At 38.1% G+C, this 72,089-nt stretch overlaps 7 protein-coding genes across 7 annotated transcripts; 2 read left to right on the plus strand and 5 right to left on the minus strand.

The window, feature by feature from the left end:
* Positions 1-7,370: 7,370 nt before the first annotated feature.
* On the minus strand, positions 7,371-8,540 carry LOC139737991 (trace amine-associated receptor 6-like). Its single transcript, XM_071648656.1, has one exon. It carries the CDS (start codon positions 8,538-8,540, stop codon positions 7,371-7,373), a length of 1,170 nt encoding a protein of 389 aa, XP_071504757.1.
* Positions 8,541-21,611: 13,071 nt separating this feature from the next.
* LOC139737992 (allatostatin-A receptor-like) lies at positions 21,612-22,769 on the minus strand. The gene has a single exon (XM_071648657.1). The coding sequence runs from the start codon at positions 22,767-22,769 to the stop codon at positions 21,612-21,614; it is 1,158 nt and encodes a 385-aa protein (XP_071504758.1).
* A 1,066-nt stretch (positions 22,770-23,835) lies between these two features.
* On the minus strand, positions 23,836-24,342 carry LOC139737993 (trace amine-associated receptor 7a-like). Its single transcript, XM_071648659.1, has one exon. The coding sequence runs from the start codon at positions 24,340-24,342 to the stop codon at positions 23,836-23,838; it is 507 nt and encodes a 168-aa protein (XP_071504760.1).
* Positions 24,343-28,493: 4,151 nt separating this feature from the next.
* On the minus strand, positions 28,494-30,850 carry LOC139737994 (allatostatin-A receptor-like). The gene is made up of 2 exons (XM_071648660.1): positions 30,846-30,850; positions 28,494-29,583 (listed from the first exon to the last, which is right to left on the minus strand). The coding sequence occupies exons 1-2, from the start codon at positions 30,848-30,850 to the stop codon at positions 28,494-28,496; spliced, it is 1,095 nt and encodes a 364-aa protein (XP_071504761.1).
* Positions 30,851-30,863: 13 nt separating this feature from the next.
* On the minus strand, positions 30,864-31,883 carry LOC139737995 (trace amine-associated receptor 8b-like). Its single transcript, XM_071648661.1, has one exon. The coding sequence runs from the start codon at positions 31,881-31,883 to the stop codon at positions 30,864-30,866; it is 1,020 nt and encodes a 339-aa protein (XP_071504762.1).
* A 29,639-nt stretch (positions 31,884-61,522) lies between these two features.
* Positions 61,523-62,722, plus strand: LOC139737996 (histamine H3 receptor-like). Its single transcript, XM_071648663.1, has one exon. It carries the CDS (start codon positions 61,523-61,525, stop codon positions 62,720-62,722), a length of 1,200 nt encoding a protein of 399 aa, XP_071504764.1.
* Positions 62,723-64,748: 2,026 nt separating this feature from the next.
* Positions 64,749-69,579, plus strand: LOC139737997 (histamine H3 receptor-like). The gene is made up of 2 exons (XM_071648664.1): positions 64,749-64,763; positions 68,398-69,579. The coding sequence occupies exons 1-2, from the start codon at positions 64,749-64,751 to the stop codon at positions 69,577-69,579; spliced, it is 1,197 nt and encodes a 398-aa protein (XP_071504765.1).
* Positions 69,580-72,089: the final 2,510 nt, after the last annotated feature.

The following is a 72,089-nucleotide window of genomic DNA, read 5'->3' on the forward strand; positions in this document are numbered from 1 at the left end:
GTAATGTTTAAATGTAATGAATTTTGATAAATTTTGGCGAGCGAGCGCAGCGAGCGAGCCGAAAATTTTTGTATTTAAGCTTCCAAAACATGGAATTCTTGTCATTTTTTGCTTATCAAATCTTACAATTCTAATCAAGATATAGTGACGGCCTTATAGATAACGATTTCTACCAACAAACTGAGGACTTTAAAAAATACTCTAGATTAGTACACGCGAGTGAGCCGAATTTGTATATTTCCGCGTCATTATCACGTTTTGTTCTTATCTCTTTTTTTTTCTGATAAATTTTGGCGAGCGAGCGCAGCGAGCGAGCCGAAAATTTTTGTATTTCAGCTTACAAAACATGGAATTCTTGTCATTTTTTGCTTATTAAATCTTACAATCAAGATATAGTGACGACCTTATAGATAACGATTTATACCAACAAACTGAGGACTTGAAAAAATAACTATGTTTTATAGTACGAGCGAGTGAGCCGAAGTTTGTATATTTCCCCGTCATGATTACGTTTTCTTCTTATCTTTTTTGGTTTTTTTTTTGGCGCCCCCCCCCCCCCGTATGTTCGAAACCGTTGGCGTCCGTTGGCGTCCTCTTTTGATCCAATCGGCGATCGCTTAAGAACGAATGAAATTGCAGCCGCGTTCCGAGTAACATTTTTCCTGCTAAATATGAAATGACATGTGTGAACACAATAGACATTGTCATTTTGTCCGCGTCATCGTCACGTTTGTTTGTTTGGTTGGTTTTTTTTTTTGATAAATTTTGGCGAGCGAGCGCAGCGAGCGAGCCGAAAATTTTTGTATTTCAGCTTACAAAACATGAAACTCTTGTCATTTTTTGCCTATTAAATCTTACAATTCTAATCAAGATAATTATATAGTGACGGCCGTATAGATAACGATTTATACCAACAAACTGAGGACTTGAAAAAAATACTCTAAATTGTACGAGCGAGTGAGCCGAAATTTGTATATTTCCGCGTCATCATTACGTTTTGTTCTTATCTTGTTTGATTTGTGTGTTTTTTGCGCCCCTCCCCCTCCCCCATGTTCAAAACCGTTGGCGGTTTCTTTTGATCCAATTGGCGATCGCTTCAGAACGAAAGAAATTGCAGCCAATGCTCCGTGAAACATTTTTCCTGCTTAATATAAAATGACATGTGTGAACACAATAGACATTGTCATTTTGTCCGCGTCATCATCACGTTTTGTTCTTACCTTCTTTTTTCATATAAATTTTGGCGATCAAGCCGAAAATTTTTGTTTTTCAGCTTACAGAACATGGAATTCTTGTGTGAACACAATAAACATTGTCATTTTGTCCGCGTCATCATCATGTTTTGTTTTTATCTTGTTTGATTTGGTTTTCTACCCCCCTCCCCACCATTCTCCCTCCCCCCCCCCCCCCCTTTCCGGGCGTGTTTTTTTTCCTTCTTCTTCTTCTTCTTCTTTTTTTTTCCTTCTTCTTCTTCGTTTTTTCCTTTTTTTTCTTCTCCTTCGTTTTTTTTCGTTTTTTGCGCCCCCTAGGAGTGGCGCCCGGGGCACGTGCCCCCCTTGCCCCCCCCTAGATACGCCACTGGTTATCATTGTTACTATCATCAAGGGCGGTGAGTTGGCTCAGTCGGTAGCGCGTCTGCCTCACGATCACGCGGCCCGACTTCGAACCCGAGTCTCTACTGAGCAATGTTGTGTGTAAGCATACCGTCCCCTCTAGCAAGAGGCAAAACACTCTGTTCCTCGGATAGGACATTAATATGGAGGTCCCGTGTATGAGAGAGTAACAACTCATGCACGTAAAAGATCCCGCTTCATTCATTCATCGCAAAGAGCAGGTTGTTTACCCGATGAAGTGGTCCCACCTCAAATCCTATACTGGACCCCATGGAAGACCAGCTTTACGTAGTTGAATATGGGCTATCCAACCATCTTCTCAGATGGAAATTGAACAAATAAACAAACATCTTTGTGATCGTCATGATTATTTCTATTACCACTATTATCATTATTACTGTTATTACTATCATTATTATTATAATTATTACTATTATCGTCATTATTATAAATAAACATATAGTTTCGTTTTTGAAGGAAAAAGCTAAACATGATGTGCTATTATGATGTGTTACTTAACATCAAACAAGTAAAGCAATTACTGAGGCTAAATACCGATATCAATTACTGAGTCCAACAATGAGACGCCCCCACCCCAAGTCAAAAAGCTTTTATCCTATGAACCCATTGGACAATTGGGAAATAACTATAGTCATTATGGGCATGTTTGTCCATGAGCCAAGCAATCAAATTATGATACATATTATGTTCTCCGGGGTCTCTTTTGCAATCAAATTGCGTAAATATAAAATCCTTGACTAGCCATATCGAAGAGCGGAGAAACTGTGTGGTCATCCTTGATATGGATTGTATTCATAACCCAATTTCTTCTATCAGGAACAAAAATCATACACGGTATTTTCAGCATACGTACTATTTGCTTACAATTGCTTCGATGGATAATTGAGCCTTACGCGCTGTAGAATATATTCGGAAACTAAAGTCAGGACTCGTGCCACTGCTGATGTATACGAGAGCATTGCCAGTGTTGTTTGTCATATTTGCGTTTCATAGAGAGGCGCACACATTGTGGTAGTGAAAACAAAATATACATAGGCATGGATACTTTACCCATTTTACATTCTGCCCTGTAGGCTGAGACACATGTTGATTTTGACAGGGTGCCATGCATCGCTTATCTCCTACTGACCACTAGTTTGTTTGTATTGTCTGTTTTAGTGTTACATATTCCACGTTTCAACAAATAAACCATAAACATAACAATAAAAGAGTATGTGAATTGTAGAATACAACAATTAAGACAATTGAACATACTAAATATATAAAGAATCTAAATAGAACATAGAAGCATTGCTTGTATTTTGAGGGAGTAGATTACTATAGATGCCGATATGAGATGGATTCTTACTTGAAATTTAAAATTGAAAGGAATGGCAATTGATAAATTAGAGAAATATTGACGTCGAAGAATTAAAATCATGTATCGTTACGTAAAAAAACATATCTGTGACACAAAACTTCCAGAGAGTGGCGTGATCACCGTCCCGGTGTGGAACCTTGTATCATTGGTAATAATACGTTGTCATGAGAACTGAAGTGATAAAGACAAAATAACAATACTTTTTGTTTAAATGACTTTTAAGATTGAGACCGTATTATTTCTCTTTCCCGATCATTCCAGTATTTAGGTCCTGTCAAGCCTTTGGTAGTCATTGTTTCTAGCGCAGATAAAGTCCGTACAGGAGAAAAATGAAAATAATCTTTTTATCTTGTAGGGTAAGAGACTGAAGTGATAAAGACGAAATGACAATACTGTTATATTCAAATGAATTAAAACATTGAGACGGTATATTATTTCTCATCATTCAAGAATTTATGTTCTGTCAAGCCTGTGGTAGTTATTGTTTCTCTACATACTAACATAATACATACTGGCTAATTTCGTGTTACTATCGCATACTAATATTGAAATATGACATTGCTGTCCAATACGTCGTGCTCATAAAATTCCTATTCAACGGGTGAATATGGAGACAAACAAACGTGTGATTTCTGACGTGGTTACCCGTTGTAATTTACCAACTCAATAATGATGTATTTGTATCTAGCAAATTTAAAAAAAAAGAAGAAACCAACCTTTTGGTATCCATACATTATATACTTACATTTACTTTCGGGCATATGAATATTGTGACTTAGGACTTGTTAATACACACTAACAGTGAAATATCACGAAATTGCAGTTCAATACGTTGTGTTCATAAAATTCCTATTCAACAGGTGAATATGGAGACAAACAAACGTGTGATTTCTGACGTGGTTACCCGTTATAATTAACCACTCAACAATGATGTATTTCACTGTAAAAACAGATTTAACACCATGGGTGTTAAATTTAACACCGATCAAGTGTTAATAGAGGACCACACCCACAGGTGTGGAAAATGCACTGTGATGGAGTTGAAAAGTGTTCACCTGACACTTCGTGGTGTTAATATGACACTGTACTTGGTGATATTTTGACACCGTACTGGTGTTAATTCAAAAATGACACCACATGGTGTTGATTTGATATTTGTTGGTGTTAATATCAATGGTTTAACACCCGTCCAGCTTCAATAAGAGACCACACCAGCTGGTGTTACAGTGGTGTAAATTTATTTTCAAATTTTTTTCAAAAATCTAGTCTTTTAATGTAAAATTCTAGATCGTCTTGTTTAAATTAAAAATCAACAAGAAGTGCAGTTACTAAGAAACTCTTCAAAAAACAGTTTTATATTTGGAAATGACACCCGGAGGTGTTAATTTAACACCATGAATGAGCACCGAAAATTTAACACCAGCTCGGTGTTTACTATTTAACACCGAACTTTTTGCAGTGTTGTATCTAGCAAACTTAAAAAAGAAGAAGAAACCAACCTTTTGGTATCCATACATTATATACTTATATAGACGTACGGGCATATATTGTGACTTATATCTTGTTACCACACACTAATAGCGAAATGTTATGATATTGAAGTTCAATCTAATTCGATTCATAGTTTATTTCATTTTTCGACAAAACATACATATTTCACTTCCTTTGATGACATCGAATGAGGTAAAAAGAACATAAGAGAATGAACAGACTATACACCAACTGAGGAACCTTATAGCAATTATACATTGTAGTAAAAAAGAAACAGAAGTAGTAGAAATAAAGTTCAATACGTTGTGTCTATAAAATCACTGCTCACCATGCAGGTTAATATGGAAACAAAATGTGTAATTTCTGACGTACGACGAAGCCATATTTCCGTGATAATTATTTGCTTTCAGCGAGATCATGCTTGACGTTCATCAATAAAGGCTTTTAATGAAAATCTACCACTTCTCGGAGCAACCTCCCTCCCCCTCCCCCAACCCCCCCCCCCCCCCCCCCCCCCTCCCTCCGGAGAGGGAGCAAATAACACATATGCTTTTTAAAGGCATAATTTACCATTTGCAGATGAAACACACACACAAAAAAACAGCATTAGTGCTTTAAAGTAGTTCTAAAATGTGAGTTAGGGATAGAAACAATCACTGTAAAAATTTGAATCCGTATAGTCGATGTTAAGTGTTGTTGAATACACAAAATGTGCACAATAGTTATAATAAAAATGTTTCCAGACTAAACCGTCTACAGTTATGGTTTATTGAAAAACAAAACAAACATTGATATCTCCTTATATTTTAGGCTTTATTTCGAAAATGCTATAAAGGTATGGTGGGATGTTTTGTGATGCAACGAACCTACACAAATGCATCAAAATGTGATATCTTGAACATTTTTGAAATCACTGCTCCCAAAGGTATAAACTGGACCTTTAATTATCATTATTATTGCTGCTCTGTGCGTGTTCGAACGTGTAATTGGTGACCACAGACCTACTTTCAGATAGAGTGACAGGTTAGCAGTGACTCGGGTAAATCTTGACAAATGGCAAACCTCAGCATAAAATGATTATTTAATACAGTTTATACCCCAATTAAAGCATTATGGCAGTTGATAAAAAAATGGGAGAAACGTATAAATCCGGTTTTGAATTGAATGAATGACTGTATGAATGAAGGAATGAATGATGGAAATTAGATTGAGTGAACAAATTATATAGTGCAATAACAACCATAGCGTACGTTTACAGCCACGTCCAGTTGCACAGAAAAAACAAGGATTATAGGAACGAGAAAATAAGCATGTGTGCTAGTCATGTCTGGTTCTATGCACTTTAGGCAGTTAAAAAGTATTATGTCATAATGTGTTCCTGGTTAGTGATATGTTACTGTGATGTAAATATCAGTTAGCAATAAGATACTCTGGTGCTGAGAAACAAACACGAAAATAAGATTAAATGAACAATATATCATGTAATGAATCTACCGATAATAATCTGTAATACATACGTCATTGTCATGAACAATGTCTACATCTAACAAAAACAAAAAGGTATTTACATTTCATTCGGGTGAATAATGTTAACGAAATCTCATGAGAATCTGAACTTTCTAACAAAAGTTCCTCTACAGCTTTACGAAAGCTTGACCATGTTGATTTCTACGTAATTTTGATTGGTAGGTCATTCCAAAAAGTTATACCTATAAGGAAAGATTAACACTCTTTTCCCAAGCTCGTCTTTTCGACAGGACTTCTCAATGATTCACTAGAATCGTAAGAAAATCAAGGGAGCTCGTTCACTCCTTATCGGTAGTTTTAACACTTGCCTTTCAAATAAGAAGTATGATCTGGAGGTATGGGTTTCTTCAATTTATGTGCCTCTGCATAAATGAAATATGTAAGATCGCAACTGCTGATCTACATTCTAACAAACATGTCGGGAAAAAAAAAGAAGCAGTGGGAATCGAACCTGTTATCTACTGCTTTCCGCGCAGCGACACTACCAACAGGCTATCACTTGTTGCCGGCAGTGACAGGATGAAATTGGAACAAATAGCCAAGCTCCGAAATTCCAACATTGATAAGTTAAGTTGTCCATGGTGGACAAGGCATTTTAAATGAAAGGAAGAAATCATGAACGAACAGTAGATGACAGTATAAGTTAAGTTGTCCATGGTGGACAAGGCATTTTAAATGAAAGGAAGAAATCATGAACGAACAGTAGATGACAGGTTCCTTTTTCCCCGACATGTTTGTTAAAAATGTGGATCAGCAGTTACAATCTGTAAATTTCATATATACAGATGGCAGACAAATAGAAGAAGCTCCTACCTCATATCTTCACCTCTCTGCTTAATGATCTTTTGCTTTCAAATATAATATTCACTGCTGATGGCAGGGTGTATTGAATAGATACTGACCTTTCGGAATTGAAATTCTGGTAATATATCATGATTTGAGAATAAAAAAGTATCATGAAAATGTGCTAATATATGACAGCCTGTTAAGATTTTTCCATGTACCCTAAAGAATGAACAATAACGTTATTTAGGTTTTTATTTCACCTTGAAATTTTCCATGGTTTACATGGTCAAATGCCATCCTAGTGTGTTAGTCCCCTTAAGGTGTGTATTGTAAATGTGTTGAGAATAATAATCAGAAATTCTTTGAAGGCAACGGCGAAATTCGTCTTATTTACGTCATAAATTTATTATGTAATGGATCTAGATTTGTTTTTCTTATGTAAAATTATGTTTATCAAGTTTTGTATAGAAAAAAAATGCTACAGAACCGATAATTCAACTGAAATGAAGTTACATGGTTATTGAATAAGGAACGATCTTATACTGCAGATTTATCCTTTTATACGTCTGAGTCTAGATGTTAATCGTCTTTTGCTGCTCATGAGTTGTTTCAATGTCGAAAAGACTTTTCTGAGAGGCGCGAGCACCTATAAAAATGTTTCTGATGGCTTCACGAAATTGCGGATATCGGATGGTATAGATGATCGGGTTGGCGCACGAGTTGATGAAGGCCAAAATGACCAACACTCGGTAAACGGTCCCAAAGGCTAGCGAGTGGGAGACGAGGTTAAGGTGAAGTGCGAGGAACATTGTCTGATCAGGACCCCAGCAGATGATGAAGACTGTCACGACCATGATGAGCATTTGAAGGATCCTCTTCCTCGCGACGACGTGACTCAGAGTGGGCTTCGAACGGTTCGTGTTCGTTTTACTTTCAGAAAACTTTGTCGTCTGTTTCTGGAGAACGATAACCATTTTGATTTGGGCTAGGATCATAATGACAGCCGGAGCTACAAATTCGATTGTAAAGATGAAGATGCCTACGGCCTTGTGAGCAAGAGCTGTGGAAAATCCAACCATGCACGTATTGCTGGAAGAATATCCCACAACGAACTGATAGCCGTTGGCGGCCAAGGCTGCAACCCAGATCAAGATAATGTAGATTCTGGTGCGGGTTGCGCTGAAAGTCCTCCTGAAGTAGAGCGGATAAGCGATGGCGATATATCGCTCTATCGATATGGCTGCCAATATGAATATCGAAGCAACCACAGATACCCACATCAGAAGCGAAGTGTGGACTACTTTGCAGTAGAGACCTGCGAGCATGGAGTTGCTTGGTAGTGATTTGATGATGGGGATCGGTAGTAGAAACACAGACGTGGCAAAATCAGCGATAGCTAGTGCGCCGATCAACGTGTCTGTGGAGCGTCGAACACGATTCCGATGGAATAGGACGACCATCACCAGCAGGTTACCGACGATTCCTAGCAGGGCAAAGATGAGTTGGAGGATCACCCACCAGGTCCACTGAAACGGGATCCAAGACCACTCAGCAGGTGCATTCTTGGGTCCGGCCACTTCAAGAATTTCGGAGAAGAACTCTGTCCTGTTGGAGACTTCATCGCCATATTGGGACAAAGACCACTCAGTTCCCACAACAGTGTCTCCGTAGCCTTCGGAAAAAGAATTCTTGATCCGGTATTCGTCTACTTCACAACCAGATGGGAGTGTTGAGGGACTCATGTCTAACAGCAATATCAGTGACTAAAACATTCAGTAATGATTGTAACTTTTGCAGAGCGTATGATATTTAGCGTTGAGATTGTACTTCCAGCATGACATGACATGTACAGACCTAAGTCTGTAACTCCGGAGTGCACCTAGAAGGCTTTCTAAATGGGAGTTTCACTTAACCGTCGTATTTATGGTATTGAGAGCTGTAGAATTTATCGGCTAATTCCACACATGGGAAGGACGCGCAACATTCACAAAAAGGGCGAACGTAAAAAAAAAAGCATGCATTTTAGTACTGAAGGAGGTGTTTATTTCGCGTCGCATAATATGAAATGGAATACCATTGTGACCACCAATCACAACCACAGTAGCTGTGAAATAAATCGATAAGTGCTTACTTCTGGTGTATTTCTCTCGAGTGGACCTTTTGTGAAGAAATTCTGCGTAAAGTCAACTCGGAAATGAAAACATATTACGTGTTTTTGAATGCTCATTATAATTCATGAATCGACTCTGTGCTGAATACGAAGCATTTCTGCTCATAGAGTAGATGGATGAATGGAAGGAATTATCAGGTTAAAATTCGATTGATAGACATCAATGAGGGTATAGGTATTAGAAGTAACCATATGAAGTACCTTTGGAATAGTCTTTGAAGGATTCAAACACACACACATACACACACGCACACACACACACACACACACACGCGCATACCACCACCACCACCACCTTAACCACCAATATCTGAAATATCTGAAATATCGAATATAATCAATTTGATAATGGCAAGAAAGATCTCTTCTTCCCCTCTATCTTTCGAAGTGTATTTTTCAAAACCATTATTCACAAATTCACAAAGATGAATAACACGCTACACGTGATTGAGGAATAACGGGAAAAAAATAATGTGTGTACCTGTTCGTAGGTTTTCTCCTGTGTATTTTTAGACTTTAGGAAAAAAAAACCAACACTAACATTTGTTTCACTGTTTCCTTGAAAAGTGGAAATATGCATTTTGAATTTTAGTATATTTCATATTGTTGTTTGTGTGTGTATTCATTTCAAGGATAGAAGTGTTGTCTTTTTCTCTTTCCTCTTCTTTTCTCTTTCTTTACCTTATTTGTTTTTAAGCATTTTTTTACACTTTCTAAGGACAAAATTTAAACATATCTACAATATCTAATGATAACAAATTATCTGATTTCATGATGCAAAGTCATAGCCATTTTTTAACCCTTCCCTTGAACCTCAAACTCACTTACTTCAAGCAGTAGAAAGTCGACATCTTCACATATTAACGTGCTTCTGATTTTGATTTGGAATGTGAGTCGACCCCCCCCCCCTTGTTTGTTAGCTATAGCTATTATTAGCTTACACAGACACACAGACACACACAGACACACACACACACACACACACACACACATATATATATATATATATATATACTTGAATAGAATCAGTTTGAAGAAAGAGAGATAACATGATTTTGATTTTAAGGTTAATTCTCCACATTCAAACAATTTAAAATAAATAGCAGAAATTCAATGGATTTTTTGTTCTTTTTCAATACAAGGTATACGACTGCGTCGATATTACATCCAAGCATTCCTTTTGAAACGTTTTACACCATAAAGGCTTCGGAATTTTGTTGCAAATATGTGGTTTTGTGTTTGGGTGTTATCAAAAAATTGAAAAAGAAATATTTAGAAGTAGGCAATTTAAGCATTCAAGACGAAAGTTTTATTTACCATCTCGACACAAATAACAATATCGAATCTTTACTTTAAATCTAAAACCATTGAATGTCTTGAGTGTTGATTGGCATAGAAACTCTTATAGCGTTGCATACACTGTCCAAAGTCCCCAGCACAAGAAGAACATAATGTTTCTGTTGTAAGGAAGTTTTTAAATGAAACTTCCTTATAGTTTTATTTAGTTCATACATCACATTATTTTCACCTAACTAAGACATACCACGATGAATAAGTAAACTCTTGATTCCCAGACCTCGATTATGTGGTTTAGTATACAAATACAACTCTAATATACTTTTCAGAGGTAGTTATGCATAGGCAGATTGGCAAGAATACCATTTTGCTGTCTCTGCAAAGATTATTTTTCTCACAGAAGTTGCACAAATTTGACACAGCACAAGGTATCACTCAGTGTTGTTGAATATTATGTCACAAAGACTAATTTATCTACAATTCAGTATAACCGGAGGGCCAAACCCCAAAAAGTCGCTTACTTAACGAGTGAGTTGCACTCTCTCTACAAACTAAGTAGACCATGCTTATTTTCAAGTTTTTATTGTATCAAACAACATTCCACTGGTCTACCTCAAAAAATTTGTTGCGAAAGCCTCCAAATCCAAGATGGCGTCCAAGATGGCCGCCATATTTACTGAATTTGTTATTTGAAAGATAGAATTTGATTGAAAAATCAGATTTCAACAAATTTGATGTCATGTGAAAGAAAATAAAATTTTCTACAAGTTGATACCATTTTTGTGGGTTATTGTGATAATTGGATTGAGATTTTAAGGAAAAAACACTCATTTTTTGATATGTTTCTGAAAAAAGGAAAATCATGAAAATGCTTGATTCAGCATAAATCAGAGAAAGACTGAAGGATTATCTTGAAACGTTTCAAGAATTTTGTTTGACATATAATTAATATTTGAAGAAAATAAGGGGGCAGTACCATTTTCGGTTCAGGAGTTATAATGTCTCAAACTTGAAAACTCACTATGTAAAAATGGCCACTTGAGTTGTGACAAGACCTTGTTGGTCGTAAAAAAAGCCTGCGCGCGCCAAGACTACTACACGCACCACTGGCACTGGCGCTTGTAGCAGTGCCAGTGGTGCGTGTAGTAGTCTTGGCAAACGCAGACTTTTTCTTTGACAAACGCGGGTTTGTGCCTGCAAACTAACTTTTCATACCAAGTGGTAGATCAGGTGACGCTGATTGCTATTATTTCAAAGTAGATTGTTCTGAAGCAGATGAAATGAAGCAAAAAATATCTTTCAAATAGAGGTAGAAGCTTGAAACAACCTTGCTATAGAAAGTTTAAAACAAAATTTGGATCAATCACTCAAAAACTTCAAGATTGCAGGCCATCAAAGCTGACATAGTGTATTGCGCCAAAGTAAATATATCATTTCGATTTTGATACAATTTTGTCTGTTTTGCTGTCTATTCATTATGGTTTTTATTATTCTCAACATTTTAATGCCATTTCAAACCATCTTAGGTTTTTATGGAGACATTTTTCAGAATGCACCATGAATATTTCTCTAAAAAGTTTTAAAAAATAAAACTAAAAATGTTTATGAAAACCATGCAGAAATTAACATTTTTTCCATATAATCAATATTTGGAGAAAATCAGAGGTCAGTATTGTATTTGGTTCAGGAGTTATAATGTCTCAAACTTGAAATCCCATTTTACATAATATGTTATTTACACGCATCTGTTCCCAAAGACGTCACAGAGTGTCAAATCCAAGATCGTGCTTACTTTTCGAGTTCCACTCTCTCTATAAACAGGACCATACATAATATTAAGCATACTAAGCAATGTTCCGTAAGTACACCTCAGTAGATTTGTTGCAAAGTACAGATGCGGTCCAACGGGGCCGCCATTTTATTGAAATTAACATTTCAAACATAAAATTTGATAGAGACATTGGATTGCAACAAATTTGATGTCATATGAAGGAGAGTAAAACTTTCTAAAAGTTGATACCACTTTAGCTGTGTATTGTGATAAATTGGGGGGGGGGGGATTGTTTGCTTCTCTTTTTTTTGGGGGGGGGGGATCCATACTTTTATATTGTTTTGAAAAAAGGAAGACATGTAAAAATGCATGATTTAGTATTTATCAAAGAAGAACTGAAGAATTATTTTGAAACCTGCGATTGAGATTGAGATTTACTGAGATTGAGACATAATTCATATTATTTTCTGGAATTACACGCAATATCATACACTGTTGACAAGTTAACATCTAAAACTTAAAAAAAATTATATATATGCATTATAAGTTTTGCTTACAACGTGTTTACATGGTCACACGTAATACTGTCATGGTCTAGTGACTTGCAAGTACCTGCAAACTAATTTTTCATGCCAAGTGGTAGGTGACGCTGGTCGCTATTACTGTAGCATTTCATCATAGTAGATTGTTCTGAGGCAGATAAAATTGAACAGAAAGTATTTTCCAAAAAGAGATAGGCGCTTACAATTTGGCACAAATTTTGCCAATGTGTAATATTTAGCGATAAAAATAGTATCCACACAAAATTCAAGATGGCGGTAATTAATCGAGGTTGTCGTTCAAGGCATTATTTACCATTAGTGCACGTAAAACAAAAACCCAGCTTTACTTAATTCCTCAAACTAGTTCTAAACTGTGAGTTAGGGATTAATGTACAAACTTAAATCAGTATGATTAATGCTAAATATTGTTAGATATACTAAATAGATCTGATAAGAATTTTTTTTTTTATGTCAACAGTTATCATGGTTATGGTTTCTTGAAAAGAAAAAATTATAATGGTGATATCTCCGTATATTCTAGGCTTTATCATAATTTTTTTACATGGTAGAATGTTTTGTAATACAACTAACCTGCACATACAAATCGAATGTGATGTCTCTCCCAATGGTAAACAATACCTTTAGTGTGTTGCGTCAAAGTTATCTCAACTTATAACTTATAATTTGATATGTTTGTTTGAATCTTCTTATATTGCCGTCTATTACATGTTTCTATACATCCGAACGATATTGTACTGGTGTAAACCATATTGAGGGTCTTTTTTTTTTTGGGGGGGGGGGGTGGAGCTCATTCCAGTGTTTGGGTAAGGCACAATCTTTAATAAAAAAGAAATGCTTCTGTATCAAAGATATGCTTTTTTACTTGTATGTTACTCTGCTGCTGTAGAAACGTAAATGATGATGGTATATGTGTAATAATGTCTGATCCGTAGATGTCCTTGAAAGCCCTTCTGATCCGAACCCCCCCCCCAAAAAAAAAAAAAAAAAAAAAATCCAACATGGCGGCAATTTCTCAACTTTGCTCTTAAATGTGTTGTGCGAAATTACTTTTCAGTATATTGTTCGAATAAAATTGTCCAAATTGATTATTCGTGCTGTAGGCCTATATTCACATTTACAAATAAGCATGCTGAAACTGTATTTTCCGTTATCAGATTTCTCTTACATTGTTTTTAGGCTGATTTCATGTGGGTTATAGTGTCACAATTGATCTGAACTTATGCCATTGGTAGATGCTTTCCTGTATTAGATATCAGGATCACTCGAGAGTGAAAATGTTCATTTTCATTCATTTTAGAGTGACCTCGGGGATCACTCGAAGAGTGACGAGTGATCCCTAAGGCAGGGCTCGACACTAACGGTGGTCCGGTGGCCCGGGCCACAAAAAACGCACGTCGGGCCACCAAAATGTCAGAAATGAAGAATTTGGTGGCCTGATCGGGCCACCAAAAAAGGTCGGATATTTGCCTAGTGTGGAGCTCTGCCTAGGTCACTCTAAAATGAGTGAAAATGAACATTTTCACTCTAAAGTCACTCCAAGTTCACTCTACATATACCGTTTTCTGTTTTTCACTCCTCACATCAAAAGTAAAAACTTCCACTCGCTTTGTTTTTTCTTTTTCGGAGAGTAGAATATCACTGGTTTAAAAAATGTGTCCATAAGAACTTAAGGCGGTTTAAGATAGCACAACAGACAAATTTGTATCAAAAACGAAATAATACATTTAATTTGGCGCAATACACTATGTCAACTTTGATGGCTGTCATCTTGATTTTTTTTTTTTGAGCGGTTTTTGATCTAAATTCTGTCTTAAACTATCTATAACAAGATTGGTGCCAAGTTTCAAGCTACTACCTCTATTTGAATTTTTTTTTTGCTTCATCTCATCTGCTTCAGAACAATCTACTTTGAAATAATAGCGATCAGTATCACCTGAGCTACCACTTGGTATGAAAAGTTAGTTTGCAGGCACAAACCCGCGTTTGTCAAAGCAAAAGTCTGCATTTGTCAAGACTACTACACGCACTACTGGCACTGCCAAAAGCGCCAGTGCCAGTGGTGCATGTAGTAGTATTGGCGCGCGCAGACTTTTTTACGACCAACAAGGTCTTGGTCACAACTAAAGTGGCCATTTTTACGTAGTGAGTTTTCAAGTTTGAGACATTATAACTCCTGAACCAAAATTGGTACTGACCCCTAATTTTCTCCAAATATTAATTATATGTCAAACAAAATTCTTGAAACGTTTCAAGATAATCCTTCAGTCTTTCTCTGATTTATGCTGAATCAAGCATTTTCATGATTTTCCTTTTTTCAGAAAAATATCAAAAAATGAGTGTTTTTTCCTTAAAATATCAATCCAATTATCACAATAACCCACAAAAATGGTATCAACTTGTAAAAAAATTTATTCTCTTTCATATGACATCACATTTGTTGAAATCTGATGTTTCTATCGAATTCTATCATTTAAATAACAAATTCAGTAAATATGGCGGCCATCTTGGACGCCATCTTGGATTTGGAGGCTTTCGCAACAAATTTTTTGAGGTAGACCAGTGGAATGTTGTTTGTTACATTAAAAACTTGAAAATAAGCATGGTCTACTTAGTTTGTAGAGAGAGTGCAACTCGACCTCTGTTTTTAGCTTTTGGCCCCCCGGTTAACCGGAGGGCCAAACCCCAAAAAGTCGCTTACTTAACGAGTGAGTTGCACTCCCATTTTACATAATATGTTATTTACACGCATCTGTTCCCAAAGACGTCACAGAGTGTCAAATCCAAGATCGTGCTTACTTTTCGAGTTCCACTCTCTCTATAAACAGGACCATACATAATATTAAGCATACTAAGCAATGTTCCGTAAGTACACCTCAGTAGATTTGTTGCAAAGTACAGATGCGGTCCAACGGGGCCGCCATTTTATTGAAAAACAACATTTCAAACATAAAATTTGATAGAGACATTGGATTGCAACAAATTTGATGTCATATGAAGGAGAGTAAAACTTTCTAAAAGTTGGTACCACTTTAGCTGTGTATTGTGATAAATTGGGGGGGGGGGGATTGTTTGCTTCTCTTTTTTTTTTGGGGGGGGGATCCATACTTTTATATTGTTTTGAAAAAAGGAAGACATGTAAAAATGCATGATTTAGTATTTATCAAAGAAGAACTGAAGAATTATTTTGAAACCTGCGATTGAGATTGAGATTTACTGAGATTGAGACATAATTCATATTATTTTCTGGAATTACACGCAATATCATACACTGTTGACAAGTTAACATCTAAAACTTAAAAAAAAATTATATATATGCATTATAAGTTTTTGCTTACAACGTGTTTACATGGTCACACGTAATACTGTCATGGTCTAGTGACTTGCAAGTACCTGCAAACTAATTTTTCATGCCAAGTGGTAGGTGACGCTGGTCGCTATTACTGTAGCATTTCATCATAGTAGATTGTTCTGAGGCAGATAAAATTGAACAGAAAGTATTTTCCAAAAAGAGATAGGCGCTTACAATTTGGCACAAATTTTGCCAATGTGTAATATTTAGCGATAAAAATAGTATCCACACAAAATTCAAGATGGCGGTAATTAATCGAGGTTGTCGTTCAAGGCATTATTTTACCATTAGTGCACGTAAAACAAAAAACCCAGCTTTACTTAATTCCTCAAACTAGTTCTAAACTGTGAGTTAGGGATTAATGTACAAACTTAAATCAGTATGATTAATGCTAAATATTGTTAGATATACTAAATAGATCTGATAAGAATTTTTTTTTTTATGTCAACAGTTATCATGGTTATGGTTTCTTGAAAAGAAAAAAATTATAATGGTGATATCTCCGTATATTCTAGGCTTTATCATAATTTTTTTACATGGTAGAATGTTTTGTAATACAACTAACCTGCACATACAAATCGAATGTGATGTCTCTCCCAATGGTAAACAATACCTTTAGTGTGTTGCGTCAAAGTTATCTCAACTTATAACTTATAATTTGATATGTTTGTTTGAATCTTCTTATATTGCCGTCTATTACATGTTTCTATACATCCGAACGATATTGTACTGGTGTAAACCATATTGAGGGTCTTTTTTTTTGGGGGGGGGGGGGTGGAGCTCATTCCAGTGTTTGGGTAAGGCACAATCTTTAATAAAAAAGAAATGCTTCTGTATCAAAGATATGCTTTTTTACTTGTATGTTACTCTGCTGCTGTAGAAACGTAAATGATGATGGTATATGTGTAATAATGTCTGATCCGTAGATGTCCTTGAAAGCCCTTCTGATCCGAACCCCCCCCCCCAAAAAAAAAAAAAAAAAAAAAAATCCAACATGGCGGCAATTTCTCAACTTTGCTCTTAAATGTGTTGTGCGAAATTACTTTTCAGTATATTGTTCGAATAAAATTGTCCAAATTGATTATTCGTGCTGTAGGCCTATATTCACATTTACAAATAAGCATGCTGAAACTGTATTTTCCGTTATCAGATTTCTCTTACATTGTTTTTAGGCTGATTTCATGTGGGTTATAGTGTCACAATTGATCTGAACTTATGCCATTGGTAGATGCTTTCCTGTATTAGATATCAGGATCACTCGAGAGTGAAAATGTTCATTTTCATTCATTTTAGAGTGACCTCGGGGATCACTCGAAGAGTGACGAGTGATCCCTAAGGCAGGGCTCGACACTAACGGTGGTCCGGTGGCCCGGGCCACAAAAAACGCACGTCGGGCCACCAAAATGTCAGAAATGAAGAATTTGGTGGCCTGATCGGGCCACCAAAAAAGGTCGGATATTTGCCTAGTGTGGAGCTCTGCCTAGGTCACTCTAAAATGAGTGAAAATGAACATTTTCACTCTAAAGTCACTCCAAGTTCACTCTACATATACCGTTTTCTGTTTTTCACTCCTCACATCAAAAGTAAAAACTTCCACTCGCTTTGTTTTTTCTTTTTCGGAGAGTAGAATATCACTGGTTTAAAAAATGTGTCCATAAGAACTTAAGGCGGTTTAAGATAGCACAACAGACAAATTTGTATCAAAAACGAAATAATACATTTAATTTGGCGCAATACACTATGTCAACTTTGATGGCTGTCATCTTGATTTTTTTTTTTGAGCGGTTTTTGATCTAAATTCTGTCTTAAACTATCTATAACAAGATTGGTGCCAAGTTTCAAGCTACTACCTCTATTTGAATTTTTTTTTTGCTTCATCTCATCTGCTTCAGAACAATCTACTTTGAAATAATAGCGATCAGTATCACCTGAGCTACCACTTGGTATGAAAAGTTAGTTTGCAGGCACAAACCCGCGTTTGTCAAAGCAAAAGTCTGCATTTGTCAAGACTACTACACGCACTACTGGCACTGCCAAAAGCGCCAGTGCCAGTGGTGCATGTAGTAGTATTGGCGCGCGCAGACTTTTTTACGACCAACAAGGTCTTGGTCACAACTAAAGTGGCCATTTTTACGTAGTGAGTTTTCAAGTTTGAGACATTATAACTCCTGAACCAAAATTGGTACTGACCCCTAATTTTCTCCAAATATTAATTATATGTCAAACAAAATTCTTGAAACGTTTCAAGATAATCCTTCAGTCTTTCTCTGATTTATGCTGAATCAAGCATTTTCATGATTTTCCTTTTTTCAGAAAAATATCAAAAAATGAGTGTTTTTTCCTTAAAATATCAATCCAATTATCACAATAACCCACAAAAATGGTATCAACTTGTAAAAAAATTTATTCTCTTTCATATGACATCACATTTGTTGAAATCTGATGTTTCTATCGAATTCTATCATTTAAATAACAAATTCAGTAAATATGGCGGCCATCTTGGACGCCATCTTGGATTTGGAGGCTTTCGCAACAAATTTTTTGAGGTAGACCAGTGGAATGTTGTTTGTTACATTAAAAACTTGAAAATAAGCATGGTCTACTTAGTTTGTAGAGAGAGTGCAACTCGACCTCTGTTTTTAGCTTTTGGCCCCCCGGTTAGTACTTGTGTGATTGACCACAGCATTTGTGCCTTCAAAAGGAAATGTTAAAAGATTAAACATGAAACCTTTTTTGTCTATTTGTACACAATGCGTAATTTTTACTTTTTACAATAAAGACATCTCATGTTTTTTTTTAAGACAGCTTTACATCAAAGCGTTTCAAAAGTCGCTACTTTTTTCACATATGGAGAAAACCCTTTGACACAAGTTAATAGCTTGAAATGACTACAGCTGTAAAGGCAAATTACAAAAGCGCGCACGCACAGCAAACCTATATGCATAATAAGGACATGAGCAGTCCTTGTTTCTAGTAAAAGGACATGTGCAATATTATACAGATATTGACTGGTACGGGGTGGAATATAACATTCTTTGGACCGCCAGGGAGTTATATTTTCCCAAGGGATTATATTTTCCCGAAGCGCGCAGCGCTGAGGGAAAATATGATCACGAGGGAAAATATAACTCCCTGGCGGTCCAAAGATTGTTACATTCCACCCCCTACCAGTCGATATCTGTTAGATTAGATGGCCTTGCCCTCCATTGTGCTTTGCAGAAGAGCCTACACTAACGACGTATAGCCTAATCGTTTATACGCTCATGTCAGCCCGACCAGACGCTGTATGCGCGCAGACTGTCGCGATTTGGTAGTTGTAAAGCGGCGACTGGACTGTGTAGTTGCTAGGCTCATGTCCTCTATAAACGACAGGAGGCCCTAGGGTCTACTAACGTTAACGTTAGGCTCAAAGTAACGACGCTTTAGGGCCCTATGATATGATATAGTTAAATTAGGCTCAGGTCCAAAAGATGTTTTAGGGTCTACTCACAAAACAAATCTAACTTTAGGCCTTAAACGTTATGGCCTACTGGCCAATCTTTATCATTTGACATTTTGTTTCTACAGGTAAGCCCTAACGTTATCTATGTCTAGATTCTAACGTTAATTAGCTCTGAGTCACACATAGAACCTTCTAGACAACTAGGCTCTACATGTTTGTTAAATGTTATAGGGCCCACTAGATAGACTCTATTATAACTGTAATAGAGTAGGCCTAACGTTACCTTCTGTCATCAGGAATCTGCAGCAATTTCAAAATCAGTCTATTTCCCCTCTGTTGCAGAGATGAACATTGTAGAAACACAGTGTAGAAACACAGTCTGCCCGGTGTCGTACAGTTTATAGTCCTCCACAACCGTGGTTTGTTCGGTGTAACGTTAGGCCTGGATCTAACGTAGGCCTACCCGGTAAGTCTAACTCGTCGTTAAGTTACGTCAATACAAAGATGCATGAATTGCCCTCGTTCTACGAACTGAACTGAACAAAATGTCTCTAGACTATTAACTCGCTTGGTTTGGGCCATGTTTTCCTTATCCTCCAAAATCCTCGTCGTCGTTTATTACAGACAAAACGGGGCTCCATTTTGAAGTGTGAATCCAAACTTCGCGGGCCGAATGATACGTGCATACGTAAACGGTACATTGGGTAGCCTACTATGTAGCATGTATTTATACACTGTACGTAACGTTTAGCTTCCCGAATTCCATCCACACGTACGTATACCAGGCAGGCCTAGTGATAGCGCATGACGCTACTCCGCGCCGCGCCGTCTAGTCTACTCTCTCACGCATCGTGTGTGTGTGTGTGTGTGTGTGTGTGCGTGGTGGTGGGGGAGGGGGGGGGGGGTGAGTGGGAGAAGATTATATCGATCCAGACTGCAGTTATCGATAATAATCGTTTGCTCCTCCTAGTTACCGACGTGGTCCCACATCCTTATATTGGTGTAATTGTTTGTTTTTCAACCGTAAGAGGGCGACACACATGGAAAAAATATATTCAGTTGACCAGTTGGTCAATATAACGAGCTGGGAAAATATAACAGTTGCGATCCTCGCAAACAGCATCACGTGATGAGCTCTCGACCAATCACGTACCAGACACTGTCTAAGCCATCTAATATAATGCATTTTGACCTGTATTGATGTACAATACCTTGATCATCACAAAAATGTGGTTAAATGAAAATCTATCTATATGCAATACTTTATTTTCGGTAGTTTTTTTTTTCTACATATTGCTTAGCTACTCAAATAAATGGTCTTCTCAACCAGATTCTGTGAATGACATTATCTGCCAATCATAGCTAAACTAAAAAATATGATTAACAAAATATATTAGAATATAATTTGTACTTTCCCCTAGACTAAGCAGAATTTCCATTTTTCAACGCTATGACTTTAACATGATAAACTCAAGATGATGAATCGGGAATAATAATGATTAGGCCTACTACAATTTGCAATTGACTGACTGAAAAATATCAACATTCTTTAAATAAACACGAAAAAAGAGAGAAAGAATACCTGACAACCGAAAAGTAATAGTGTTAAAAAAAAAGAAGAGATTTTGTATTTAGTTTTCGAATCTCATTTTCCTTATGGAACCAGATGTTACAAATGCGTGTATGAGTTGTTAGGCTAACTTGTCTAAATAATGATAACCAACAACCCGGTGCATCATATGTTTGCCATTTGGCTAAAGCACAGATGAATCTGGTCCTGTGAGGCATCTAGAGGAACTGATATCGCAGGTTTATATTCAACAAGATTAGGTCCACTTATTTCTTCTTCTTTTTTTTTTTTGCCGGTGGCTAACTAGAGCTTATATATGATGGAAAAGAAAAAGGCACATCTTGATATGGTAAGTAGTGGCACACCGTGAAATTATGCCGACATGAACACCAGTGAGCGAATAATTAGAAAAGTCAAAGTCTGAAACTCTTAAACTATTAGTTTCATTGAAATCAATTGATCCGTTTCATTGATGTTTGTTACAACAGCTATTAGACCAACTCAATGTTTCGAAATGGAGAGTGTTTACTGAACCGTGTTGCTTTCATGGAACTTAGTTGAGCTCAGTATGCAATACATGTATTTAGAGTTTTTATAACATAATAGATAACGTGCAATGGCATAAAAATGAATCGTGACCAATTAGAACATTCTAAGCAGCTAGAGTAGATGCAGTCTCAGCAGCAGAGGGAGAAATCCCGAAGACGGAAACATTCTCTTTCTTTTCGCGAGTCAGAATGCTCTTCACCGCCGACCGAAAGGTGACATTGCGCACGGTGTAAATGATAGGATTGGCACAGGAATTGTAGAAACCGAGGACAGTGAAGATCCTGTTGAGAGGGCTGTAGACGTAAGACGGGCTGATGATGTGGAGGTTGAACAGGAGGAAGGCGCACTGGCTTGGACCCCAGCAGATCACGAAGATAATGACCACGATCAAAAGCATCTCGATGACGCGTTGCCTAGCAACGTGGAGGTGAAGAGAAGCCTTGTTCTTCCCTTCTGCAGAGTTCATGAAGATCCTGGACTGGCGCTGGAGTGTTATCGCCGTCATGGTCTGACTTGCGACCATGATCAGGAACGGGCAAAAGAACTTGATGATGACGGATGACAAGCCGTTAAACATCTGGAAACCAGGAGAGCCGCGCTGGAGGACACAGGAGTGGGAGGCGGCGTCGATCTTCTTGAAGAAAATATGGAACGGTATGTAAATGGCGAAACTCACCAACCAAATTGCAAGGATGTAGGCGATGGTGCGACGCTTGCTGAAGAGGCGACGAAACTGGAACGGGTAGACCACGGCAGCAAATCGTTCAAGCGAGATAGTGGTTAAGGTGAAAACGGATGCTGCTACACAGCACCACATGAAAGCGCTTGTATCAATCATCCTGCAATAGAATTCGCCCAGTGGCGTGAGGGGCATCCGACGTATTTGTGGAAGTGGGATGATGAACACGGAGGAAAAGAAATCAGCGATAGCCAGAGCTCCGATGAGGATATCCGTCGAGTTTCTGTCGACTCGCCTGTTGAAAACGACGACGATGACGAGCCCATTTCCGATGATGCCGATGATTGCCGAGATCAGCTGGAGAATGACGTTCCATGACCATCTGATCGGATGCCATGACCACGCCGGCCAAAGATCTCCCTCTTCTGCGGTTGTTTCTAACTCGAGGGTGGTGATTATTCCCTCAAGTTCTTCTGTAAAGGGCGCCGGGGAGGGCGTGACATTTTGTGCGAAATTAAAAGGCACAAAGAGGTAGACAAAGACGAAAAGGATGCAGTTCATGCGAGTTGCACAAATCGCCATTACTGACTAAGAAAAATAGAATAAGAAAGTAACACCCGAAAAGTTACGTGATGAGAGCACACACCCGTCTTACCGGGACGTCTTGCTATAAATGTTGTTAATTTGAGAAGGAGAGGTCTGGAAAACGTGCAAGTGTCTATTCAGCTTCGGTAAAGAATTTTCATTATTTGAGTGGAGAAGTGGAAGAGGGTGGTTTTTGTACAGATGTCCCCCTTTAAACTGCAATTCACACATTCCTTGGAGTTACTAAATAATCAATGACCTTTACCATTAAAAATTGCTGCAGGTAACGCGTCAGACAACCCATTAAAGGACGTTTTAATTTTTCCCCGTTTCACGCTAGTGGAGTGATTCCTTTCAGTGCCCGCGAAATCTGCTAGGGTTGGAAACTAAAAGCTTTGTCGCCTCACTCTCAAACAGATATGAAGATATTATCTTGTCTGCAGTGATGAAATTGGGAATTCATGCTAATGGACATAAACTGAAAGCATATTTTTTGATGGCATAAGAATTCGATTTATATTTTTTCTTACATTCTTAGATCGGAAATATGATTGACAGAATCTGATTTTTTTTCTTCATTTTTTCTTCACTCTTTCACCACGTTTTGTTTTCCTTCTTATGGAGTGCGTGGAGTAGTGGTGGTGTTAATATCTAAAAAGCCCTGTAAAGTTCATATTGCAATGTGCAAGGGAGGAATACCCATTTCGAAGTGGATTTGTGCCTGACATACGTTCTGCTTTGAAGGACTTTTATCAAATATCATTTGGTGTATAAGTGCTCTGGTGTTATTATTCCTCATGCGTGCCAACAACAAACGGTGTGAATGTGTTGAGAATACAACGTATCAGAAATTCTTTAAAGGCAACGGAGAAATTCGTCTTATTTACGTCATAAATTTGTTATGTAATGGATCTAGATTTGTTTTTCTTATGTATATGTTTATCAAGTTTTGTATAGAAAAAAAAAATGCTACAGAACCGATAATTCAACTGAAATGAAGTTACATGGTTATTGAATAAGGAACGATCTTATACAGTAGATTTATCCTTTTCTATGTCTGAGTCTAGATGTTAATCGTCTTTTGCTGCTCATGAGTTGTTTCAATGTCGAAAAGACTCTTCTGAGAGGCGCGAGGACCTTTAAAAATGTTTCTGATGGCTTCACGAAATTGCGGATAGCGGATGGTATAGATGATCGGGTTGGCGCAGGAGTTGATGAAGGCCAAAATGACCAAAACACGGTAAACGGTCCCAAAGGCTAGTGAGTGGGAGACGAGGTTAAGGTGAAGTGCGAGGAACATTGTCTGATCAGGACCCCAGCAGATGATGAAGACTGTCACGACCATGATGAGCATTTGAAGGATCCTCTTCCTCGCGACGACGTGACTCAGAGTGGGGTTCGAACGGTTCGTGTTCGTTTTACTTTCAGAAAACTTTGTCGTCTGTTTCTGGAGAACGATAACCATTTTGATTTGGGCTAGGATCATGATGACAGCCGGAGCAACAAATTCGATTGTAAAGATGAAGATGCCTACGGCCTTGTGAGCAAGAGCTGTGGAAAATCCAACCATGCACGTATTGCTGGAAGAATATCCCACAACGAACTGATAGCCGTTGGCGGCCAAGGCTGCAACCCAGATCAAGATAATGTAGATTCTGGTTCGGGTTGCGCTGAAAGTCCTCCTGAACTAGAGCGGATAAGCGATGGCGATATATCGCTCTATCGATATGGCTGCCAATATGAATATCGAAGCAACCACAGATACCCACATCAGAAGCGAAGTGTGGACTACTTTGCAGTAGAGACCTGCGAGCATGGAGTTGCTTGGTAGTGATTTGATGATGGGGATCGGTAGTAGAAACACAGACGTGGCAAAATCAGCGATAGCAAGTGCGCCGATCAACGTGTCTGTGGAGCGTCGAACACGATTCCGATGGAATAGGACGACCATCACCAGCAGGTTACCGACGATTCCTAGCAGGGCAAAGATGAGTTGGAGGATCACCCACCAGGTCCACTGAAACGGGAACCAAGACCACTCAGCAGGTGCATTCTTGGGTCCGGCCACTTCAAGAATTTCGGAGAAGAACTCTGTCCTGTTGGAGACTTCATTGCCATATTGGGACAAAGACCACTCAGTTCCCACAACAGTGTCTCCGTAGCCTTCGGGAAAAGAATTCTTGATCCGGTATTCGTCTACTTCACAACCAGATGGGAGTGTTGAGGGACTCATGTCTAACAGCAATATCAGTGACTAAAACATTCAGTAATGATTGTAACTTTTGCAGAGCGTATGATATTTAGCGTTGAGATTGTACTTCCAGCATGACATGACATGTGAAACGTAGAGACCTAAGTCTGTAACTCCGGAGTGCACCTGGATGTCTTTCTAAATGGGAGTTTCACTTAACCGTCGTATTTATGGTATTGAGAGCTGTAGATTTATCGGCTAATTCCGCACATGGGAAGGACGCGCAACATTCACAAAAAGGGCGAACGTAAAAAAAAAAAAAAGCATGCATTTTAGTACTGAAGGAGGTGTTTATTTCGCGTCGCATAATATGAAATGGAATACCATTGTGACCACCAATCACATCACAGTAGCTGTGAAATGAATCGATAAGTGCTTACTTCTGGTGTATTTCTCTCGAGTGGACCTTTTGTGAAGAAATCCTGCGTAAAGTCAACTCGGAAATGAAAACATATTACGTGTTTTTGAATGCTCATTATAATTCATGAATCGACTCTGTGCTGAATACGAAGCATTTCTGCTCACAGAGTAGATGGATGAATGGAAGGAATTATCAGGTTAATATTCGATTGATAGACATCAATGAGGGTATAGGTATTAGAAGTAACCATATGGAGTACCTTTGGAATAGTCTTTGAAGGATTCAAACACACACACATACACACACGCACACACACACACACACACACACACACGCGCATACCACCACCACCACCACCTTAACCACCAATATCTGAATCTAAGTCATCGAATATAATCAATTTGATAATGGCAAGAAAGATCTCTTCTTCCCCTCTATCTTTCGAAGTGTATTTTTCAAAACCATTATTCACAAATTCACAAAGATGAATAACACGCTACACGTGATTGAGGAATAACGGGAAAAAAATAATGTGTGTACCTGTTCGTAGGTTTTCTCCTGTGTATTTTTAGACTTTAGGAAAAAAAAAACAAACACTAACATTTGTTTCACTGTTTCCTTGAAAAGTGGAAATATGCATTTTGAATTTTAGTATATTTCATATTGTTGTTTGTGTGTGTATTCATTTCAAGGAGAGAAGTGTTGTCTTTTTCTCTTTCTTCTTCTTTTCTCTTTCTTTACCTTATTTGTTTTTAAGCATTTTTTACACTTTCTAAGGACAAAATTTAAACATATCTACAATATCTTATGATAACAAATTATCTGATTTCATGATGCAAAGTCATAGCCATTTTTTAACCCTTCCCTTGAACCTCAAACTCACTTACTTCAAGCAGTAGAAAGTCGACATCTTCACATATTAACGTGCTTCTGATTTTGATTTGGAATGTGAGTCGACCCCCCCCCCTGTATGTTAGCTATAGCTATTATTAGCTTACACAGACACACAGACACACACAGACACACACACATATATATATATATATATATACATATATATATATATATATATATATATATATACTTGAATAGAATCAGTTTGAAGAAAGAGAGATAACATGATTTTGATTTTAAGGTTAATTCTCCACATTCAAACAATTTAAAATAAGTAGCAGAAATTAAATGGATTTTTTGTTCTTTTTCAATACAAGGTATACGACTGTGTCGATATTACATCCAAGCATTCCTTTTGAAACGTTTTACACCATAAAGGCTTCGGAATTTTGTTGCAAATATGTGGTTTTGTGTTTGGGTGTTATCAAAAAATTGAAAAAGAAATATTTAGAAGTAGGCAATTTAAGCATTCAAGACGAAAGTTTTATTTACCATCTCGACACAAATAACAATATCGAATCTTTACTTTAAATCTAAAACCATTGAATGTCTTGAGTGTTGATTGGCATAGAAACTCTTATAGCGTTGCATACACTGTCCAAAGTCCCCAGCACAAGAAGAACATAATGTTTCTGTTGTAAGGAAGTTTGTAAATGAAACTTCCTTATAGTTTTATTTAGTTCATACATCACATTATTTTCACCTAACTAAGACATACCACGATGAATAAGTAAACTCTTGATTCCCAGACCTCGATTATGTGGTTTAGTATACAAATACAACTCTAACATACTCTTCAGAGGTAGTTATGCATAGGCAGTTTGGCAAGAATACCATTTTGCTGTCTTTGCAAAGATTATTTTCTCACAGAAGTTGCACAAATTTGACACAGCACAAGGTATCACTCAGTGTTGTTGAATATTATGTCACAAAAACTAATTTATCTACAATTCAGTACTTGTGTGATTGACCACAGCATTTGTGCCTTCAAATGGAAATGTTAAAAATTAAACATGAAACCTTTTTTATCTATTTGTACACAATGCGTAATATCTAATTTTTACAATAAAGGACATCTCATGTTTTTTTAAAGACAGCTTTACATCAAAGCGTTTCAAAAGTCGCTACTTTTTTCACATATAGAGAAAACCCTTTGACTTAAGTTTAATTGCTTGAAATGACTACAGCTGTAAAGGCAAATTAAAAAAGCGCGCACGCACAGCAAACCTACATGCATAATGAGGACATGAGCAGTCCTTGTTTCTAGTAAAAGGACATGTGCAATACAATGCATTTTGACCTGTATTGCTTTACAATACCTTGATCATCACAAAAATATGGCCAAATGAAAATCTAGCTATATGCAATACTTTTTTTTCGGTATTTTCTTTCTACAGATTGCTTAGCTACTCAAATGAAATGGTCTTCTCAACCAGATTCTGTGAATGCCATTATCTGCCAATCATAGCTATATTAAAAAGAAATTATTAACAAAATACTTTAGAATATAATCTATACTTCCCCAAGACTGAGGAGAACTTCCATTTTTCAACGCTATGACTTTAACATGATGAATTCAAGATGATAAATTGGGAATAATAATGATTAGGCCTACTGCAATTTGTAATTGACTGACTGAAAAATATCAACATTCTTTAAATAAACACGAAAAAAAAAGAGAAAAAATACCTGAAAAATCGTAAAGTAATCGTGTTTAAAAAAAAAGGAGATTTTGTATTCAGTTTTCGAAGCTCATATTTCTTACGCAACCAGATGTTACAAAAGCGTGCATGAGTTGTTATGCTAACTTGTCGAAAATGACAACCAACAACCCGGTGAATCACATGTTCTCCATTTTGCGAAAGCTCAGATGAATCTGGCCTTGTGAGACATCTATAGAGGAACTGATATTGCAGGGCTTGTAGGTTTATATTCAACAAGATCAGGTCCACTTTCTTCATGGACACCAATTAGAAAACAATTAGAAAAGTCAATTTCAAAGTATAAAACTCTTAAACTATTAGTTTCATTGAATGAATTAATTAATCCCTTTCATTGATGTGGGGCACAACTTATATCACACCTATTCTATGATTCATAAAGAAGTATTTTTGACTGAAGCATGATGCTTTCAGGTGGAGTTTTTATGAAATCAAAGATAACGTGTAACGAAGAGACATAAAAACACTTATGAACCCTAGCCAGGTTTAACATTCTAAGCAGCCAGAGTAGATGCAGTCTCCGCGGCAGAGGGAGAAATCCCGAAGACGGAAACATTCTCTTTTGTTTCGCGAGTCAGAATGCTCTTCACCGCCGACCGAAAGGTGACATTGCGCACGGTGTAAATGATAGGATTGGCACAGGAATTATAGAAACCCAGAACAGTGAAGATCCTGTTGAGAGGGCTGTAGACGTAAGACGGGCCGATGATGTGGAGGTTGAACAGGAGGAAGGCGCACTGGCTTGGACCCCAGCAGATCACGAAGATGATGACCACGATCAATAGCATCTCGATGACGCGTCGCCTAGCAACGTGGAGGTGAAGAGAAGCCTTGTTCTTACCTTCTGCAGAGTTCATGAAAATCCTGGACTGCCGCTGGAGTGTTATCGCCGTCATGGTCTGACTGGCGACCATGATCAGGAACGGGCAAAAGAACTTGATGATGACGGACGACAAGCCGTTAAACATTTGGAAACCAGGAGAGCCGCGCTGCAGGACACAGAAGTGGGAGGCAGCGTCGATCTCCTTGAAGAAAATATGGAACGGTATGTAAATGGCGAAACTCACCAACCAAATTGCAAGGATGTAGGCGATGGTGCGACGCTTGCTGAAGAGGCGACGAAACTGGAACGGGTAGACCACGGCAGCAAATCGTTCCAGCGAGATAGTGGTTAAGGTGAAAACGGATGCTGCTACACAGCACCACATGAAAGCGCTTGTATCAATCATCCTGCAATAGAATTCGCCCAGTGGCGTGAGGGGCATCCGACGTACTTGTGGAAGTGGGATGATGAACACGGAGGAAAAGAAATCCGCGATGGCCAGAGCTCCGATGAGGATATCCGTCGAGTTTCTGTCGACTCGCCCGTTGAAAACGACGACGATGACGAGCCCATTTCCGATGATGCCGATGATTGCCGAGATCAGCTGGAGAATGACGTTCCATGACCATCTGATCGGATGCCATGACCACACCGGCCGAAGATCTCCTTCTTCTGCGGTTGTTTCTAACTCGAGGGTGGTGATTATTCCTTCAAGTTCTTCTGTAAAGGGCGCCGGGGATGGCGTGAAATTTTGTGCAAAACTAAAAGGCACAAACAGGCAAGCAAAGACAATAAGAATGCAGTTCGTTCGAGTTGCGCAAATCTCCATTACAGAATAAAAAAATAGAATAAGAAAGTAACACATGGAGGGTTACGTAATGAGAGCATACACCTGTCTTACCGGACGTCTTGTTATCAATGTTTTTGATTTGAGAAGGAGTGGTCAGCGAAACATGCAGGCGTCTGTCCGACTTCGGTAAAGAATTTTCAGCATTTGACTGGAGAAGTGAAAGAGGGTGGTTTTTGTACAGATTACTCCCTTTAAACTGCAATTCACACATTCCTTGAGGTTACTGAATAATCGACGACCTTCACCATTAAGAATTGCTGCAGGTAACGCGTCAGACAACCCATTCCAGGACGTTTTTAATCTTTCCGCGTGTAGCGCTAATGGCAATAATCCTTTGAGTGCCAACGAAATCTTCTAGAGTTGGAAACTGAAAGCTTTGTCGCCTAACTCTCAAACAGATATGAGATATTATTTTCTCTGCAGTTATGAAGTTGGGAATTCTTGCTAATGGACATAAAATGAAAGCACATTTTTTGTGTGCAAAGAATTCGATTTATATTTTTTCTTACTTGTTCAAAACGAACACACGATTGACAGAATCTGAGTTTTCTTGATTTTCTCTTCACTCCTTCACTACTTTTTGTTTTCCTTTTTATGGAGGGCGTGGAGTAGTAGTGGTGTTAATATCTAAAAAGCCCTACAAAGTTCATATTGCTAAGTATAAGGGAGGAATATCCATTTCGAAGTGGATTTGTGCCTGAGATACATTCTGCTTTCAAGGACTTTTATCAAATATAATTTGGTGTATAAGTGCTCTGGTGCTATTATTCCTCATGCCTGCCAACAACAAACGACGTCGATACTTGAAGGTGGAAAAAAAGTGACATTGAAAGTTACTTTTTGCGATCTGATGTAATTTGCTCTCTGTTTAAGGCATCTATCATTGGACAGGAGGTAAGGCGGTGGATTGTTACTTAGGAGTAAAATCAGGTTCTTGGAAAACAAATTTTATATTTCTTTTCAGCGGCAATAGTAGAGCCTTGTAAACTCTGCTCTGTGAGCGAGGAACTTCATATTTTGTTCTCTTTGGGTATTAAATGATTGAGATAAAATATTGCTTTACTTGTTATCAGAAAGGATTTCGTGCAGCATCAATGAAAAAAAAATTAAAATGAAAAAAAAATGAGAAGTGTATTTCCTTTGTGTGAATCAGTCACTCGGCTTTTTGTTCACTCCATCTTCAGAACCAGTCTATTTTTCGGATGGCGTCTCCATTTCAAACAAAGCCTTTTGAGAATCTCGAATACCCGTGAAAATGTCTTTCAACGCCGAGCGGAACTGCGGGTATCGGATCGTGTATATTATCGGATTGGCGCAAGAGTTGACAAATGCCAGCACGACAAGCACTCGATATGCGATTCCGTAGAGAACAGCCGGTGAAACGAGTCCGAGATTGAATGCCAAGAAGAACGTCTGATCGGGACCCCAGCAGATGATGAAGACCGTCGCCACCATGAAGAGCATTTGCAGAATCCTCTTCCTTGCCACGACATGACTCACAGTTGGATTCGACCGGTTCCCGTTCGTTTTGCTCTCTGAAAACTTTGCCGTCTGCTGTTGGAGAATGACAGCGGTCGCTATCTGAGCCGAAATCATGATGACAGCTGGAACCACGAACTCGATGGCGAAGACGAAGACGCCAACGCACTTCTGCGTCAGTGTCGACGGAAACATCACGACGCACGTGTTGCCGGCGGCAAACCCAGCCACGAACTGGTAGCTGTTGACGGCAACGGCTGTAACCCAGATCAAGATGATGTAGATTCTGGTGCGGGTGATACTGAAGGTCCTTCTGAAGTATAGCGGGTAAGCGATCGCGATATATCGTTCCACCGATATGGCCGTCAATGTAAAAATCGAAGCAACCACGGATACCCACATAAGAAGTGAGGGATAGATGACTTTGCAGTAGACATCAGCAAGCCAAGACTCGCTTGGTAGAGAGTTGATTTGTGGTATTGGTAGGAGACAAATAGATGTTGCAAAGTCTGCAGAAGCAAGGGCTCCGATCAGTGTGTCAGTGGTTCGCCTTACGCGACGTCCATTGAACAGGACCACCATCACCAGCAGGTTACCGACGATTCCAAGGAGGGCAAAGATGAGTTGGAGGATTACCCACCAACTCCACTCAAATGGGAACCAGGACCACTGAACGGATACACTTGATGAGTCGCCATCGTATACGACAGACCAGTCTGGATCAATCACCATGTCCGCAGCACCAGAGGAGGATTTAGAATACTGCTCTGTTGCGACGTTAAAATTCGATGTAGATTGATTCCAAACATTGTTTGCTGACGGATTGGGTGAGGAATGAAGTGGGGTAGAAGTCATTCTGTCAAGATTCCTTTGGGTGCACAGTGTCTGAAATGGTAGATACACCACCAGCCGATGTTTAACAATATGGGAACGGTAACTGGTGAATATCAATGTTGTCCAACGAGGAATGGGAAGATTTCGTGCCACAGCGTTCTGCCTTGTTCAAGCCTTGATGTTGAAAGTGAATCCACTGAATAATTATGTGAGATGAGGGAGCTAATTATTGTTTGGTCCCGCTTGTGAATAAGTAACTTAGCCGGTAAGGTTGAGCTCATCAGTCGCAGTGGTTAGAATGCGAATCTGTCCTTCTGCTATATATATCTACACCCCACAAATAATAAAAAAAGAAAGCCAAGTCAGTGAGACTACGCATGCGCAATAGTTCATAATACATTTTAAGTACAGCTATTGAGCGATTGCTCAATTCTAACTGATTGGAGTCTTTTGATGCCATGAGCTAGCGTTATCTTCATTTGTCATTAGAAAGAAATCAATAAAACTCCAGAAGACATGCTCTGCCATCTTTTGGTTGCCTTTATTAGGATTAAAAGACCGGCATAGTTTACTGCCTTAGTGACTTGTGGTATGATCGACTTTCATCCCGCCCTTCCTGTAGACATTGATGTGAATGGCTTCTATATGAGATGTGCGCTTAACATTTCTCAGTGATGACACTTGTTGCTTGTATTGACAATTATTGGTAACAGTTTGCTTAGCATGTTTTACATCAGTTTGAAGTGAAAGGTGTAACAATACTGTATTTTCTGAGGCAAGTATTTTTTTTGCAAGTATTTCATACATAAGGCATTTTTTTTTTTCGGGGGGGGGGGGTTAAACGCATCCTCGTTTTTTGTTATTACTGGAGCTCAAGGCAGTTGCTATCTGTGCGTGATATGCCTGATGAATTATCGATTGGTAAATCAATAAAACATACTAAAAACCTGCTCTGATACGAACGATTCATTAACAGATGAAAAGACAAGGTCATTGTGAAGGGGGTGCCCATTATAAGTATTTGGCACGTGAAAGCTGAGGTATTGAATATATATATATATATATATATATATATATATATATATACTGTATATGTATACATGTATATGTTTATCTTTATTTACAAATAGTTGAAGATCAGTGCGCTGATCTTCAACTATGAAGGATGCACTTCTACAGAAGAAGAAGAATGATGATGATAAATATCATTATCATCATTAGAAGTAGTTAGAGTAGTAGTAGTAGTAGTAGTAGTTTCATTTTAACACATACCAAAAATAACGTCATGAATATTATTTGACTTTTAAGTTAGCACGTTTCATATGCGAAGTATTGTCGCTTAAACTACATCCAATCAAAGTTTTAAAGCTCATCAAGGTTTTGAAACGATTTGGATCTTGGAACCTTTTTTTTTCTGAGACATATTGCCGTAGTGATGTTTTAAATTGGCCTGCAGTTCTTTGTGCTTAACTCCTTGATGTTGCTTAACGGCTTCAGAAATTGATATCTTCTATATACAAACTATGTATTCTTTTTGCTTTGGCTTTTTTTTAATCAACAGCTTTATTACCATCTTATATTACGTTATTGTGAACAAAGTTGTAAAGAACATTAAAGCAATCAAATTTTAAAGGCTTTGAAAGGTACTAACAATAAAATTATCTAGATGTTTAGACAATAGTAGAGTTGTGTATATTAAGCATTTCTGTTTTAACATATTTGCGGAATCCGAGAAGAAACAATAAAGTCATAATGTTTAACGTGACTGCTAGAGGTGTATCATCAATTTTGATAGTTCCAACGGGAACTGTGAAAACTATACTTGGGAAGGCTCCTATTTGGAGATAAAGGGAATTGATTTGATACGGTATAGGATAAATTCATTAATGAAACATGTGATTCAAGGATGTGTAGGCCTACATAGTCTGTCATAAAGGTGATCAACTTTTTCAACGAAACCGGATTGATATCATCTGTTTTATAGCGCCACATACAGTCTTTAAACGATTGAACTTGTTATCAATCAATGTCAGTATGTGCATAAGCCTTGAAGTTGTAATCTTTAAACTGCCCATATTTCATAATAGGAATCCACAAGGTCATGTGACCTGTCATAACACAATTATAAAGCCACAGATATAAACTTCAGAAAACTCCAACAAAATCTTTTCATTTGAAGATTCGAAGAAGAATTCGTAGAAAATTCGAACAATTGATATGGTAAATACTAGGTGTTACAACAACGTTACCCACGTTTGATCCTTAATAATTCGAAAATTTTTTATCAGATAACACTGTCATTGATATGAGTAATAGCAGAATAGTGTACAATTTGGTTGGAAGTATTTTGATTGTGAGAGCATGAATTAGTATAGTTAAATCCATGATTAATTTGAAGTGAAGTTCCAGATTTTGGTCAAATTTGAACCCTCTGTACAAAATTGAACTTTACACAACAACCAGTGATGTGTATGTGAGTGTGTGCTTACAATGACCCTGAACAATAGTCATGAATACCACCAATACCACCTTCTCAGAGCTCTGGTGACTAGGCTTCTGGACTCTTGCTCCAACAAAGACACATGAATGCTTTATCAATGATTCATAATGGATTGCCCTGGGCACTGCTATTCTGAATTCATGGTAAAGAGTAAAATGCATGCACATGACAGAAATAATCACATGTTTTCATGTGCTTGCATACACTACATTTCAGGATGAATAAAGACTAGCTGCGATGGTGGAATTTCTAATGAATATGTAATAGAACATTCCAGTCCTAGCCATTGTTCAGGACCATTGTCAGGGTGTTAACCACACACTCCCATACACACCAATTAACCCCTGTGCAAAAATAAAATGTTGTACAGAGGGTTGAAAACAGAACAAAATCTGAAACCTAACTTCAAAATAAATCTTGAATTTTATGAAACTGATTTATGCTATCATATTTTAATTATCTCTAACAAAATTGTACACTATTCAGCTATTGATCATATCAACGTCAGTGTTGTGTGATGTATAGTTTTTGAACTATTAAGAATCAAAAGTGGGAAATGTTTTTTTTTTGTAACACCTTGTACCTTAACTTGGAATCAAGTTTACGAGTCTGGGAATAAGGGCCTCATTGAGTTTTGAATAGCCCCTCTCTTATTCAATGCCGAATTTTCTACACTGCAGCTAAAAGCCAAAGTCAATTTTGTAAATTAAACTGCATGCTCCTTTTTGCTTAACTGACTTTTTGATTAATTCTATATCCACTTACCTGCCTATTATGATATTCGATTATTTTCGCTTGAGTAGACTGTGTATATTAAACTACGTCTGTCTGTGAGCCTATCTTCTTACCTCCCTTTGTTTTTACTTTTTTAATTTTATTGTTAATCATATTTAGTGGAATAAATCATATTCTACACGCATTTGGATCAACGTGGAAAGGGAGGCCTGCAGGATGGTGGGTGTTGAACATATAGGTAGCGGTATAGGTTGCGGAACGCAAAAGTTGGGAGGAGCAGATAGATGTATCGAAACAAGATGAGGAGCATTTAAGGGGGAAATCCAGTCCAAATATAAGTTAGTCTGATAAAAAAGAGTAAAATCTAACGGGTTTTTGACTGAAAACGGATGAAAAATAAGGAAGGTATTACATTTTGAAGTTTTGCATTTTTCCGCAAAACAGTTCTTATACGGTGGATATGAATATGGAAATGAGTGAGTTAACCATGTGATATCTTCACAATTTTCCATTGATCGTGTGTAAATGACGAAAATTCCTTGTTTCTGTTATTGAAGTCTGAAACATGATGCTATTCCTGGTTGAATAACTTTAGAATAATGATCAGTTAAATATACGAGAATTTGAGCCTCTGGCATAATTGCGTTTGAATCAAATACTGGAAATTTCAAAGTTTCATGTACAAACTGTAACCCATTATGGCTAGTTGTGAGGGTATGACATGCTCACTTTTCCATTTGCATATTCATATTCACTGTTCAAGAACTGTCCCCCCCCCCAAAAAAAAAAAAAAATACTGAAACTTCAATATGTCATAACTTCCTTATTTTTCATCAAATTTCGATCAAAATTATACCGTTGAACTCGTGATATTTTGCTCTTTCTTATCAGACTAACTTATATTTGAAGTGGATTTCCCCTTAAGGGGGGGGGGTTGGAGGTGGTCGATCAATCACCATCAGGACACCAACAGACTTCACTGAATACCATGTGCATTATTTATGTATCACACACACACACGCATGCACACACACACTCACACACACACACACACACACACACACACACACGCACACACACACACGCTCTCTCTCTCTTTCTGTAATTGTATTATGTTTTTATTCTTTATTATGACATATTTTATAAAGAGACAGAGAGAGAGAGAGAGATTGGAGAGAGACAACCTGACATTTTACGCACACATATACCACATCCAATTATCTACCAACCCATTACCAACGGAAAACGTGTGGATCCCGTGCAAAATCGTGATTTCACAATGTCGCTGGAACATGTTTCTGCGTACATCACGGAATACTCATTAACACAAATTAATAGAGGGGCCCATTAAAGGGGAAGGGGTATTATCCTGTTGAAAGACACAAATACCAAAGCCGAGTCGAAGTATAAGCGAGTGCCCTGAAAGTACCGTGCCCACTCCATTCGTCTGAAACACCAGTGCCTCCACGGCCGTGATTTGGCAAAACAACGTATCTGCATTTTGGTACTTTCGAGATATTCGCGATTTTAGATTTTGAAGCAACAAAGTACTAGAATTGTTCCCATTTCTCTCCTGTCGAATATTTTTTTCCAAGATACTTTTTTTAAATCATGGCTTACATCGTTCTTGTAGTATCTAGTTAAAATTCAAGTAAAAAAGAGATTTTTTGTTCAAAATATCAAAGACTTTTTGTAGATACGTTGTTTTGCCAGATCACCCAAACTTCGGATCACGTGCGTGGCTAGGTAAAACAACGCAAGTTGTTCTGCGCACCACGGCAGTAGCATGGCAGAACAACGTATCTTACCTCGCACTGAGCAGTAGCAAGGCAGAACAGTGTGTGTAGCGTGCAACCTCTCTGCGCATCATTCTGCGCAGGGAATGTGATTTGGCAAAACAACGTATCTGCGTTTTGGTAGACCAACCCCCAACTCCGCCAAACCAAAAGGGGGACTGTTAGGGTGGGATTTCACGGAGCACGCGAACGATTTGCGAAGGACGCGAATGACAAAATCCAACATTCGGAAAAGTTTTTCTCCGAATGTTTTCCGACAATGAAGCCGAAAACTATTCTTGCGCAATTTGTGCGAAGTTTCCGCGACGTATGTGCGCATGTCGTGTGTATCATTGCTAAAGTACAGCATGTTACGTACACGAAGAACACGCGACGGAAATGCGAACAACGAAAAATTTTCAATAATCATGGGAGAAAATGTACCCAAGGAGAGGTGCAAGCTGTCTTGAGTTAAATTTTTTCTTTCCTCTATTTCTCCTTTCTTTTTCTCTCATTTTTCTATTGTGTGCTTGCCTACATTTTTTTTTCCTAGGACGTATCTCCACTAGTAAAGCATATGATCTTTTTTTTTTTTTTTGCAGGTCCTTCAACACATAATCTCTATACTTCAAATGAAATTTTACATACTTTAGATTAATTCTAACTGTATTCTGCGATTTTTTTTGTGTATATCAAACATTTCTTTCTCTTTGCTAGTCTTTAATTTCTTTTGTTACTATAGTTGTTAATAATTGTTTGATGTTTAGGTGTATGCTACGATTTTTATTTGTAGAAAACGTATAGGTCATACATCCCCCAAACGTGCGCTAAACGTTCGCGAGAATGTCTCAAAAGGTACGCGAACAGTTTGCGATTACGTCGTAAAATGATCGGAAAAACTTCGCAGATTTCGCGTAACATACGCGAGACATTCTTCAAAGTTTCGGAGTCTGTTTGGGGTTTCACGAACATTTTGCGAACATCGCGCGTGTCTTGCGAAGATCTTGCGCATATGACGAGGCTTTAAAGACACTTTCGAGAACAATTCACGAACAAATCACGACCAAGTGTGCGGAAAAGGTTCGCAGAAAATTTCAAACTTTTTTGAAATTATCGCCGAAGTAAAAACGACATTCGCGAACAATTGACGACGCTTCCGAACCCTCACGTTCGTTTGGCGATCTTTTGCAGACCAAAATGCGAATGCTGGATTTTGCCATTCGCGTCCTTCGCAAATCGTTCGCGTGCTCCGTGAAATCCCACCCTGTAGCAAGGCTACCGGTTTTCATGGAATCACTATGATCATCAAGCGTTGGTAATTTAAATGCCGAGCGCCACCACGTCGGTTTGTTTACAGTTGGAATGAAAATGCCATGTGATGTCAAACAGTATACGTTGGATGTCAAATCCATGTATACACCACCATCCATTTAATTTTATAGTGTCAAATATAACAATTTCCAGACGTCAAAGCACACTTTTAATTGGAATCTTTTAACCTCTTGAAAAATGTGTTGAATGAACTTGTTAAAATTGTAATATATTGTTGGCATTAGTTAACGTAAATAGCTCAGCAGGAACTTTATACTTTGGATGCCACAGTCGAATTTTAGGCCCAACCTTATGTCACCGTCCCCCGAATATGTCTTCGGATTGTTTTACCCCTTACCCCATTTCGAAAGTTTTGAATTCAAGTCTGGAAGATGCAACTTTTGCTTACTGGAGGGTTTGAGATATTCAAGATAGTCGCCAATATGGCAACCAATATCTGAACTTCCTGTGTATTTCCGTATAAATGGTAAGAAATGAAATGATAAAATATAACCCTCATTTGATTGTGTTTGTTGTGGTGTTTCTCCTGTTTTGTTCCGTCCTATCTTTAGGTGTTGTGCTAAGTATTTGCAAATAAGTATTTCATCAGTTTTGTTTGAGTGGTTCACAATATCGGCCTACAAGCTTGCTTTCCAGTGGACCTCTGAATTCTTTTTTTTTTCTCAACTGAAGCATAACTTTGTATTTTAGCCAGTATGCACTCTTATGTTTATCTGTATCATTTATCCTTTGCAAAATCGAATGTATACGTTTATGATATCATTCCTGGTTTATTCTGTGTTATGTTTTGTTGGAAAAAGAAGAATGAAAATAAATTAATTGATTGAATTGATTTGACTTGATTTCGAGGGTGCTGAATCCGAATCTGGATAGTGCAATATTTTTATCCCATAGGATCTTGAAATGATGTTATTCGAGATGACTGGCAAAATTGACATAACTAATTATATTTCGTTATAAATGGTGAAAAATTAAGTGATGGTTTAACCATGTGGGTAGCTAAATCCGAATCTTGATGAGTAGCTCTTGGATCCCTCTCGAGAAAAAAAAAGGTGAAATTCCAACAATGTTTTCCTTTTAATTTTTTTCTTTTCCTCATTCTTTTCTTACTTAACATATTCTCACTTTCATCTACTCTGCTTACACTCGAGAGGAAAAATGGGGATGAGGGTGCTCAAGGGCAACTTGACAACATGATTATTTGGAATTTTGGAAATGAATTACATGTATTAGATTCAAGTGTAACGAGGCTTTTAATCAGTATTCTATGTATTATAGACGCTTTATAGAATATATTTTTGTATTCATATCAATTTATGTATGTCTGACCCTCATAGTTTAGTCGTTTTACAGTGCTTTGTCATTTTGCTATATATTTACATATATTATATATCATATATTATATATATATAGTCCTTTTTCTACCAGTGGAAAGCGAATTTCAGGAATCTTAAAAACATTCGAAAGGGCTTAATCCGAATCTGGTTGAAGTAACTCTTGCATCCTTGAGAGTTTTGAGATATTTAAAATTTTTGGTGGCCATTTTGGCTGCCAACTTGAAAATCTCTCAAACAGCAAAAAAAACAAAACAAAACAAAACAAAACAAAACAAAACAACAAAAAAACATTGGGCGGACAGTATAACAAGGAATAGCGTCTGGGACTTAGACTGCTATCAGTGATATCAGTCTTAAAATTCAGTCAACCGCAGTCCAGTTGTTATGTTTACCTGATTACATGTTGTACATGACTCGTCAAGAATCGGTTTGTGCAATGCAGCTCACGGGATGAAAATGATCAATCTCTTAATAATTCATATATCATTCTCCAATTAGATAACATATTGTTTGCTTTTATCTAATTTAGCCATTTGCATCACGAATTGTTCTTAATTTCTATATTTCTATTTTCTTTGTTCGATTCTTATCTTAAAGCTTAGAATTCCTCGGAAATGTGGACAAAAAAGAAACCAGAAAAGAAACACAAGCTTACCTAATCTTACCTAATGCATCGTCTTATATACTGCTTTTATGTGCCTGTCTTTTTATTTACAAATCAATTTAAGAAAAATAGTAAACACGTAAAAAAGACGGTTTCTTTCACGTTCTTTCACTTTTACGTTTAACGAAATTACTCGATAGTGCAGGACAGGGCACCTTTATGACGATAATGATAATAGTCATGATAGCATGCATTCAAGCTACCTCCAATAATACCCCGAATCAGACAATAATCTGGTTCTATCGTCCATTGCAGGGCAAAAATTAATGGCCGTCATGTAGTGTAATCTGGAGTGACACATTCTACAACATTGCCGAGAGAAACCAAACAAATAAGAGCAACAAGAAGAAAGGAAAAAGGAATACGAAACGAAGGAAACTACTATTTGCGACATCTACAGTCTTTGCATAAACGTCGCTTTCTTTTCCTCCCGTTTCTGTATGGCTTTCAGAACGACATTTCTACCCTTTACGAAAGAGGTTATCGCTATTGTACCCCTCCCAACTTCCCAACGCGGTTGCAGCTCCTTCGCAAGACACGCCCTGCCGCCTTGTATAATTGGCCATTGGTTCTTTGGGATCACGTGATTAAGACAAGAGTAACCAATCGTGTAAAGCCCTCAGCAGAAACATCTTTACGTGTGATACAATATTGATCAATTTTAGGTCCTCTACCCAATGTTTATACGCATGCGTGCACAACTGAGTTGCTGTAAAGAGCGCTGGAATAATTTTTGTATTAGTACCTGTGCAGTTTGTGTATGCTACTTCTCTTACCGTCTTTCACCACGACTTATCACATACAATTAATTATCGTTGGAGGAAAAAAGGAAAATTCAGTACATAGTGTTTGCAAGTATTACCTCAACACAGTTACTTTTCGTATGAATGGACCGTTGACTAGTAACAAAAGTAAGCGCGTTTCACAGCCACAATACACAAAGACAAGCAATGTGCAGTCGTGACAGTGCTAAATGAATAATTAAAGTGCAATACACATCAATTGTACTTCGATGGTGTTCTTATGTGTCATTGAGATAAACATGAGGTGTCGCAGTCAATTGTTTTGTTTCAAAAAGACACAAACACACCCACACGCACACAAACTCACATTGAAAGATATAATTGAATAAATGAATAAGCATGTTAATTATTATAAATACATATACAATGTATAGATCAACAATTATATATGTACATGCATTTGTATACATAAATATAAATGATTCAATTGTTTTTCATAAACGTTTGCTATTAAGGTGTGGCTATTTCTTTCAATACAAAGCGACTGCACGCATTAAAAAAACTGAACAAAAGAAAGCTTAAGTGAAGTAAGAATACAAATATTGAGGATAAAGTCCATTGAAATTTAGCAAGTATGGCCTTCAGTTAGGTCCATTCAAGCTCAAGCTTGGACGTGCTAGGGGTCTGAAGTGAGAGACACACAGAGGCATATTTACAACAACAAAACAAGTAACAACAACCTTCAGTTTCCAAGTGGCATTCATGTTAGAAACGAGTATCATTTGTTTCTTTGTAAACTTTTGGAAGAGACTGTATGGAGGTGGAACCAATTAAGTTTTACGATATAGCCAACGATTTTACTACCTCGACAAGCAGATGTGAAGATATATTGTCATTATTTTCAGAACCAAAGGGAGAGAGGGAAAAAACAGAGCAGAGCGATATATATATTACTATATATTATATACAATATATATTCCTTTGCTCTATTTTTTTATTTATAACATAATTATTACATATAATAGTATTATATGTATATATAGTATATATACACTGCAAAAAGTCCGGTGTTAAATAGTTAACACCTCCGGGTGTCATTTCCAAATTTTAAACTGTTTTTTGAAGAGTTTCTCAGTAACTGCACTTTTTGTTGATTTTTTATTTAAACAAGACGATCAAGAATTTTACATTAAAATACTAGATTTTTGAAAAAAATTTGAAAATAAATTTACACCAAAGTAACACCAGCTGGTGTGGTCTCTTATTGAAGCTGGACGGGTGTTAAACCATTGATATTAACACCAACAAATATCAAATCAACACCATGTGGTGTCATTTTTGAATTAACATCAGTACAGTGTCAAAATAACACCAGGTACAGTGTCAAATTAACACCACGAAGTGTCAGGTGAACACTTTTCAACACCATCACAGTGCATTTTTAACACCTGTTCGTGTGGTCCTTTATTGAAGTTTGATCGGTGTTAGATTTAACACCCGTGGTGTTAAATCTAACACCGATGTTTTTACAGTGTATATATATATATATATACATGTATATAAAGTATATTATTCTCGCATTGTATGTGTATTAAATGTTTGTATGTATGTACGTCCTGCGTGAGTATATTGTGCAGCATTTCCTCTGCATGCACTGCACATAAAGACCTTATGCTGATGAATTCCTGCATATTTCAGTATCCTAACCATTACAAGGGATTAAAGAGTGGTGCCCATGCCCTTTAAAGTTTTACACGTGTAGGCAAGGAAAGTGAAGAGTTCTGATCTTGCTAATACTTTTTCAGAAATAGTTTAGAATCTCTCGGAAAATACGATTCACTATTGTTTCGATCAACTCGATGAAAGTGCGTACCTTGAGCTCGTCAAACATAATATCAGTCCTTTTTAAAGTCTTTCCATTTTTTTTTCTCTCTCACCAAGCGACTTTTTGTGCATTGCCATCGATCGCCTCCTAATGGAATTTTCTTGTCAAATCCTACTCAAAAGGGGAAAAATATTGAATAGGAATAGCTCGGTCTTTTGATGTTTTGCGCATTCGTTCATCTTTGGAAAACGAGAGAAGAAAACATGTGGAGAAAAAAATGTCTTTCTTCTGAATGCTATCGACGTTTGCTGACGGGTGGTGAATCGTTTGGCTCTGGTTCAATCTTTGGAGATGTAATGTAAGTATCGATTTTTCATTGCTTCCGACCGAAAGATTTAATTGAAATGTCATTGCCTGCCTCCATTGAGTTAATTGAAAATATATATATACATTTGTGTCTACTAGCGGTCGTATCTCTCTCTTCCAAGGAAAATGAAACTTAGTCCTTCATCTTCAGTTCTCAAGCTTCAAATGATACAGTGCAAAGAATATGATTCAATCCCTTAGAAATTGCACACAATGACATGGTTATTGAGGAAAATGTTGTGGAAAGTTAAGTAACATTTTAAAAGGCTGTCTCAGAGCTCGATTACTTCTTTTTTCTCATAAACCTCAACAACAACAACAACAACAACAACAACAACAACATCCCCGGAGCGAACACCCCCAATAAAAGAAGAAGAAGAAGAAGAAGAAGAAGAAGAAGGTAAAAAAAAAAAAAAATAAGAGAATCTGATCATACCCGAATCTCAGTGAGATAGAGATTTTCCATTCACTGCATCAATGTGAACTTCGGTGTACTTTACTAATAGATTTAAGTCTGGTTTGAAAACTCATCGTTTCTTGTTTCTTTTTTTTTACAGTGTAACATTATATGAAGCTTGGTACCATCGTTGCAATTGAAATTGTATGCTGTTGTATAATCTTTCCCTTTTTGGAGTGCATAGGAACGTATATGCACCATGTGTTATGCGCTATAGATATAAGCACTGCTAATTATCTATTATCAATTACTGCTATTAATTCAGTAACTTGTGGCGGTCAGTCTCTTCTAATTGACAATGTTGCCGCTGTCAATCATTTCAGCAGAAGAAAATATTGCAATCGTACAGCAACAATGACAGAGTACAAATTGACAAAGATAAAAAAATAGCGACTTAATGATGTTTTTCTTGCTTCTAAGGTGATTATGAGTACGTGTATTAAGTGTGTTTATACTATCGTAAGTAGTTTTGTTTGTGCATAAAAAGGCGCGTTTGTCCAGTTGTCACAAAATTTATTTTGACATTATGATGAGTGAGTTGTCAAGTGACTGGTAAAAAAAAAAGAGTATTGAAGAATTCTTTCTTTTAAAAGGAGAGATCATAATATGCGATTAAAAGTCTGTGAACCATTGTTTTGTCTTCCACGTCTTTGTAAAGAAGCAAACAAACAAACAATCCCGCAGTATACTTTTTGATAGTGATGAAAGATTACTACACTGTATCTCTATCATTGTTCAACGATACTGTTATTGTGCATTGATATATAGTGTTAGGGTAATAGATGTCAACATTGTTTTTGAAATATGACACATCCACCCCTTATTTAAAATATTTAAACATTTAAACATTTTGTCTAGTAATGCCTTGAAAAGGAGAGGGAGGTGAAAGAGGGAGACACGGAGAGACAGAAAGACAAAAAACAAAACAAAAAAACTTTGAAGTGGTGCAAAAGTATATGAACTGAGAAGTTTTTAACACCTTTTCCAGCCTATAAACAGCGTTTTGACCTATATCAAAACAAAACAAATTTGTTTACTTCAGACCGAATATCCCCCCCAAAAAAAACAAAAAACAAAACATACCAGGGATATTGATATTGTCTACTTTGATAGATGTTCTGCAAGAAGCGAGGATGCAAGACACGAGGATGTCTAGCACATATTTTCAAACTTACAGATTAACGTATGCTGTCGTAGCTTCCATCGAGAGCCGAATTCATCGTTGAAATCAAACTATAGATTAACCTTCATTCATCATTGGAACTACGTTTGTTATAAATTTCCATGTTGATATATGTTTGATGATTTGATAACTCTTTGTCCACTTTATGTTGATTGTATCAATTGTATTTTATCATTGTATTCGTTTTTTGTTTTGAAATATGAAGGAATATAGATTTAGTTCAATTCAATCTAAATCATTTTAGTCTAGTCTTATTAGTTTTGTTTAGCAGAACCATAATTCGGGATTGACCAAAGCTAAATATTCGTTTGGGATTTAGTTCTCTTAAATTGTATTTGCTCTTTACAACTGCATCCGCTAGTCACTACACCCGTTAATGCTTTAGTTGCTTCAAATGCTTCAAATATCTATGTTGCGTGCTGACTGAAATGCGAAATATCAAAAATCGTAAAGAAATGAGACACAAAATAATTAGCATCTTAACTGCTTCACGTGCTAAAAAAAAAATAATCATTCTTACGGAAGTCATGATTAAAAAAAAAAAGCTGAATTCTCATTCATTTGTATTTTTTCCCTGATAAGGAAACTTCAATGTCTGCTCCGGTGGTGCGTGGTTGTCATTACAATGCCTTTAAAAATTATAATATCTTTTTTTATTCATAGCTTGTTAGATACTTAACTTTCGTCCAGTTACATTGTTTAACCCTAACTTCCCTTTCGACAGTGTGGGCCGATTTTCTTAGCTCCCTTCCTCGTTCAGATCTTTTAAGATCTTAAATTCCTTCGTCAGTTGATATAAGGGAAAACAGGAAACTATGCTTTAATTTTCGTGCATCGAGAAAGAAAGAAAAAATGTGTTTACTGTGTAGCCGCTTCGCCGCTAACATTTCATTGAGTAGAACATTCGTCGCACGGGGTCAATGACACTGTAAAATGTAATACACTGTATGTAAATATTTCCCGCAGCGATGCCGTTTTTTCCTCTCTTTTTTTTTTCTTCTTCTTCGTACCAACACCCCACCTCCTTTTCCCTCTCCCTTTCGCTTTTTTTTTAAATTGGTTGCGTCGCGGAAATTTTGATGTCGAAGATAGTGATACACGATGCATAGGTTGTAGTTTTTTTTTATTCCTTCCCATTGGAAAAGGAAAGAGGATAATGCCATACAGCAAGGTATACTATTACATTTTTTTTTTCTTTCCCTTGTGTAGTCTTTCCTGCAGTTGCATTCCGCCCTCTACGGCTAAGCGTTAGATTACAACAGAGGGATGGAGAACAAGTGCGGGGGGGGGGGGGGGGGAGGGGGATATTTTCAACATTCATAGACTACTTAGTATAATTTTTCTTCTACAACCAACGCAGGAAGGAAAGGTCATTAGATTCCACTGCCTTACTCTGACGTCAAATATATATCTATTATTATTTCTTTTTTAATGCTTCCTTTTCCTTTCCTTTTCTTTCCCTTTCCTTTCTTCCTTCCTTCCTTCCTTCATTCTTTTCCTTGCCTTCCTTCTCACTCTAACCTCCCTCTCCCATTGTCTCTTGTTGTTTGTCCTAATCTTTGTTTACTGTGAGCGTCTTGTGCATGTGTCGTGCTTTTGTTCCTACATGTATATATGTATATATATTTTTTCTGTATTGCGAGTTTTATTTTCTGAGTGACCGCATTTCTGCGAGCTTGTCTTTTTTTTGTCATGTACGTGGGCCTCTCTTTCCCAATAACACAATTATTTTGAACGATAGATTCACATGTATGTATATGTATATATATATATATATATATATATATATATATACATATATACATGTATCTAGTATTGTTGTATACATTGTATTCTTTTCTCTTGAACATGTATCAATAGAAATGTGATTTTGGAAATAAAATCTTATTTGAATTCAATTGATTTTCTTGCTTTTGAAATAGGCAATAAAGGGGCGGCATTTTGATTGATTATTCTTTTATCAAGCACATAGCTAAAGCATTCAAGAAATACTTTATCTCCCTTAATAAGATGCAAGTAAAAAATGCTCACGAACACGGTTTGAATGACGTTACCCCTTTTCCTAAACTCGATTACGCAGACAATATCAACTTTATTTGATTGTAAACTCGGAGCTTGGCTTGACCAGAGCTGCATTTTCGACTCTGTCACACATTATATATGCATTGTAACCAGATAATAATATATATATTTTTTAAATGGTGATTATTTCAAAGATGCAATCAAAAGGTCACCATTTTCCACTCATGCATCATCGGAGGGACGTGTATGTGCTGTTACCATGGCGATTATTTGTCCTATCAAGGCTTTCTTTTAAAGACGGGCTTGGGAAAAGAGATACGCATCATTATTCAAGAGTTTGCAAACGCATTTTTTTATTGAATTATCCGCATTGCTCTTGAAAAGCAGATGATTGGGAAATGCATTTGTGCAAGGAATACTAAATCCAATCGACAATTTATCCGTGTTTAACGATTCTATGGCACCCTTTATAGGGTACTGGTCATAACGCACTTAATCAATTTCAAATATAGCTCATACTTACTTACAAGGATGTTAACAACGTGAGATAAATAATATCAACAATAAATCCAGATATCTAAGAACTATGACCTACCTTAGACAACAACAGTAACAACAACAACAACAACAAACCTTCCTCACAAAACATGCACAAAACGAAAGAATACGTTCAAACAGTTTGCGAAAAGTATCATTAAAGCTTAGAGATTTCCAAATAGAGAAAAATGCAAAGAAAGCAAAAAAAAAAAAAAAAAGGAATACGCTCAATACAATCAATTTCAGCGATTTCATAAAATTCATATACATTTACAGGGTTGTTTACAATATATACAAGATTATCAAAATAATGATAGATAGAAATAACTTAGAGTAATGACGTAAATTACGCATAATACGTATCACTAATCAATAATGACATCTCAATCTGAAGCATGTGAAGTAAAACAGTGATATCAAAATGCACCAGGAAAGCTTAATGATTACTAAAATAGAGAAAAGTTCCAACAAAATAAATCATCCATGAGAAGTTTTAATTCTTTTCAAATGTAAAATTAAAGGGGAAGTACAGTTTCGGTTGAGACGGGACTTCGGGTTTCCAACATTTTTTGATGACGATTTGTTGAGATAATGAGAAATCTCTTATAAAATGTGACCGTGCATCACAAAACGCACAAAAAGTCGCACACACTGATTTTGCGTGAGGACTGGAAATAAGTAAAATGGGTCAACCTAGCCGATCTTGACTTTTTCATATTTTCTGAAAGAGTAAGTTTTCTTTTACATTATGCTAAAATTTGGGATCACAAAACGGACAGGAAAGTGTGTTTTTTTAGCAGTTTATCTTGAACATTTTTGATAGAATAGTGTGAAAAGGTGTGTCTTTAGAGTCCCCTTTTCATCTCTGAAAAACCTTGTACACACTCTTCACTTTCAACTCTAATAACACTTGAAAGGATAATGCTACTGCTTTTAAAGTTGGCATTAATTATGGACAGAATGTGCTAATGAAGAATGCTCAATTTCAGTTTAATCTGATAGTCCCTTCATTGCTGTTACTCCGGTGGGTTTTACTTCCTGTTTTTTTTCCCCATTCATCAGACAGCCAGCACAGCTTGGTAAAGATTAAGTGCTCGAATAGACACTGTACTTCAGAGCCTCTTTTCTCAGTTCACACTTTTCCTGAGTTTGTGCTTTCTTTCCAATATTTAGATAGGTTAAGAGAGTCCATTTGATTTGAGTTATACATCATTTTAAAGCTTAATGTCTCCTCTTTTAGATTATGGTCTTAACTAAAAACTCATGTCTGGCGACTTTTTGTTTGTTTTGTGGTGCAGGGTCACAAATGATTATGGAAGAGCCTATGATTCTATAAGAGGAATTCAAAGTATATTTGATGAAAATTGGTTTTGAAACAGATGAGATATCCAAAAAAAAAAATCCTAATAAAAGGTTGGACCCATCTTTTATTAGGATCGCTTTGTTTTACTTTGCTTTTGAATATCTCAGTAATTTCAAAACCTATTGTCATCAAATAAAATTTGAATTCTTCATAGAATTGTATACGCTGTAACATTTCATAAAGTGATTTCTAAGTATCTAATTGCAAAGAGTCAAAGGCTGAATCATTAGGGCCTACCTCAACCGATACTGTACCATCCCTTTAAGTATAACAAATGAGGATAGAAAATATTGTAATACATATTGTTGAACAAACACATCAAAATTGAAATACTATTATTTTACAAAGTTTTGCCAAGTCAGTAGTGTATTTTGGTGTGTTGTATTGAATAACGCATGTATACGTCTTTCGTGTGTCAAGTCTTTCAGTACAATTTTCTTTACGTGTAGTTTTATTCCTACTTGAATGATTGACCGACAAATACCATTTCAGAGCAATAATTTGACAGTTTCTGCAATCATCATAGAAACTATTTTATACCTTTAAGCAGAGCCACTCTTGTAGGGGTACAAATAGGTGTGCGCGTATAACGCGCGTTGTTTATAGTAGTGCGCGCTTACCATAAACTGCACAGCGCTGCATGCTTATGATCACAGAGTATGATAGAGTCTACTCCCCTTGGAAATCATGCACGTTGTGAGAGACCAATGAAATTAAATTATGCAGTGAACTCAACGTCATTTGATTCATAAATCTTGTGATGGGAATAACGGAATTCGTCTTTGGGAGGCGTAAACGTCGTCTTTTACCGGGGATACAGATTCCTATGCATGTAAGTTCACTATATTGATACGTCAGTCATATATAGCTTTAGTGCCGCACTTGATATCCAGCGCTGGCATGGATTTCATACTCTCACTGCAGAGAAAGTATTGTTTTTTCTGACATTTGTTTCTGTTTTGGTTCAACTCTGTACCTGCACCTGATGATTTATGTCGTTTATTTTATTTCATCATATTCTATGTGGAATTCGGAGAATTCTAATTGCGACACGCAGTCTTAGCTGACCACAACACTGTTAAACTTGGCAAAATTTACGATTTCATAATTATGATATTATATAAAGACACGTTGCTGATGCATAAACATGACATGTTTGCTTGAATCTGTGTACGCGATATCTAGGCCAATACATGACATCAATCTTCATGCATAGGCCTACATCCGATCGTCTGGGTTTATCTGACTGTAATTTACCACGTCTAATATACTTGTGGCCAATCTGACTATTTTCCCACATGTTATCTGGCCATATTATCTGGCTGTAATCCTCAATCTACTATTATCACTGATTCGCTGATACACCCATCCATCGGTCAAAGTAATAATTTGTGTATGTCCTGCTAATATCTTGCAATCTTGGAAGTCATCTCTGCCAGTCAGTTCTTCTGTCAATTTGCCTATCTATCTCTCTATATCGACCTCTTAATCCCTTCCGAGCTTGAATAGTCCAGCCTTATAGAAGTGTATGATACATTCATCAAATCAAGGAGCTTCCAGCGCTCCTTGATCAAATCGTTTTCCAATTGGGCCTAATCTTGCAGCTTCATAACAAAGGCTTAACCCAGCTGTGGAAATGTACGCTTTATCAATTTCTGCAACATGTTCAAAACAGCGGCATGACAGGCGCTCATGGGGCAATTGCCATGATTGTTCCTGTCTTATTTTCTCCTAGGACTTAGGGTCGGAGTTAGGGTTGTGACGGGGTATTAGATTTAGTTTGATGTGAAGATTAGGGTTAGGGTTGGAGTTATGTTTGTGGGTAGAATTCAGATTTGGCTTAGCGTACAGATATTTCATGGGAACAACTTTTATTGTCGCACGAGCAAAATATCATGGAACGGCCCCAAACTGTTCGAATATTGACTTGTTGCACTTCTTCAATGTTATATATATATATATATATATATATATATATATATATATATAATATAATATATATATCTTTTTCTCTCCCCGTCTCTCCATCCCCTACCCCCCCCCCCCCCCTTATCTATCTCTCTCTCTCTCTCTCCCTCTCTCTCTCTCCCAAAGTCGGAAGCATTGATGTCGCAGATGAGAGACACAGTAGCGATATCAAGATGGCTTCCTATCGAGCCAGCGCATCATATCGAGACGCTCTTCAAGTTGCTAGGTAACGCATCATCATGCATGGCACCGATAAATTCCGCACACTGGCACACATTACACACACACACACACACACACACACACGCAACACACACGCAATCATCGTAGAGAGCAGATATCTATTATTCTTCCTGCACTGACATACATTGTAGTTTCCAATCCATGACTTCATCACCCCCCCCCCCCCACAGGTGGGGAGATTTGTTAAGAAAAGCTTGTTGTTATTACAAAGATTTAAGGACGGATTCCAATAGGATATGCACTCACACAAACACACACAACTTTGTACTTTGGATAATTATATTGAATTAAGTCCATGGTCACCCAATTTCGGAGACCGTCGAAGAACAGCATGCTACAGATTAGTCAGTGTTTATGAATTCTCCCCCAAATGACATTGAAATTGACGACAAAGTTCACATTCAACGGCTCGCCTTGATACGAATATTTGTAAGACTCCTCCTATCTGTGTATCTGTTACTTTGTATTTATATTGTATTTCTAACTCAATTCATTCCATTCAACATCATGATTCTTGTTCCATGCGACAAGCATTTTTTTTTTTTTTTGTAAAATCGATCAATTAATTAAATCTTTCCATGCATACATCTTTGTCTACTTCTGAAAGTGCACCGGTTTCCAATAAATTCATTTCGTGTCTGTAAAAGAAAAGTAAAACATTTCTCTTTGTAATTTCACGTCCTTGTGATTACTAACAGGGTCGTTCAAAAGAAAAATCAATAAACGGAGAGTGGAGGGAGAAGGACGCACACCATCTAGGCCTACATAGTTACGATAGTATATTTACTTTACACTTTGTCTAATGAATGACAGAACTACCTTTTACTCAGGAGTGCACTATTAAAAGGCACAGATTTTTATTTGAATTATTTTACATTTTGTTTCTTAAAATTCTCATTATACAACGTCACCTTTCAAGGTAGTTTGCGTGATTGGTAATGGCGATCCAATGCCACCCACGTTAGCATTTTTAATTCATGTTGTGAAATCGTGGAGGTCACAATGAATCCTTGAACCATGCAGTTAACATATCTACTCTGCGCATGAGCAGAAAAGTGCCATGATTTGTACAATCGTTCTTTTTTTGTTTTTGTTTTTTTTGCTAATTCACTACGATGGCTTTCTGTGATGTAATGATAATTGATGTAATCCATTTAAATTGTGCCACGTAGCTCCTTTACTACCTGACAATAAGCATGATATTTGGCAATATTGTCAGAGGAGGATTGTTTATGCATTCGGTACAAAATAATGAAACGGATGCTGGTCGAAGCATTAATTTACGGACATTCTATGTAGTCACCATACGCAAGTTCTAAAACATAAACGACACAACTACATGTACCAATTCCATAAATTTCATAACGAAAAGTTGTTTTTTTCAGTTCTTATTTCAAGTCTATTTCTGTATTTCTTTTATTTTCATTTTTTTAATTGATGTTTCTAAGACCATATAGTGTAGAAGGGCTACATTAATGCCCAGACCATCTCCCCCCCTCCCACACCGTCCAGCAGCCCCTGAGGTATAGGTCCTGTATACTGGTATGATTTCAGCATGAAATGAACTATTAAGGGGATTGGGTAGTGGGGTATAGTCCATCATGTCCGTGCTGTTAGATTACCTGTAGGAACCCTACCAATACTTGTCTTATATGAACGCCCGTTCAAGGAGCTCAAACATGTATAGTCGGCAAGTAGTGTTATTCTTATGCGGGAACGCCTCAATGTTCAACAGGTTTCAAGGACAGTGCACTCTACAGGAAATGTATGATAGGGGCAACATTACTACCAACACTCTATTTTTCTTATGCACATTTCGAAATACATACTAAGCCTAACAAATATCTAATTTCTTGTTTGCACTGTTGGAAATCATGTCAAAATTCATGCTCTTCTAGTCACATGATATTTCAATGCAATATTTTCATTCATAACGGAAAAATCTGGAAAATATCACATGCTATTTTTTTTTCAGTCAAAGCAGTATCATTGAATTAACTTGTCATTTAAATTCGGAATGATATCTACTCTAACTCTTTCACAGATACGTAGTCATTCTATTGAAATTTCCATGAGTAACGCGCACGTCCAAAGTAAAACTTCGACGACGCACAAAACTCTTATTTCAAGATTGGCTTATAGATATTGTGTCAGGCGTCAAAATCGCGCTGGCAAATTTTTGTCATACGAATTTCTCTGTCTTATTAACTCATCCAGAATTCTTCCCATTGCTCTGCGGTCTGCTCTCTGAGCTGAAGCCGAGAGATGCCCCGCTCTTCTGGGAGACGTACGGGGACTGGCTCCTCCACAAAGTCGAGCATCCCGTGCCCAGCATCGATTCGCCACGCATTGGTCCCGCCGCGCACAGGGCAGACGTCCGTGCCCTCATGTTTGCTACTCGTAAGCTTTCTGTCTATTTTTTTTTTTCTTCAGAGTGTCTGTGATTTTTTTTTTTGAGGGGGAGGGGGGGGGGAGGTTGCATCATCTAGAAAGTTAGAGAAGGGAAAGAGGTGGAGGCGTGGGGTCGGGTGGTGGGGGCGGTGATGTCGATTACAAGGTTTCTACAAGATATGATTCGGTGTTACATAACTTGATGACTGAACGTAGTTATGAAACCTAGCCAAGGTAACACGAAGCAGCATTCTCAGAGATTGCCTTCCTAAAGTAATGTCAATTGGCACAGTACAACACGGGAACTCATTGGTAAAGATTTCTGGTAGATGACAACCAAAACTTAGAAGAAATACAACGGAATTGCAGCAGAAAGGGGTTTCCCCTTTTACAGATAATAATGTTAATGTTATTGTTATTTCGGTATGGTCGTTCATTTTGCTGTCGAAAAAGGATTAAAGACCACGAGACAGGAAAGCAACCCCTTTTTTATGTTTTTAAACATATTATCAACACATAACATGGTTACCATGGGGTATCATTAGGGGACTTTCGCGGTCTTCTTCTGAGTGTTCCTCGGTATAATGTTTCAGAGAACAACTGCTAAGAATTGAGACTTTACTGAGGCAATGAAACAGGCAATCCAAACAATGTACTTTTCAATTTAGGACTGTGACCAACCCGATCGGTCAACAACAATATTTTTTGTAAAAATGGCTTATCTTACGTTTAAAAAGAAGTAGAAAAATAAACCCCCTCATTCTCCTCCCCACCCCCCCCCCCCCCCCCCCCCCTCCAAAGAATAAGGAAGATGGATGTCAGGTTAGTGTTAATGTTATGAAATATTGATTTATACCCTACTTGTCTTGTTTTTGCTATCTATCTTCAGAACATCTGTGGCCAGCGTCGATTTGGAGAGACGAGCGCTGTTATCGTTGCTTCTTCAAACACCTCGTGGCACGCCCTCTCCGGCTGGTCAGCGCCCAATGTGCCAAGCACTCGTGCCAGACGTGGACCGTGCGACTGCTCCGAGACATCAAGGAGCGGTACCCGGGCTTCTCCCCGCGATTTCTCCAGGCACGGAGGACTAGCTACAGCTACAGCGGCCCAGACGGTGGAAGCTACGGCATCGGTGGTGGAGGAGGGGGAGGAGGAGGGGGCGGAGTAAAGAGAGGGCGTAAAAACTCTGAAGGGCGTGTCCAGGGAAGGGGGAGAAGGAGGAGCTCCGCGTATAATCAGCGAGAGGAGGAGGAGGATGACGGAAGGAAGAGTGTAAACACAATCATGGTGAATACGCTGTTGCTCGAAGAAGAAGTTGCGGAGACTCGACGAAATGACGACGGTCCTCTAAAGCTTACGGGAACAAATAGTCGGCCATCGGACACAGGAAATGCTCCTATCCTTGAAACTTGGCAACAGACCGAAGACACGATGGAGCATACATGCAAAAGAAGAAAAAGCTCACAAGTCAATGATGAGCAGCTATCAGATGTTAAATGCGGGAATCAGAGACGGACGTCCTCTGCCAGAGAGCGGCGTCGAGCCTCCAAAAGAGCGCAGGCGGGTGCAAGACAGCAAACGTTCATTACGGAATGAATCTAGAGAACAAGACTTATACACATGCAGGGGTTACGGACAGTCTTTTTTTTTTTCAATGTGTGTGTCGTTGGGTAGGGTTTGGGGGCAGGTTGAACGGGGGGGGGGGGGGGGGGGGTACTGCAGTCTCTTCATCCCCCTCCCTGTCCCGCGGCCATTAATACAGGCAAGACCCCCCCCAAAAAAAAACAAAAAAACAACAACAACAACAACAACAACAACAACAACAACACCACAACAACAACAACAACAACAAACAACAAACAAACAAACAAACAAAAACAAAAATCAATGAAAATGAAATTCCCAGAATCGCTACTCAAAGTGAATCATGACGTGAAATTGTGGGAAAGCTAGAAACTATCATCAATATCATTATTACCATTCTTTTTTATTTGCCATGTCGACGTTTCAATTCAAGCGAGAAATGAGGGAAACAGGCACTGCCATTTAATTATGTTAAGTAAGAAAATCTTCATGTCAGGCAGATATGAATAGTGGGGACAAACGGTATTACCACAACACTATACTGCTACCTATTTGCATATGACTTGATAATGTTCGGTCGGTCTATAGGTAAAGTCACATTGTATGTGAGAGTAATGATACTAAAATGAAAATAATATGACATTTACCGAGATCGACAGCAACCGTGTCTCTTTGTTTTGGGCTAAACTATATACGGTTTCTTTGTCGCACATAGTTTATGTCAGCTTGTATGTATTGTGCATCGCTTTTCATTGACTTTAGTACTTCACTCGGAAACAATTTCGCACAACAGTTCATCATGTTAAAAATTCAAAAAGCGATTACCTTTAATTGCCTCTTACCCCTTGAAACAGCAAGGAGAGGGGGAGGCAACAGAACGATGCGTGACAAAAATGACATGATGCAAATAAATGGTGCTATCAAATGAATTGTTTTAAACAGTGCAATTGCCCTTTTTGATAATTTCTTGGAAAGATTAATGACATGAAGCGCTTTGTTATACGCTGTTCCATAATTGCCGGAGTTACTTTTGAACAATGGGAATGGGAACTGTTGCAAAATAATGCTATTTATTGATTGGAAGTACCAGTTGTAGAGTCTCTTTATTCTCTTCGTCATCACTTAAGTCAATATCAAATCAGGCAAGTGCTATTAAAGATATAGAAAGCATGGAAAATGAATTGAGTTATTGGAATGTGTTAGTGTTGACAAAAGATTCTTCGTTGCTTTTGTTATTGACAACTCAACCACCTTGTCACAAACATCCTTCGGGAACCATTCATGCACTAAAGTAGCAACTTATGACATAAATCTATTTAGGATTCTATCTGAGATTTAAAGTCATGAAAACATCTAAATTTACAACTCAAATTGATATATAGGACACGCTAGCAACAATGATTAAATGATGTAACGCATCATAGTAGAATAATTTGCTTATGATATAACAGTCATAGACAAGACAAGACACCACACAACAGCACAAGACGCTACAGCACAGAACTGGCACGCAGTGCGTCTTACACAGTGGAGTTGTGCCCTCATGAGTACTAAATCTTGCTTTATACAACTTGACATACAAATTGTTTTATTAAAGTAGAACAAGTCGGGGGAAAATTTGACCAAAGTTTCAGTGACCATTTACTGAAATGACATCTTTTCGAGACAGCCGAGATGTTTTCACTCCCGTAAGAGACTGTGAAACCATGGCGACTGTCAAGACTCAACCCAATCACCACATCATAACATGCAAAATATTCCGCTCCATTCCATGCAGATCGCACCCAAACCACCACGGCAGTGTTGCCAAACACCCCGATTGGGAAGCCATGTCTTGGTCTAACTTGCTGCGGACCTCTTTATTGGCATTGGCCTTGTTCAAGGCGCATCACAGTGACCTACTCATTAATACTAAACTGTATTGGCTCATGGTTTTCTGTAATGTAGGAGGTAGGCCTACATCATGCTACTATCATTTGAGCATAAATTTAGATTCAACCCACAGATGACAACCTGCTAAGATGCGCAATACAGGATTGGGGACATCTCATTCTATATGTTTCTATAATTACAGATTGTTTGGGTGTGTGGCGTAATTGCGTGCTTTTGTAATGTGCGCTCATAAAGAAATATAGCATTGTGGTTATCAAAGGATTTTGGCAATTTTTAACTTAACAATATATAGAAATGTTGCACGCAAAGCTGTTTTATAAGAACTCTCTCTCTCTCTCTCTCTCATGTTATATGACATGTATACATACATTACTATATAAATACTATTATAAATATATATAAATAATATCATAAATATATATAAATACTATATAAATACTATTATAAATACCTTTACTATACAAATACTATATAAACACAATATATATTATACATTACTATATAGGTATTATACCATGTGTATATTTAGAAACATACAAGACATAGATGTGATAAAAATATGTTAGAATATGCAAACCTATAGGCAAAACTAATTTGAAAATATTTCCAAGACATTCTCTTTCTAGTACCAAACATCACAACACAAAGTAGTTTTGCAAAGAGAAGGAAGTAAAGATATGTAATAGATGCTGACAAAGACAATGAATATAATGAATGTCATTTGGAGTGTTTATTTTGCAAACATTTTGCTATTGAGGTATTTCGCTTTTGAGAGCTAGTTTCATGCATGGCATGCACATCGTACGACATCTGCACGAATCAAAGCTAGATATAAGTACGAACGATTTTTGTTGTTGTTGTAAAGGGTGACATATTGGTTTCGTTTTTCAAAGAATGTGATTAACTGATTTCTACTTACTGTAGTGATTTATCTTTTCTTTCCTTCAAATGTTATGTAGCATCTTAATTATGTAGCTTATTAAATCGGCTGTACTACTTTAATCATTCAGCACAATCAATGATTGATTATGCATGGAAATTCAGCTCGTTGATATCCACTGCTTGAAACATCGTATGAACAAGTCCAGTCATCAAATGGCGCCATTATGTGAAAACTGCGGATGACAAGAGGAGAACAGGGAATTTAGATGAATAACAGAAGGAGAATACAAGAAAAGAAGAAAAAGGGAGGAGGAAGGAACGAATTACAGGTTTAGAGAGAGTAAAGCGTCTTTGAAATTGAAGAAAGAAAACAACGTATCATTGGAATAAAGAAAGTAAAGAAAGGTATAATAGAAGGCAACTAACGTCAGTTTAACAGAGGCTAATTAGGGGCTCCAATTTCAGTTAAAGAACACTCTCACAGACACCTGTGAAATCATGACTCGCTTTCATGATAAGTATTTCATTTTGTTCCTTTCCTAATCCCTACAATTTCCTCTTACTGTTTTTCTTGTACGGACCTTCTCTAATTTTCTTTCGACATATACGTGCACAGACATAGTTGCATGGAATTGCATTTTTCAAATTTGCCTAGGCACATAGTGATTTAAAAGGAAGGCATAGTTTTGGTTGAGATGGGGATTCAGATCTTAACTTTTGCAAAATAATTAGAATGTATTCTTGTAAAACATTAAAGAGCATACCATTCTAAGTAGCATTCAGAGTTTACTTGATGAAAATTGCTTTTGAGATGGCTGAGATATAAAAAAACCCCGTTAAAAAAAGTGGTTCTAATAAAAGTTGTAACCCACCTTTTATTGGACTACTTTGTTTTTGGATACCTCAGCTTATTCAAAAGCGATCCGATTATTCATCAAATAATAAACTTCAAAATATTCCTCTCAGAATTGTATGCCCTTTAATATTTCGTGTGAGAGGTATTTAATTATCTCGCCTAAAAAAGTAAAAAATCTGATTCCCCATCTCGAACCAAAACTATATCATCCCTTTAAGATATTCCAATTAACAACTAGCATTTATAGGATCCGGAATGTCTAATCACTCGATTCAACTGTAAATAGATATCGCATTATCATGATGAAGCGTAGGCCACAATCTTGATGATGGATTCACCCACCCCTTAATGCTATGTCAGTTAATACATGCATTTCTGCGTATGATTTGCAGTACTTACACCGTGAATAGAAAAAAAAGTGTGTTTTGCGGGGTCACAGTCTCTCCTTAGATGAGGATTGATGAGGAAGGTGCGAGGAGTTTTCTAGTCATCTGACATCGTTTCGTACAGCTTGAAGCTAACAATTTTGCAGTCATCGCTTAGAGCTAGGCCCCCCTTGTTGATGAGGCCTTTGAGCCTCCTCGAAGTCGTCGCCACCACGCCCGAGTCGTCTCCCGGCAGGGCTTTGATCGTGATCAGGTAGTTCTCCTTTCTCGACGTCGCCTGCACCTCGAAGCGGTTGGCGAACTCCTGCAGCTCGTCGCACACTTTCTTTCGCAGCGAGTCCGCTGTGATGTTCTCCGCGGCGCCACTGAGTTTCACCCGGAGAGTTTCGGGCTCCTCGGTCTGCTGTGGCTTGATTTCAATCACGCGGGTCTCGGATGAAGAGCAGCTACCCATTTTTTTCTCTCACAGCCTGTTAATTGTCTAAGATAAAATTTTTAAACTTTAATAGCATTAGGTGGGCGACCTTTGGACGAAAATCGGAGTATTGTTAGAATGAAATGTTTCAACCAGTGAATTCTCACACTATCTTCTGCTTCTGTCATTAAGATTGGGGAGTCCCACGTAAGACAATGCAGAGGCCAGTCTCGATCTCGTGTTGCTACGCTCAACAATGAAACTTGCGCGCAAGTTAGTACCAATAACTGTAAAGACGTGCTTCTTTAAGTGTGACGTCACAATGCGACGCGCAGGTATCAAAAACCACTGTCGAATGTGCAAAGTGCAATGTACAATAATACTCGTACAATATGCAAGTGGTATGCTATATTGAAACATTAGTAGGCGATTATGATAGGGGTTGGGCAGGTACAATCTAGACACCTCGTATCTGTTATTTTGTTGATAGGCCAACTTTATGAGACCTACAGAAATTGACTTGAGTAGCGGCAAAAATGTTTATCAGGTTCAGACAGAGCAATAGTTTCTTACGTCTTCTAGCTCTGTTTAAACAGTACAAACAGTGCTCTAAAATGCTTGAGAGAGACATAATAGCTATTAGATCCCATTAGATTCAATAACTGCAGCGCTTTATTGGCACAATATTCATCATTTACGCTCTATTCATGTCTCAAATTAAAGAAAGCAAATGAGTACCATTTTACGCAGGAATCATTACGTCTCTCACATTTTGCTCCCTCGTCTGTAAATCTCTATTTTTTTTTCAAGTTCAAGGCGAGCGAGAATTAATTCTGCTCCCATGAATGCAATTTCGCGGTCGGTATTTTTATCTCCTTCAGTACATTACGATTGTTTTTTAAGCCTTCATTAAAGTGGCATAACGGAAATAAAGGTTTCGTTTTCCCCCTCACTCTCCCTTAAAGCCGGCAATTGCTATAATAATTCCAATGCCGAGGCTATTAGATAAATAAAAGGTTATTTTTCCTGCTTTGGCTCTATAGGCAAAAGCTTTTAACCCCATCACGGTAACAATGACATTAATGACAGTGGCGTATCAAAAGGGGCATGCCCAAAAAGGGACATTATTTCTTTCCCTTTGCGCAGGCATCTTAAGCAGGAGAATCATGTATGTCATCATTATTTATGTTTTTATCCAATCAGAGATGGCTTCTTCCCCTGGGCATTTTTGCCTGTTTAAATAAAAAAGTCTGTAATCTCGACCACTTAAGAAACCATGTTAACGAGTTCATGGATTAGTCCTTTTCGGCATCTTTACGAAGGGCAGGAGGTTTGTCGGAGTCCCACTGATTTCCTTCTCCATTCTATGGTGACGCGGCTCCTTCGCTCCTCCTTTTTCTAGGCAAAAATAACATCCCGCTCAATTCTGAATTCTGGTTCTGAGGTAAGTCCTATGTAGAGTATTTCTCGGATATGAACTGCTGTAATAGTATCTCTCCATTTCACTGACTGTCCAAAGCAGTGAGTGCACATAACTTCACTTCTTTGCCTATGATATATTCTACACTTTTTTGACTGAGATTGTCCCAACGATTTTGATAAATAGGTACCCATATATTTGACATTATCAGCATCGTCAGATCGTTACCTAAAGACGAGCAACTTGAATACAAATAAACTTGAATTTAAGTTATTACATAATGACAACGTTTATTAGCCGTCAAAATGGTCCAGTTTCAGACTCCACTGTGTGAGTGCGAGAACATGCTGGCTTTGTGTCTCTATAGATCAATGAATGTGAAAAAAAAAACCTTAAGCGCTTTGACAACCTTGGTCTCAAAATTAAGATTGAATTAAGGAGGACAGATAAAAGTCGAGTCGTATTTAAAAGTGCTCAAGTGAGAAGTTTTAACACGATATTTCTCATAGATTACGATTATGCATACATGATACTTAAAAAAATACTGGGCTTGTGGGAGCATTATCAATACAAACTAAAATCTACCCAGTGTGTACTGTTTCCCACTGGATTCCAGTTTTGTGTACAAGATGGCAAATCTCTGTTACTTGCAGCTACACCATGAATCTCAACTCAACTTTTGCTCATGGCGGAAAGTCCAGTCTAATAACATCATCAGCATCATCGATGGTTTCAAGTTCGTTTGTTCTAACAATCATCCCCTATTGCGTTCTCATCACTGTGACGATTGTCGGGAACATTCTCGTCATAGCGTCGTACGCCCGGGACGTCGAACTCCGCAGGCGAGTTTCCAACCTCATCATCCTGAACCTCGCGGTGGCGGATCTCCTCGTCGGCGCGATATCGCTCAGCGTCAACTTGTCGAAGATCATCAGCGGCAGCTGGATGTTCGGGCAGTACGCATGCAAACTCTACGCGGTCGTCGACTACGTGTCGGTCACGCAGTCGATCGCCATGATCTTGTTCATCACCGACCGACTTTACCTGCTAAAGAAGCAAATTAGGTACGCAGCTTTCATGACACACCGACGCGTACTCGTAGCAATAATTGTGACCTGGTTGTTGGTGATAACATTTTGGTCAACGATTGCATTTGGATGGACGGCTTTCGTTGGCCGGACCAGTGGTGTAGATTTCGACAGAGAATGCCTTATGGAGTACCTAACGAGCCCTTTCGCCACTTTAGTGATAAGTACTACGATGTGCTCAGTTCCCTTTGTTGGTGTCTGGGTTTTAAACTTCTTCATCTTCATTCACATCAAGAGACAGTGGAGTCAGTTTCAACGCATTAAACTAAAGCGATCGATTTCAGAAACATACCTTAACAGCAGCTGCAGGACGTCAGGAAAACCGACCAACTTATCTGTAGCACGTCTTTCCGAATTTCGAAGCTGTGAGGTCAACAAACCGAAAGGGGAAGCGAAGAGCTCGATAAAGACGATATCGCAGACGATATGCATTGATAGAAACTCGAACCTCGCCGTCTCCCACGGTGACCGGTCGCCGGAGGCGAGGTTGAGGCGGAGCCTGAGGCAGAGTTTGAAGATCGCGAGAAGACTCGCTCCTCTGGTGGTCGTGTTCAACCTCTGCTGGCTACCGTACAACATCATCACCATCGTGTCGGCCTTCTGCGGCGGCTCGTGCGTGAGCAAAGTGGTGTGGGACGTGGCAGAGAACATCGTGTGGGCAAATTCTGCTCTGAATCCAATTCTTTACGCCGTGACCAACAAGGGCTACAGGCGTAATTTTTCAAAGTTCATCTGCTGCCGCTGCACATCAGGAAAAGCTGTGCGTCATTAGAAAGTTTGAATGTAAAGTCAAGCTATAACATGTCCCATAAAATGGCTAGGTTCAATTAGATAATATATCTGATGCCTGAAGTTAAGATGTTCTTGTAATCTTTCATGATTACTTTTGAAATGAAATGAGATGTTCATGTAATCTTTAATGATTACTTTTGAAATGAAATAAGATGTTCTTGTAATCTTTAATGATTACTTTTGAAATGAAAATGACTTCGTAAATTGAAGGCATATCAGAGGCAAAAATAGCCGGTAATAACAAGTATGTCAGGGTATGTGATGATACTGGATATGACTGATTAATATGATAAATAATCGTTATAAATACTCTCTGGTAAAAAAAAACAAAAAAAAACTAACTAAACAATCATAGAAGGAGCATTCAACAATCAAATCGTAACAGTAGAATTATGACACTAGCGGTCTGTAACAGATACATCTTATGTGACACTTCGTCAAAAACCTTCTTGGGACAATCCCCATGCCATTATCTTGTCATTTTATTTTTATATTTATTTATTTTTTTTTTGGGGGGGGGGGGGAGGGGGGCTCTTTCTTTGTGTTGTTATGTGTTACTGTAAAGATGCACATTTATACGTGTATACAGAACATGCAGATTGGGGCAAGATCTGTTTCAGAGAGGTAAGTCCTTACTTTAAGATTCAGTGTTTTAAAAGGACTGGCAGTTACAATGGTAGTGATATTCTCCATCGAAGTCGAATAATACCAGAAGGGGTCACTGTCGAGGTTGCGTATCAGATAAGATGACGTTGGATTCATATTTGGATTCTCATGTAGAGAGCAAAATTCTGTCTTCTCCTCCCTCCGTCATCTGTAAAACACCAATGATGATGTTATACGCGTTGCCCACTATTCTTTTTGCAGAATTTTATTTTATTTGTATAGGTTATCGTGTCTCATTGCGTGATACCAAGTTGGTAGCAAGCCTTCATGACTGAAATCAATGTTCCTGTAGTCGTTGTTACATTTGTAATGATTGAATAGTTACAATTTGGTGTTACAGTACTCACACCGCAACTCGAAAGTTTAACCCTTCACTGTAGATTCCGTACATAGGGCTAATGGCCTATAGTTCCCTAGAAGGTACAACAATATTACTATCATTTCGTCAATTTTCTAAATCATGTAAAATAGCTCACTGCACTTTTTGTGTCTATTATAAGTTATGTTTATTTGAAAGAATTTTCAGACTTTACCAAGAGAATGGTGTGCCACAGAAAAAATTCTGCCATATATCTGTTGACATTTGACTATCATTTTATGAAAACAATGAAAATGGTAAAACATACAACTACACACACAAAAAAAAAAGCAGACGGGCAGTTTTTTTTCTTTAGGGAGTAATAAGACGGACGGTTCAATTACATTTACTAATGACTCAATAGATTTTATACAAGGAAGGTATCCGGAGAAATAGACAAGGCAGCTGTCTTGTATCATTCCAATGTTTCATTTTCATCACCAAAGACTACTCTAAAGCAGAGTGGACCACGTGCACCAAAATGTGACATCATCCATAACTGGCTACCTTGAGCAATTTTTTTCCTAGCTCCCTCTCGATCGATATAGATCAATATACGTACGTGTTGGATCATGTTTATGGATTACTTACGCCATTAATCAACCAATCCCAGCCCCGCACACTGTAAATGACCCTAGCTCCTCCCCCTGACAGTAGGCGTATTAAAACATCTTCGAACATGTCGCACCAGCAGTGAAAACCGCTGGTACTTAAAACACATTTTTCCCCTGGCGCGAGGGGAAAGTCAAGAAATCTACATCATACTTACTGGAGAAAGTCAGGCAACCTCATTTGTAGCAGTTGGTATTGGCGTTGAGCTTGGGCCGTTTTGTCCATTTTGATGAACTGTGGGGAATTTCAGTCGTCTGGCTCCAGGCAACTCTCGACGTCTAAACTTTTTGATCCGCGATTACAACTAGGTGTTAAAAAACAACAACCAAGAGAACAATCAGTGCTTTATCACCATTAACGAAGTTTCACTATGGATTTCACAGAGGTAAGTTTTTGTTGTGGTATAATAATAAGCCGTCGCATTTTTTTTTTTAGAATATAAGCACTCATTTATTTGTGATGAATTGCCGTATGTATCACTAAGAAGCCACACTATTACAAACAATGCAACTCTCTAATAAAGTCGACCAAATCTATTTTCATTAAAACTAAGGCCAGCAAACAAACACAACCTCACCTCTGCCGTGAATGTACTTTTCGAGCTTGAAACTGGGAGTCTGAAATCTGAAACTGCACTTATTAACCTGCTGGCGGGAATTATGTTTCGTGATAACTTTAATCACCGAGAGGCTGTACAAAATTAACTCTAAACTGGAATTGAATATGAAAATTGAGACAATTATTAAGCTGCATGCTCTCAAATCTCTACGTCATAATAAGCTCACTTTTAATTCAGCTCAATTTCATTTCGATCAGCAAAAGAAATACATAATACAAAGTATGCATTTCATGTATACCGTTTATCAATTAAAAAGGTGCTTACTTTTTTTGATGGACGACTGATTTCTCCAGTGCAGAGCAAATAACTCTCAAGCACAAGAATTCACGAAGGTGGGTCTGAAGTAAGATCTGATCAGATATGATAATATCTCTCTTATTCCGTAGCAAATATGCTACAAAATCGACTGGAATATTCGTATAGTATATATCGATAACAATCTCGTCTTAGCAACATAAAAACGGAAAAGAATAAAAGAAGATAGAATATTACCTCAAAGCCTTTTGATAATGAGTCTTTTGGCTAACTACCAAACACATTAGTTTTCACAATCATGTAGGCCTATCAGGTATATCCCTACCCCACGAGAAAACCAAATATTGATATAAATCCTATTCACATTGCTTCTGAGCTTATTTGTATTTGATATGTGACTTTAATGCGGCAACAATAAGACATTTGTAAGGGATTTTGTTTTTCTGTCGTTTTCTACTTATTTCCATGCGACCAAAAAAAAAAAATTGAAGGGGCAACATAGTGTGATATGTAAAATTAACCGATAAGTATGAGTAGTTTTCTTGATTCCATCAATTACACGCCTGCGCGCGCACACACACACACACACACACACGCACACAATAATCTCTGTCTTTTCAGTTTTTGCATCTTTGAAAAGCAACAACAACAACAACAACAACAACAACAACAGAGAAAGTCACATGTTGCACTGGAAAGATAAAAACAAAACTTTCACACCTACAGCAGGCCAGAGAAAACGTTGTGCTCATTTTTTTTTCTCTTCTACATTTCCCATTGCCATGTTTAATCATTTCATCTTATATCTTTATTTGTTTATAAATAGTTACGATACTTTTTAAAGTGTTTAATATCGTGACATTCTTTTTAGCTCCTTTTTGGGTGAAAGAAGATTTCAAGTATGCAGTTTGCTAGTAGAGCGGTACCTTTGCCCAGATAGAAAAATCAGTCAAGAATGTTTTCTGTCCTAAAATGGCTATGATGGCACTGCTATATGTGATCTCTAACAGCATCATGTCAATGAAAATCGCAAATTTCTATCGTAATATCGTTCTTTCAATTTATAACAGAGAGAAAGGTATCGCAGTATGGTACGGGGGATAATTATATATACGGTAATTGATAATTCCGCACGTCATCAATGCCGACATGCAAGTCAAAAAGAGCTTGCTATTTTTTATTCAACATAGGCCTAAATCAAGGACAGGCAGAGTAGATCTCTAATGGCAGCCATTCGGGAGTAATAATTTATGCTTTGATGGATACTAATGGCCAAATCTGTATTCCCGTGTTTTATTTTCATAATTAAAGGGAAGGTATACTAGTAGTTACGATTGAGGTGAGGATTCAACCTTTTTGCGAGATACCTCGCAACTTTTTGCGAGATACTTAGAAGCCACTCTATGAACTGTTAAAGTTTATTAGTTTTGATGAAAATCGGTTTTCAAATGGCTTAGATATCAAAAAACAAAGTGAAACAAAGCGATCCTGATAAAAGGCGGGTCCCATCTTTAATCAGGATCGCTTTGTTTTGGATATCTCAGCCACTTCAAAATCAATTTTCATCAAATAAACTTTGAATTCCTCTTAGAACTGTAGGCTCTTTCATATTTCAGAGAAGTTTCTCCTTATCCCTTAAAATCCCCACAAAAAAAAAAAAAAAAAACTTGAAGCTCCATCCCAACCGAAAATGTATCATCCCTTTGAGACCAATCATTGTGCAGCATGGCGAGGCGTATTGTTTGGCAGACTTTCTTTATTGGTGCAAGTGAATTATTTTCAATTATTTCGTATTTTGCCCGAGAGTGGTTATAAAAGACCACACACACACACACACATACACACACACACACACACACACACACACACACACACACACACACACACACACACACACACAGAGGGAGTGGTGGTGGGAGGAGGAGGGATAAGAGTGAGCAACGTTAGCAGTAGAAGGTTTATGTAAAACAGAGCAGAAAGCATACTGGATGATGTAATGCACGACTCGCGGAAAATTTGAATATTCTTACAGGCTATTTCGGTACAACACGATTGCCTCTAATTTAATGGCTACTCCCTGATTCAGATCATTAACAACATCATTGTCGCTTAAGTGACAGGACCTTGTATCTCAAACTTTGGTGAAAACTACTTTTTAAATCAACTGTCAGATTATAAGTTAAGGGATGTTTTGTCCAAATCCTTGATGTCTTACCTAGAAATTTAAATCACTACGGCATGTCAAAAGAAAGGCGATCCCACTTGTTATTATAGTTTATGGGCTGCCATACTCGTTTGTTTGTTTGTTTTTAGGGTTGTTTTTTTTTTGCACTCTCCTGACCGTTTGACATCAGAGGTTTTTGTCGCCCCAGCAGCGTTATACATGTCTAAATTGATAAGGAAAACATTCTCAAGCTACACATTTGAAATTGAATTGTGAAGGAACAGTTGGCAAACGTGTCCAGTTTGACATCAGACATGTTAGAGGTGATCATATTGTGTAAATACGAAGCAGTGAAAGAAACACATGATTAGAATTATTCACCAAGATCTGTGAGTTAATGGATTTTACCGTCATGATTATTCCATGATTATTTACATTGGTGTTAGAACAAACCATTAAGAAAACAATTATCAGCTAGGTCACCTGTTTCTGAAACTCCGCCAGCCCAATGTTAAACAATATTTTTTTTTTTTATATGACTGCTATATTCCTATATAGCGATGGAGTGATAATAATTATGGAGAATTAAGGTAAAGCATTGCAGTTTTCTTTATCACATTTTATAGTACTCTGTAACATTGTAAGCCTAATCGAAGTCGTTGATGGGACGTTTCTTCGACTTCAACTTAAAAATCATATCTTACACTGACCAGACGTTGGTAATTTCTCGTCTTGTTTCGCTGATGAAGTCGAGTTACTAATTTTATAGACATCCTGATATTCAATTGCGGCAGATATTCATAAAAAGTTCCTAGTTGCACTACCGTTACTTGCAAACTTTCTCTTTTAATGGCTCGTTTAGTTTTTCAAAACAAACCATTGGATGTGATTCATTAAAAAAAAATACATGTGTTTTGGAAGCTATGCATTCTATCAATGTGATTCCAATTTGTGACTCTTCTCTTCTCTTGGTTATTCTAGATCACGGATCTCCCCTCGGGTGTGGTTTTCAAGAGCTCCTCTAATATCACTACACCTAGCATCGAATACTCCTACTTCGAAAGAATAATCATCCCTTGTCTCTATAGCCTCGTGATCGTCATTACGATTACCGGCAACCTCCTCGTGATCGTATCGTTTCTCACCGACAGAGGGCTGCGAAAACGAGTGGCGAACGTTATCATCTTCAACCTAGCTCTGGCCGATTTCCTCATTGGGTTTTCGTCGCTGCCTGTCAACCTCACCAAGGTCATCATCGACCGATGGCCCTTCGGCGAATACGGCTGCAAAATTTACGGCGTGATCGATTTCGTCGCCGTCACCATGTCGATCATGATGCTGGTGTTCATCAGTTTCGATCGATACTGTCTTCTCAAGAAGCAGATACGATATATCACGTTCATGACGCACAAGCGGGTGAACAGTGCGATCACACTCACATGGCTTTCTCTTACGATATTCTGGACCTTGATAGCATTTGGTTGGACTTGGTTTCTTGGAATTGACAGCCCAGTGGATTTCGACACTATCTGCGTCATGGAGTACCTTACCGATCCTCTCGCTACCCTGGTGATAAGTGTTCTCGTCTGCTCGGTCCCTTTTGCAGCGGTGGTGGTCCTGAACATACTGATTTTCATTCACATCCAGGGGCAGTGGAGTCAATTTCGTCGCTTCAAGATCAAACGCCAGGTGACCTCTAGCGATGGCAACACGCCGTCGTTTACCGACGCATCATCGCTAGAAGCGGAATCGTTCGAGTCGAATGACAAAAGAGAACACAGGGCCCCTGCGACGTCCAAGGTGAAGGTCAAAACCATCTCGCAGACGGTCTGTTTGAGCAGCAGCAACCCGGACGTTGAGGGCGCCGGAACCTGGTCAATGGAGGATCGCATGAGACAGAGCATGAAGATCGCCTCCAAACTGGCGCCACTCGTCGTCGTGTTTAGCACCTGCTGGGTTCCCATCAACGTCATCATCATCGTGAGCGCCTTCTGCGGCGGGGCGTGCTTCTCGCAGACCGTGTGGGACGTCGCTGAACACATCCTGTGGCTGAACTCGGCCATGAACCCCTTTCTCTATGCCCTGACTTACAAGCAGTTCCGAAGCAACGCGTTTCGCCTCATCGGTTGCTCCGCCAGGGCTGAGCGACTGCGAAGAAAATAGTCCTGAGCATGCCTGCGGATGGGAAGACGCAGGGAAAACAGAAAATGTTTTTGCGAGCGAAAATTGTAATGATTTTCAGACATTGTGGTGATAGTGGGTTATTGATCTTCTGAAGTTACTTACTTGGGTTTCTCACAGTTTCTTTGATGAATGGTGGTGGGGGGGGGGCAAGGTGGACATTTCGAAGTAAAATTCTACTAAAAAAAACACACAAACGCACACACAACATTAATAGAAAAGTGTCTAAACTCAGCAGGTCATTTTAGTTGTAGTTAGCGAACTCTAGAGTTTGGTCATTTCTTTAGTGTTTGCAACAGTCAGCAGTGGTCAGTATGATGTCTGTAAACACGTTGTCTATCAACACACCAATTGATGTGTGCGTGTGATAAGTGAGACATTCCGTGATATGAAGTGATTAGCGTTAAAGTTACTGGCTACCATCGGGAGCTGTGATTTTGAAAATGTTCGATTTATTACATTTGATGCGTATGTGTAGGTCAGTTGTATCAAAAATCATCCTACCATATATAATTTCGCAATTAATCCAAAGGAGACTATTTTTCTCAATAAACCATAACTGTCGACGGTTTATTCTAGAAACAATTTTATTATAACTATTGTTCACATTTTGTATATTCAACAATACTTAACAATGATTATACTCATTAACACTTTCACATTGGCTGTTTCTTTCCCTAACTCAGATTTTGAAACTATTTTTTAAGCACTAAAGCTTGGTTTTGTTTCATCTGCAAATTAAGTGGTAAATAATGCCTTTTAAGCTCAGAAAGGCATTTTTCATTTAGTACATAGTAGGCTTCAGAAAAAAAATCGAACCACCACGACTCACTCGGAACAAGTTTTGAGCATGCTCAAGGCCTTGTCATACCGTATCTGGGGAAGTTTTGCGGCTTGACTTGCGGGGAAACAAATCTGCTACCCGGAGCTCTCCGCAGTTGGTCCGCACCTGAGAGTACCTTATAGCGCGTGTCTCGCCTGTAGCTGCCCGGAGGTGGGCACGTAAAAAGTCCGATTTAACCGCAGCATGACCAATTCTTTTTTTTTTTTTTTCCCGGATGAGTCGCCGCCGGGGATATAGCCTTTAAACAAGGCGACTCGCTCTGCGTGCCCCCGTATAGTGCGTTTACCCCACAAACCTGTTGGCCGGCGAGTGGAGCGAGCCGCCTTTATCCACTCGTTCAGGGATGTGTACTTTAGTCGTTGTTGTTGCTTTATATTCTTTGACAAATTTGCGTACAAATTTGACGCAGAAAATACACACGGTACCAAAGCAAGCCTCGTTAATATTTAGTATTATTCTACTTAATATTAACGAGGCTTGCCTTGGTGCCGTGTGTATTTTCTGCGTCAAATTTGTACGCAAATTTGTCAAAGAATATAAAGCAACAACAACGACAAAAGTACACATCCCTGAACGAGTGGATAAAGGCGGCTCGCTCCACTCGCCGGCCAACAGGTTTGTGGGGTAAACGCGCTATACGGGGGCACGCAGAGCGAGTCGCCTTGTTTAAAGGCTACCGGGGATAAGGTCAACGTAGAACACCAGTAGGAGGCCCTTAGCGGCAGCACCTGGAGGGCAACTCCCACGCAGATACTTCGCAGTCCCCGTATGCAGCCAAGATAATGACATTCTGTGGGACTTCTGCCATTCCTTGAGAGGAATTCCTTCACTGAGTTGTCAGCCCCCACGCGCCTGGCACACAGGTCACACAGTATACCGGCAGGTAGAATTCAAGTAGAACGCCTCCAGCAAGTAAGACACATGCAGTGACTCGCCCAAATCCTTGTCCGCCCTCAGAAATTGTCCGGTATGCTGGAAAATCCCTACACGAAACAAGTCCGCGCAGCTTGCCCGGAAAGGTGTGACAGGGCCTAATCATGATTGCGGGGTGACTACGAGTGAGATACGTGCTAGGTACTGTCATGTGCGGGTGATCTGCGGGGACCTCCGGGTGGTAAAGATTGTTCTTCGCAAGTCGCACGTAAGGCTTGCCCAGAAAGGTGTGACACGGCCTTAAGGATTTTCTTTCTTACTTCTTAGTCACAGTAGGCCTACATGGTATGTTTAGGCACTTTATGATACCTACCAATTTTCACATGACTATCATGGTCTATTTAAACACTTCAATATTTTCTTAATGTCATTAATTTTCTTTTTCTCTATTTCACGTGCGACCAAAAAAGAAAAGGAATGAAATATGATGATTGTTAGTGTGAGGTAAACGTGAGTGTCTAGCCTTGTATATTGTTTTCTATCTAGTAAGCACTTAAAGGGAAACGTGAGTCCAAAATGCCAGTCAACTGTGGAATTGACAGTTTGTGTTTGCTACATGACAGTGTGCTGATTTTATCGGCCACGATATATACACGTATGCAGGCAGGTTGAATGAAGGAAATGGAAGCTGGGTGAAATCCGTGCATTCGTAATAATCGTGATCAAATATATTGCAGACGGAGACAACCAACATAAATGGTCCTGTGATCGTATC

Source organism: Diadema antillarum, unplaced genomic scaffold, assembly GCF_040938485.1.
Source record: "Diadema antillarum isolate AM-2024a unplaced genomic scaffold, OU_Dant_1.0 seq00000718_RagTag, whole genome shotgun sequence".
Classification (NCBI taxonomy): domain Eukaryota; kingdom Metazoa; phylum Echinodermata; class Echinoidea; order Diadematoida; family Diadematidae; genus Diadema; species Diadema antillarum.

Coding starts and splice junctions, on each gene's coding strand:
- LOC139737991 (XM_071648656.1), bottom strand. CDS start 8,540: ATGAGTCCCTCAACACTCCCATCTGGTTGTGAAGTAGACGAATACCGG.
- LOC139737992 (XM_071648657.1), bottom strand. CDS start 22,769: ATGGCGATTTGTGCAACTCGCATGAACTGCATCCTTTTCGTCTTTGTC.
- LOC139737993 (XM_071648659.1), bottom strand. CDS start 24,342: ATGGTTGGATTTTCCACAGCTCTTGCTCACAAGGCCGTAGGCATCTTC.
- LOC139737995 (XM_071648661.1), bottom strand. CDS start 31,883: ATGGTGATTGATCCAGACTGGTCTGTCGTATACGATGGCGACTCATCA.
- LOC139737996 (XM_071648663.1), top strand. CDS start 61,523: ATGAATCTCAACTCAACTTTTGCTCATGGCGGAAAGTCCAGTCTAATA.